Here is a 72,089-nt window from a genome sequence, read left to right as displayed (position 1 = left end):
CTAACAAATGGGCTCAACTTTTTTTTTTAATTTTTATTTATTTATTTATTTGAGAGAGACAGATAGAGGGAGAGAGAGAGAATGGGTGCGCCAGGGCTTCCAGCCTCTGCAAACGAACTCCAGACCCGTGCGCCCCCTTGTGCATCTGGCTAACGTGGGACCTGGGGAACCGAGCCTCGAACCGGGGTCCTTAGGCTTCACAGTCAAGTGCTTAACCGCTAAGCCATCTCTCCAGCCCTGGGCTCAACTTTTAATAACTCAGGGACTCAGAAATTATTTTGTATAATTCTTGGTTTATGTATTCATTCATGCTTTATTTCCTTAACTTTCTGATTACAGTACAGATTGTGCCCAGGGCCTCATGCATACAAGGTAAGAACTCCTTATTGAACTATACCTAGGCTTCCAATTTTCTCTTGAGACAGGACCTTGCTAAGGTACCCAGGCTGGCCTCAAACTTATAATCCTTCTGTCTCACCTTCCTGAGTAGCTAGCAGTACTGTGGGTCACCCTATCTAGTTTATATTTTATTTTATACTATAAAAAGTAAGGTAAGAAGGGTCAGATGTGGTGGTACACACCTTTAATCTCATTACTTGGGAGGCTAAGGTAGGAGGATCACTGTGAGTTCGAGGCCTGCCTGAAACTACATAGTGAATTTCAGGTCAGCCTGGCTAGAGTAAAACCCTACCTCATAAAAATTTTAAAAATAAGGTAAGAAGAAACTATACTTTATTTGGACATATGCAAGCTTATTCTAATAAATGAAATGTATAGCTAGATAAATGTTCTGTCAACTTGCAAAAGTAAAATATTAAAAGTATGGTTCTAGCACTTGGGAGGCAGAGGTTGGAGGATCATCATGAGTTCGAGGCCACCCTGAAATTATATAGTGAATCCCAGGTTAGCCTGGGCCAAAGTGAGACCCTGCCTAGAACAACAACAACAACAACAAAAAAGTATGGTTAATAGTGTCCAATGTCTTATGTGCCTTTAGAGAATTAGTACTGGGAATTAATTTTAGGATGTGGTTTATAGTTTTAGCTGGCATCCATGGAATCTCAGCAAAGATCATTCTATATATAGCATATTTCCATAGGGCTCCTTGCCATTGTGATCAAATCTGAATACTCCAAATGGTTGACTGAGACCACATGATCAACATTGATTGGAAAATACTCAGAAGTTACCTGACCACAAAGGCTGAGAAAAGGTAATGTCCACATCTAGTGCCAGGGTGAAGGACTGTAGATGAGAAATATTCCTTAATAGACCAGATCACATCACTAGAAATTCCCCAGAGGAGTAAAAGGATGCCGACTATTTAGGTGTGTCCCAGGGTGCCTGGAGTTGTTTGGTTCATTATGGTGATGTTTCTACAGCTGTCTGCTTGTAGAAAGAGCTGCAGGAAATCTGTCATCCTTCTTCAAAACAAGCAAGGGTCACTAAAGCCCCATTATTGGCCCAACACAGGAAATACAACAAAGTCCAACATAATACCATTCTATGAGAGGAACCCAACTTAGGAAAGAGTTGATGAGGCTGTCTTAGCATTGCTAGTCTAAACTGTTCCCAGGCCAGTCAGGATGGAAAGACATGCTTATTTAACGATGCCCAGCTTATGACGGATTGTGGTAGCTATCAATAGGAGTAGGAAGCCTGTGCACAGAGATGTAATCCTTTCCTGATATGCCAGGAAATATTAAGCACTGATGACAGAGCAAAATAAAACAAAGGTGACTGTTGACATGCCATCTGCAGATACATGCCAGGGCTGTCACTGTCCGTGGGAGATGGAAGGCCAGGCAGAGCCACCCAGGGTTAAGTCCTATCAATTCTACTGCTGACTACTCCAGCAAGCCACCCCTGTGATCTGAGGTATAGCATTAAACTGCAAGAGAGCTTTCTTTTTTCCTGGGGAAAAAAAAAAACATTCTAATCATTTCCTACGGCATCCTATGGCATTCATTAATAGTGTCACTAGTGAAAATAGTAAGTCACTTTCAAAAGAAGCCAAGTCATAAAAATTCTAGGAGGTGTAATGTTTCCCAAATCATGATGGTTTTTAAAGGAATTATGCAAATAGTCTGTGAAGCAGAAAATATTAGTAAATAATAGCTGGTCATGTGCCATGAAGTATCAGCTTTTATCTAAAAATAGAGGACCAGAGTTATCCAGTGGTTTTCTTTACAGAGGTTAAAAATGATTTACTTATCAGCTCCCCCTTCTACTCGAATAGATACTGTAAAATTACTCATTGTCATGTGGCTCTCAGCGCAGTGTGCTCCAGACCAGCCAAATCAAAGTATCAACATCCTTGCCTGACCAAGCTTGCACGCAGAGCCTTGAGCCTCTCACAACCAGGCATCGTCACATACCCTGAGACTCTTCCTCACTGGAAAGTGAGGAATGACGATTGAGTGCTGTTCTAACCCTTGAGCTAGGATGACAGAGGCTACTGGCCCACTAAGCATTGAGCAGCAGCCTCAAATCCCTCAAGCACTTTTTTTCTCCACTGTGTCTGTCCATTTTGCCAGCCTGGTCTCTTTCTAGCCCTTCTCTTCATCCAGGCATCTACAGCCTTCCTTCCCGGATCCCTCCCTCCCTCCCTCTTTTCCTTCCTTCCTTACCTTCTTTCCTTCCACTCCCTTTCACTCCCATCCCACACCTCTGTTACTTTCCTCTGCCCTTCCTCTTCTTCCTCCTCTCTTTTTGTCTTATAACAACTAGATCAAAGTTGGTCTAATAGCTGAGGAAGTTATCATTCTCACTTCATCCCTTTGTTAATCTTAGAAGATTTCTTGCTGCCTAATTAGAATGAAGTTCTTCTGGCTGATGTAGGCTAGGCTGAGACTCACTGGGGGATTAGAATACTGCGGTTCTATAAGGCTTTCAACAATAAATCTTAAAATCATGTAGCTCTAAGTCTCTGGTATGCCTTACTTTAAGACCCTCAAGAGTCCCATACCTACCAAATCCAGGAAATAAATTGCTGCCAGCTCTCAAACAGTATCATAGGAAAAAAAATTTACTCCTAGACTGATGGTTAAGCTCTGTTGTCAACTTGATCTGATTAGGAGTCAAATAAGAGACAGACCTCTTGAATGGGTTTGTTGAGGGTATTTTGAGGAAGGATTAACTGAGGGAGGAAGTTCTTCCTGTGGAGCAAGCAGCTTTTGGTTGGTGGATGATGTATATATATATTTTCCAAGAGGAAATGGAGCCTTTTACCTGATGGATCTTGCCTCTTGCTGATGTGGTGTGTGCATCCACCTGTCCTATTGCTGCTGGCCTCAGACATTAGAACCCAGTTTTATTGGCCTTCCAATGTGGACTGAAGGCCAGTGACCCTCTAGAAAGCCTCCAGGCCTTCAGCACCACATGGGGACTGCTGAAACGCCTAGACTGAGCCGTTCATAGATTCTCTGATTTCCTACTCATCTCCAGCCTTGTGGTCGGAGAAAACACCAGGTTCTCTGACTCTCCAGCCTGAAGACAGCTATTGTTGGCCTGCCCAGCCCATGCCCTAATAAATCCCCTGTATAACACATCCGCTTGGCCCTGTACCTCTAGAGAACCCTAATGCATACACCTAGGATTCCAAGCTCTGTATTACCCAGCAGGCCCTTGTCTTTCCAAAATGCAAAAAGCACTGGGTGGAAAATATTCACCTTAACTGCTCTATGGGACTTATAGCTTTGTCATGTCAAGTAATCATATGTAAATGCATTGTTATAAAAATATGACTATTAGATTATGGGATATTTCTAAAGTCCCTATCAGGGATTGTATGTCATATATGGTTAAAAAGAAAAGCATAAGTAACACTGAATAAAAAGTATGGATAGCCACAAAGGTTTTAGAGAACAAATCCTATTGTATGGCCAAAGGGCACAACAAACCTGACTGGCTTTGGAGATAGAGATCATCTTCAGCCTCATCCAACATCTGGTTCAGTCTGCCAGAATTTTGAAGAACCCAACGTCAATTAGAAGAAATTGCCTAGTGAAGACTAATTTGAGCATAAATATATTTATCAACTATTGGGAAGAAATCTTTTTTTGTACTTTCCCCCCCCCCTTTCTTTCCAAATAGCACTTAGGTCAATGTTGGTGCCTTGCCAATTTGACATATCTATGAGATTGTAGCCTCAGTTTCCAGCAACACTCACCTGTTGTGCTTTCCCACCCTGTGGCACTCAAACAGCTCCCAAGTGCTGAAGGAAGAGCTGGCCATGGGGGATATAGAAGCTTTAGGCTTCTGTGTGGAACGTCTGCTAACATCTCATTGACCAAAGCAAACAGGAGGTCAAGGCCAAGTGAGAGTGCAAGAGCAGTCAAGGTCTGTGGCTACTGCGAGGAAAAATACATGCTATGTTCTTCTGTGTAACCTGTCCTAAATTTTCTCCACACAGAAGGAGGCATTAGGAGGTTGGGAGGAAGTGTTCGTTGGTAGCCGTTGCCACACATCTCGAAAGGGGTGAGGACAGGATGTAGTCGGATTCTAGAACCTTCTCTCAACCTCTGTGTGAGCCTTGTTGGTGTCCTCTTGCACTCTGACTGACTCTCACTTCCTTCCCAGGAGAAATGGAGTCTGCTTGACAAGATAGAATCATGTAGTGAGCTACATCGGCCTAAGAGCAATGGGAGGCTGGCACGTGGCTGCTCCACCTCCGGGCGCACGCCAGAGCTCCTGGACTAGCAGCTGCAGAGTGCTAGGGCAGTTCCAAAACGGGCACTTGTCTGAACGGACATCGTCTCTCTTCATCTTCCACCGTCTGTTGTTAGATGAGATGCTACAGAGGGGTAAGTCTCGGGCGTGAGACAAAAGGATGGAGGTCTAAGGAGTCAAAAGTTCTGGCCTAGGCATTTTGTGTCCTCAGCACGCTGTCCCAAAGAAATCCAATTTATTTGCTTTATTCAGATTTATTATGACTTAAGTCTATATTAATAAAAATAAAACTAGTGAAATACAGCAAGTCTTTTACTTTCAAAGAAAAGAAAATCCTTTATGTTTCTTTCTATTTCTTCTCTACTGACTCTTGCAAAACTAAAGTGTAAAATGACCATTGATATACAGTTCCTTCAGAGGCATCAACATTCCTCTTAAAGGTTTTCTTTGGATACCAAAAGTCAGTTATAAAGTGATTCCATACTTGTTAGTTCTTCACCGATTTCACACTCTTCAAACTCTAAATAGGGAAGTTGAAAATAAGGATACCTAGAACTTTGTAGACATTTGAGCAGTGAGGGAGAACAGCTTTATGGGAGAGGGGAAGGAGACGACGGTGATATTTTCTGTGAGCTATATTTGTTCATGTGTGAGCTCACATCATAGGTCAAAGGATGAACTTGTATGGCAGCTCATTTAGACATGCCCTAATTCTATTGCAAAATGTCTAGATTTCAAGGAGACGAAGATGAATGCACAACAGACTCTGCAGAAAACTGCAGATGCCCTGAGAAGGAGGAATATTGGTGACAGATGTTCTTGGCATATTGGAGGTTCCTCAGTCCAGACAACATCTTTATCATCTCTCCCACAAAACTTCTTTCTCCAAGTGATTGACAGATAGCATAATGGCTTTCACAAGTGTACTGGGCAGAGCAAGGCTGTGAAGGCTCAGCCTCCCTGTCACTTAGTACCTTTGCAGCGACCTCGTAAATAGCATTCCTTACTCCAGCCCCCCAGCAGGACATAACTCTACTGAGCGAGAAATCCTAGACCAAAGCAAAGGTTTCCAAAAAATTTTTTAAAAAATTCCTGAGAAGGCTGGACTTTAATCCCACTGTGGCTGGGTCTGCTTACTTTTTAATGCTTTAGCCAACTCTGCCAGTTGGTCACCTCCTCACAATAGTGAGAGCATAATACTTTCATATGCATATAACCCTTTAAGTATCATGACTGCATTTAATTTGTTGAATTAATGAATTGTAAATAGCAAAAACAGTGCCTGAGTCCATTGGCAATTGGGTTGTTCTAAAGAGAACTTTTTCCAGCTCAAATGGGCAAGATTGACATTACATAGTTTCTGTGACAAGCCAGAGGATGACATGGGCAAAACAGACTGTGGTGCTGGAAGAATAAGAGAAGGAAATACAAGTCATATGTTTAGAGCATGTTCAACAAATCTCCATGTCATAGATAATATGTCATTGATAACAATGATCAAATGGCTACTTGAATTCATTTTGCAGTAGATTTCTTCTTCTGACCAAGAAAATAATGGTTATATTTGTACTTTTATTTTATTCAACCCAAATGCATACATATGCACATACATACACACATATATACATGGCATGATAGTAGAGTAAATCATTGCTTGCATTAGATTACATTAGATTTCCAAGGCTCATTAAACACTTGCAAGATGTAACAAAAGGGCTAGAGAGATGGCTTAGTGCTTAAACGTGCTTACCTGTGAAACATAAGGAACCAAGTTTGACTCCTCAGAACCCACATAAGCCAGATGTACATGGTGGCACATATGTCTGGAGTTGATTTGCAGCAGCTAGAGGCCTTCATGTGCCAATTCTCTCTCTCTCTCTTCCCCTCAAATAAATAAATTAAAAACTGAAAATTTTTTAATAATTTTTGTTCATTTTTATTTATTTATTTAAGAGTGACAGAGAGAGAGAGAGAGAGAGAGAGAGAGAGAGAGAGAGAGAATGGGCACGCCAGGGCTTCCAGCCACTACAAATGAACTCCAGATGCATGCGTCCCCTTGTGCATCTGGCTAACGTGGGTCCTGGGGAATAGAGCCTCGAACCGGGGTCTTTGGGCTTCATAGGCAAGGGCTTAACCACTAAGCCATCTCTCCAGTCCCAAAACTGAAATACTTTTAAAAGATTTAACAGAAGAACAAAATAATAAGATTTTCAGAACTTAAAACATACACTACCTAAGATTAAATAAATCATACTGTCAGGAATTAACAAATAGAAGAAAGAACTGGACTGATAAATCCTGCTGGAGCTGAGCTGAAAACATCCTCCATGTAGACCAGCTGACATAAAGCTGGAAAAGGTCACACTGCATGCAGTTCAATGGGAGAGAGAGAAATCACCAGTGAAGAAACCCAACAGTGGACACTGCAAGCCTTATATTTGCCAACAGGTGCTATAGTGGCATGTCTGTTATGGGGGAAACCACTGCCCTCTAATTGGATTGGAGGTCCTCTCCATGGGAGGGAATACATCCCTGATACTGAAAACCTACAACAGGGGTAGTCATGAGCCCTAGGGGGTGTAACGTCTGCTCCTGTCTGGCTAAATGTATACACTATGCTCATCAAACTTCCCAGCAAGCACTTCTCTCAATGTTCATACCCATATATTAATGCTACTCTCACTTTTGGTAGAGAACCTTCTCTTTTCAGATGGCAGTGACCTTGGGATGACTCAGAAGGCATCATGGTGCTGGGAAGAAGTGACAGAGGAATGCTCAGCACTGAAATATCTCTATCACACTTTTCATGGCTCAGGGTCTAATGTTGAAGAGTTGACAGAAAGAATGTAAGACCCCAAGGAAGGGTAGGACTCCTTACAATGAGCTCCCCCCAGACAAAAAAATGGCCTGGATATCCATGACCTCATAGTGCCTGATACTACCTACACAAGGCCATCATAACAGGAGGAAAAGATCATGACATCAAATAAAAAAGAGAGACTGATTGAGAGGGGACAGGGATATCATGGAAAGTGGAATTTCACAGGAGAAAGTGTGGGGAAGGAAAAAATTACTATGGGATACTGTTTACGATCATGGAAGTTATCAACAAAAAGTTAATTATTGAGTTTTTAAAAAGAACTGGTAAATCTGAAAATCTAATAATAGAAATTTGACAAAGTGAATCAGGAATATAAACATATTTTTTAAATGAAAAATGACCAAAGAGCTTCAATTAGACTAATGCATGGAGACCCACCTTGGAAGGGAGAAGAGAAAGAGAAAAGGTAGAAAAATACTTAAATAGCTGACTGAAAATTTCCCAGGCCTAAGTAGAAATGCATAATACCCTGCAATCCAAGGAATTTAATGAATCCTAGAAGAGATATGTAGAAAACTATGCTAAGGTACATCAATCAAGCATAATGATAATGAACTCATTAAGTGATACAATATTCCAGAAGTCTCCAGGGGGAAAAAAGACATACCAAACAGAGAGCAACAAAGTTAAAAAATGCTATCAGAAGGCAAGGCATGGTAGTGCACACCTTTCATCCCACCACTTGGGAGGCAGAGGTAGAAGGATCGCCAGGAGTTCAAGGCCATCCTAAGACTACATAGTGAAAATTCCAGATCAGTCTGAGATGGAGGAAGACCCTACCTCAAAAAATAAAGAGAAAAAGGTATCAGAAACAATGTAAGCAATAAAAAGGTTTAAAATTTTGGTGAAAAAACTGCTTCTCAAACTTGAATTCTATACTCAGGAAAAATAACATTTAGCACACAAAGCCAAGGGAAGATGTTTTCCAGAATATTAAAGCTAAAGGAGTCATCATCAACAGAATGCAAGGGTGAGAAATTTTAGAGTATCTTTTAAACAAAAGAAACTTTATTCCATGTAGGACTGTGTCTGAACACAGCAGGAGAAAGAATACTGGAAAACAATAAGATATAACTGCAGAAATTTGATCATTTATTTTTTTAATTTTATTTATTTATTTTTATTTTGAGAGAGTGAGAGAGAAAGAAGGAGACAGAGAGAGCAATAGAAAGAGAGAGAGAAAATGGGCACGCCAGGGCCTCTGGCCACTGCAAACAAATGTCAGATGTATGTGTCACCTTGTGTATCTGGCATATGTGAGTCTTGGGAAATCAAACGGAGGTCCTTTGGCTTTGTAGGCAAGCACCTTGACCAGTAAGCCATCTCTCCAGCCCATTTTTGTTTTGTTGAGGTAGGGTCTCTCTCTAGCCCAGGCTGACCTGGGATTCACTATGTGGTTTCAGGCTGGCCTCAAACTCATTGTTATCCTCCCACCTCTGCCTCCAAAGTGCTGGGATTAAAAGTGTATACCTCCATGCCCAGGTAAAATTGATAATTTAATGAAAGTTACCTAATTGTGTCATATGCCAATGAAATAGGATTTAACAATGTGGTCAGAATTTAATGCTTTTATTAGAAAAGAAGTGTCTCACACCAATGAAATTGTTTTCTATCTTAAAATAAAGTAGAGCAAATTAAACTTGAGGGCAACAGAAGAAAGGAAATAAAAAAGATTCAAGCAGAGATCAAAGAAATACACTTTGCATGTCTCTCACAATCAAAGGTCAAGATCAGGCTGGTGCTGGAGAATCTCTGTTAGAATCTCTTCCATGGCTAAGCTGATACTTACTGTCATTTTAAGGGCAAATGAAAAATGGAAATATAGACCCTTGTCTGAGGAGGAGCAAATACAATGGGGAAGATAGGAAGACAAAGACTCTTGTTGACTTTCTGCCATAATAAAGGCATCATGGTTCTTACTTGATGGGTGGTGGTTGAGGGAAGACTCAGCTTAGAAACAGAATGTAGCCTCACAGCTGGTCTGTTGAGTGTCAGCACTGACGTAACCCAACAGTAAAAATTCCTTCCTGGTCTCTTACTTCCTTGGCCCCAAAGTGAGCCTAAGATGAGGACCATGGGCACAGTGAGTCCTTTCAATAATCCTTTATGACTTCACTAGTTCAGGAAAGAACTGTGAGACTTGAAAGTTGGGACTGTATAAAATTAAAACCAACAACTAACCATGTGAAGGGGTGGCTTACAACATAGGAGGAAGCCTTTGTTAGTTAAACACTTGAGAGATGATTTTTTTTCACTTTTTTATTTATGATTTCCATAATTGTAAACCATAACCCATGGTAATTCCCTCCCTCCTCCCACTTTCTCCTTTGAAACTCCATCATATCCCCTCCCCCCTCTCAATCAGTCTCTTTTATTTTGACATTATGATCTTTTCTTCCTATTATGATGGTCTTGTGTAGGTAGTGTCAGGCACTATGAGGTCATGTATATCCAGGCCATTTTGTGTGTCTGGAGAAGCACATTGTAAGGAGTCCTACTCTTCCTTAGACTCTTACATTCTTTCCACCACCTCTTCCGCAATGGACTTTGAGCCATGGAAGGTGTGATAGAGATATTTCAGTGCTGAGCACTCCTCTGTCACTTCTTCTCAGCATCATTGTGCCTTCTGAGTCATCCCAAGGTCACTGCCATAGGAAAAGAGAAGGTTCTCTAACCAAAAGTGAGAGTATCATTAATATATGGGTATGTACATTAAGAGAAGTGCTTATTGGGCATTTTGGTGAGCATAATATGTACTTTTAGACAGATAGCAGCAGATGTTACACCCTAGAGTTCATGACTACCCCTGTTGTAGGTTTTCAGTATCAGGGATGTATTCCCTCCCATGGAGCAGGCCTCCAGTCAAAGTAGAGGATGGTTGGTTTCTCCCATAACAGACGTGCCACTATTGCACCTCATTGGCTCATTTGGCCTGGCTGGCCAAATACAAGGTTTGTAATGTCCACTGTTGGGTATCTTGACTGTTGATTTCTTCCTCTCCCATTGAACTGCATGCAGAAAGGCCTAAGTGAGGTCGGGGAAAGAGAATGAACAAAGGAAAGGTGGAGGGAAGGCTAATAATAATCTAAGAGGATATAAATAAGTCATATGGAAACCTACTTTTTTGGATAATTGAACTCACAGGAGCCATAGATTGTTACTAGAAAAATTTTTTTTCAGCCGGGATTGGGATACCTTCCAGTGAGTTATTGGCCAGGGAGGTCCCTGATGCCCCCAAAACATTATAAGCCATTCCATTGTCAAGACTCTTGGTTTCCCACCAGGAATAGATGGTAAGACCATATTGCTAAAGACTCCATATTCTTGGGCTGCAAGGTCACTGAGAAAACTGCTGAAAACCTCCACCATGTAGACCATCTGACATAAAGCTGGAAAAAGCCATAATTTTTATTTTTATTTATTTATTTTTCTGGAAGCTTCCTTTTCTTTTTTTGTAGTGTTTTTAAGTATATGTATATATAATTATTGATAACTTCTATATTCTGAGAGATGTTTTCATCTTTAATATATAAAGAACTCAAAAAAACCCTAAATACCAAAATAAAATAAATACTTTGATCAATAAATGGGAAAATGAGGAGGTGATTCTAAGTGGCCATCATTAAGAAAATTAAGTAATCACAAGTTCTAGTAAGGATGAGAAGAAAAGGGAATAGTTATCCACTACTGGTAGGAATCAAAATTAGATACTATGGAGATCATTGTGAAGGTTCATAAAAAGACCTAGAGTTAGAATTATTATATAATCCAGCTATGCCAGTCAGAAGAATATACTCACTATATGGCCTTTCCCTACAGTGAAAGCCACCCTTCCCTATGCCGCCTAGAACTCTAAGCAGACATCTGCACATGCATGATTTTTGCAGCATGACCCCAACAGCTGTTACAGAATCATCCTAGGTGTCCGTCAATACATGACTAGATGGGGAATATATATATATATATAATATAGTTCTGTTCATCATAAAAAGAATGAAATTTTGTCCATTTGCCAGAAAATGAGTGCAACTAGAGATCACCATATTAAGTGAAATCAGTCATGCAGAAAGACAAAGGTCCTGTGTATGCCAGGCTTGGGCCCTATTTTGTGGGCCTTGGAATTCTTTGTAGGTACATGGGACCATTTGTGAGATGAAAGTAAAAGAGAAGCTAGAGGAAGGGAGGAGAGTGGTCAGATGGGGCTAAGGATGATAAGTCATATAAGAAGAAGGAACAGGAAGGTGATGTGATCAAGCACACACTATACCGAAGGAATTATGTGAACATTAACACTGCATATAACAAATTTGAAAAACATTTTTTATATTCTTAAAAAGGATAAAACTGGGGCAATGAAGGAAGTCCTAGAAAGAAATCTTTGTGACTCTTTTTTTTGAGAAGAGGGCATACTAAGAGCCCAAATATCACCTATCACCGAGAGGACAAAGAAAAGAACATCCATTTGCAGAGGGATTTAGTTGTCTACCCCGAAGGAAGAAGCAGCCAAGTATTTACTTCCAGCGTGTGGATCAAAGACTCAGACGTCACTGGGGGGTGACAGCTCCGGGCTCCCCATGCTCAGGTATCAGGGTAGCGCCACCAGCTGCCTAGGGCAACTGGACAAGAGCCCACTGCTGGAGCTCAGTCTCTGTGTCCGCTGGCTTTCTTGGTTCTCTTCCGTGAGGCCCTCTTCAGCTGGCCTGTGCTTCTTCACAGTGTGGTGGTCTCCAGGCAGCTTGGTGTTTGTGTATGGCAGCTGGCTTTCTGGGAGACAGAGTGGAAGTTGTCAGCTCTCTGCAGGCTGTTGGAATCCTGAGAACGTCACTTATGCTTCATAAATTACAAAGGGAGAGTGACTAGAATCCACCTTGTGAAGAACGAGGACTTTCTGCCTAGGGAGTGACATGAAGCCAGTGATGTCAGACACATTGGACTACAAAGGAAGAATGTCCTGAAGAAGATCCAGGACGATGTCTTCCTCTTACTGGCATGCAACCTTCCAGACCCAACGGCTTAAGCGCTCCACTCTTTGGCGGCCATAGGACACATTTCACTCTCCCTTTCTGAGGGCTGAACTCCGAGGGCTGTCGCCTTTTTCTGGAACCTTGATGATAAATGTTATTTGGTGCAATGTGTCTGGTGTTCGGAACAGCAGACATTCCACATTAGGTACTAAAAATTCTGAGGTGGGTATTTATTTTCTTTTTGGTCATTCTTTCTATTTCCTTCCTTATGGTGGGCAGAACTGAGCTCTTTTTTTGTTTTGTTTTGTTTTGTTTTTGTGTTTTCGAGGTAGGGTCTCACTCTGGCTCAGGCTGACCTGGAATTCACTATGTAGTCTCAGGGTGGCCTCGAACTCTCGGAGATCCTCCTACAAACTTTGCCTCCCAAGTGCTGGGATTAAAGGCGTGTGCCACCACGCCCGGCGTGAGCTCTTCATCATGGGAAACCTACACCAGGAGTGCTCATTTCTCTTTATAACCAAACCAGACCAAACACACACACACACACAAAAAAAAAAAAAAAAACTTGCTTTCCTTCCTCAGCTGCCACCAAGGTACTTCAGAGGAAGATAAGGCCACTCTGAGGTGAGGTCCTCACTTCACCCTGCAGCTAGCATGGGTCCAGCAGCTCACACCTTGGCCTCCACCTCTGAGCTTGCCTGCACTTACTCGCTCCTCATCCTGCACTACAATGAACTGACCATCACGAAGGATAAGATCAATGCCCTCATTAAAGCCGCCAGGGTGAAGTGTTGAACCTTTCTTTGGCCTGCCTTGTTTATACAGGCCCTGGCCAATGTCAACATCAGGAGCCTCATCTGCAATGCAGGGGCTGGTGGGCTGCTCCTGGCCTATTGGTCGGCCTGTAGGAGGCCCTGCCCCTGCTGGGGAGAAGAAAGTGGAAGCTAAGGAAGAAGAGCCTGGGGAGTCCGAAGGTGACATGGGCTTCGGTCTTGTTCACTAAACACATTGTTACATAATCAACAAAAAGAAATCTGGCCCTGGTCTTAAAAACAAAATAAAAAAGACCTTAGTTGTTTCTATAGGTCTTGATGGCTGAGGGACGGGGGATAAGGGATGGAGTGGGTATGGTGAGCTGTGTCCCCCTGGTGTGCTGTGTTTTATTTCTTGTTTTGTTTTTTTCTTCAACACAAGACTTGCTTTTGTAGTCCCAGGTGGCCTCAAGTTCACTATGTAGCCCAGGCTGCTCTTGAACTGACAATCTTCCTGCCTCAGCCTTCCCAGTACTGGGGGTCACAGAAATGCACCGCCATGCCCAGTCCTACTATACTTTATTTGACAGAACAAAGGAGTAGTCCAGCTGACTGGTGGCCAGGACCCTCGCAGACTCCGTCCTCTCTCTCTATTATGTGATTCTGAGAAAGGAAGCTCCAGCAAGATCAATACATCCTCTGGGCAGACGTCAGATGCCTTGTGACGTTGGTTCTTGAGGGCTGTTTTTAGTGAGGATATTCCAGTCTTATGAATTTGACATGAATTTGGCTTGGTGCCTCGACAGATTGCAATGTAGGCATAATTTGATCTTCCTGTAATTGTCTATTTAACTTGGCAATCCAGACTAATTTTTTCCTGTGAAGTGAGCCCAGAACGTCACTAGGACAGTGGTTGGGTTAATTAATGAGGCATAATAATGTGCATAATAAAAGCGTGCGATCTGGATTTCTCTTTGCCTCATTGCCTCTCTCCAACCCGAAGAGAACGGCAGTCCTCACCGGAATCTGTGAGTCACATTTTGTCAAAGGAGTCTTTTGTAAACAACAGCAAGGGAAAAATAATAACTTGAGAGCCATCTGTTTCGTTGAATCCTTGAGTTTTTTTTTTCTATTTCCCCCTATTGCATGTTAAAGGAAGTAAATAGGAAAAAACTTCTAATTATATTACTGTTTACTGATTACTGGATAATTTTTTATTGTTTTTATTTTAAGTACCATTCTGACCTACACCCAACGCCTTAGTCCTCTTTCATCTCACTGTTCCTTCCAACTCTCTCTTCTTTTTCTTTCTGTTTGTATGTGTCTAATTACATCTAGGGTCATTGCAAACTTGTCCGAATCCATGTATTCCACTGTCACCACTGATAGCTCTGGGAGTGGAGGCTTAAGTTGGCACCTGCAGTTAATTCATGGAAGTGATTTTACAGGTGTCCCAGAAAAGGCCAGTGGGCACAGGGAATAGGATATGGTTCTTGGTCCCATCCCAGCAGTTCCTACCAGTACAGCTGAGTTTGGGGAGCTCATTACAAATTCCTTCCTCTGGAAAATGTGCATGCAACAACTTTAATTCTATTAATAGTCATCAGGTACAAGCTTTGCGTTGAGCCCTGAGTAAACCTGGACTTGGTGACAAGGCCACCACCTCTGTCCTCCCGACGGACAGTCTGTGAGGATGAAGAGTGAGGGCCTGTGTGGCAGTGATCTGTGGGTGATAAAGCTGAGCCCAAAGCTGGTATGTTCCCAGCATTGCTGTCTGCATAAGGAACCTGGGAGTTGACTGTGTTGTTCATGACATCAGAGCCAGTGGTTATCTTACCTTAGGATGAGGCTTGGGAAATGAAATAATAGTGCAGTCAAGGCTTAGCTTTCACCATTTCTGTGCCTTTGGAATCCTTTGAAAAATGAGAGAGAGAGAAAGGGGCAAACATTGTCTCTATATTAGTATCCCCAATGGATGCCATTTTGCCAAGCAGCTGTCACTCAGCCCATGATTTATTTCAGTTGAAAATTCCCCAATTGGATTACTCTAAATTTTTAACACAAATCAGTGCTATTTTTTGATCAAAGTCAAAATTTGCCTAAAACAGCTTTTCTTAAAAAGAGAACAGACGTAATGTAGCGCCTGGCACACAAAGCTACAGGCTTGCCTTTAGCTCTCGTCACTGCCAAGTACTTGGAAGTCAACAAGCTACAAGGACAAAGAGATTGGATGGAAAGGTGCATTCCACGTGAGTCAGAGCTGACGCAGTCAATGTACGGCTGTGGTCAACCTGAGCAGCTTCATGAGCATGAGGCATGTCAGGAGGCAACAGCATTCCCCCAAGGAAAATGGCACTCATCCTGCTCCTGGGGATAATATGTAGCGCAGCAATCCTCCTGCCTTTGCTTCCCCAGTGTTGGCATAGCAGGCATACACCACACCCAGCTAATTCTTTGTGATGATTAGTTATGGAGCTATGATTACCAGGGAAGAAAAAGTATTCATACTTCAAAACATCACCAGAATATTGCAAAATTAGGGCTTGCTGTCACTGTTATGAGAAGCAAATGCAATGTCTAACTGCCAGGACTTCACAATTTTAGGTTTTAGGGGATGGCAGTCAATGTAAACATATGAAGGACTTCAAAATCAAGGTAAACATGGCTTTAAAATTCAAGGCAAACACAGTAATGCAGTGTGACTAAAAGAAAACAAGAAGGTAGGATGTGAGCTATTTAAAGCACAGCTTTGCATCCATGACTCAAGCTTGCTCAGATCATGTTCCAATTGATCCATAGATGTTACAAGAAGCACTGAGGCTTGGCACCCTATGTCTCCCATTTGTTTCATGGGTTGGTCTCAAAACATTGGGCAAAACCATCCTTTTAGTGGAAAGTTTAATATATAATGTAGTAGCCTAGATAAGTACTGAACACAAATTGCTAAAAAGAAATACAAGGTTGTTCCAGATGAATAGCACATAAGTGGTCAAGGAAAGCTTTGAGCAGAAGTAGAATTTGGAGGGGCTCTTCTCTTCCTCTGGTCTTTCAAAGTTGTTCTTCCTTAATGAAATCTTATAATCAAGATCTTAGCCATCTTCTTGGCAAGACCTCAGTGTTTGAAATAGGGCTGTTCCATTGGATAGTGTCCTTGCTGGGGTTCTTTACAGCCTGCTCCTTGTGCATATAGCCTGTTCCCCCAACATGTCAGTATACATGCCATCTTCTGTGGTGAAGGCACATTCCCTTCTGCTGTTTCTTTGGCCTTTCACTCTCCTGGCTTCTCATGTATGTGCTGCTTCAGCTATAAGCCCACTACTTTGGTGATCTTTAGCTGTTCCTTCCATCAACTCACATGGCATCTTTCTGGTGGATCCCTATCAGATGGGGCTGCTTCAGGTAAACCCTCACAGCAAGAGTGCTGATGGTAGCTCATGCAATAGCTCCATCATCAAATAAGCATTTTTGAGCATTCACTATGTACAAGGTTGTTACTGGGAAAATGTACCAGGCCCCTTCCTTTGTTTTTCTATTTTTTTTGGTACATTATATGTATATATACATTATATACATAATCATGACTATTGACTGATATCTGCCATTAAAATGCTTTCCAGGAAGATTAGACAAATCCCACCTGATTATCCAACATCTGCAGCAGGACTATGTCATTACCAGCATCGAGGAAAGGAATGCAAAACTGTGAAGGAACTTTCCCTGAGTTTTCACCTCTCTAGGCACAATGTTAAGTAGCTCTCACAGGCACTTCCACAGTTTCCGTGCAGCTTGAACTGTGGGTCACAGCCCCCATACAGAGTTGATTAGTTGAAAGTGGGGGGTCATGACAATTTTGGCAACTGTAAAAGGTTTCTGGACAATGACTAAGATTTAATTCAAGATGAAATGTATAATGAATCCAAAGTGTTTCTGGAAGCACTCACCTGTGCTGTATCACATGACTCCACGGCAGCCTTGATCCACACAACACGCACACTGTGCACCACATATCCCATCATGCAAGCAAAATCACTCGTCTCTACATGAAGCACTTTGTCTCTGATTCAAGACTGATTGATGGTATGATGTTGTGTCACTGCTGTGCTTTATGTACAAATGTGCTCTATGTACAAATCTTTCTGCTCTTAGAAAAGCATAATGGTTTTGAGAGGGAGTCAGGTAGCATTTTTAGGCAGTTATGGTGGCTCCTGAAAGTTAAAAAGGCAGGAAGGTCTGCCCTCGAGATTTTCACTTGCTAGACATGAAAGTATGGTCTGACTTCTCTCTTGCCTAGCTCCATAGACATGTTTGTCCATGACTCAGCTCCTCCCTGGGAGGAATGACTCTGTCTAGAATTCAAAGCTAATCCTGAAATTGTGGTTGGTCAAGCTTCAACTCCAGAACTCGGTGTCATGGCTACCCTCTTTAGGAGCCAGTCTATAGCCTAGATCAATAGCTGTCTCTCTGCCTACCTGAGTCAGAAGGCGAGCCCCACCACAGTAAGATTATAAATAGGGGGGTCTGTTTTGTGCAACAGACATAGCCAGCCACATCCAGCTCAACAACGGTGCTCAAATGACCATCCTGGGCTTGGGCACCTGGAAGTCTTCTTGCCAGGTGACTGAGGTGGTGAAAGTTGCAATTGACATTGGGTACCTCCACATCGACTGTGCCCAAGTGTACCAGAATGAGAAGGAGGTAGGGGTGGCCTTCCAGGAGAAGCCCAAGGAAGAGGAAGTGAAGCACCAAGACCTGTTCATCGTCAGCAAGCTGAGGTGCACGTTCCATGACAAGAGCATGGTGAAAGGAGCCTGCCAAAAGACGCTCAGTGACCTGAAGCTGGACTACCTGGACCTCTACCTGATTCACTGGCCGATGGGCTTCAATCCTGGGCCTGACCACTTCCCACTGGATGGCATTGAATCCCATGACACTGTGATTCCCAGTGACACTGATTTTGTGGATACCTGGACGGTCATGGGAGAGCAGGTAGATGAAGGTCTAGTGAAAACAATTGGTGTTCCAAGTTTCAACCATATTCAGATTGAGAGGATCTTAAACAAACCCAGCTTAAAATACAAGCCATCGATTAAGCAGAACGAGTGCCACCTGTACTTGACAGGGGAAAAGTTGATCTAGTCATTGCCATTCCAAGGGCATCGTGGTGACTGCCTACAGTTCCCTCAGCTCTCCCAACAAGCCCTGGGCCAAGCCTGGGGATCCATCTATCCTGGAGGATCCCAGAATCAACATGATTTCAGATAAGCACAATAAAACTCTAGCTTGGGTGCTGATCCATTTCCCCATATGAAGAATGCTGGTGATGATCCCCAAGTCTATGACAGCAGCATGCACAACTGAGAACTTTAATGTCTTTGGCTTTGAGCTGAGCAACAAGGCATGACCACCTTATGCAGCTACAACGGGAGCTGGAGAGTCTGTGCCTTGGTGAGCTATGCCAACCACAAGGATTACCCCTTCCACGCAGGGTTCTGAAGCTGTGGATCATCATTCTTCCCAAGGGACTTGGACCTGTTCCTCCTGACTCAGTTGTCCTTGCAAGTGCCCTCAGCAGGAGGCAGCAGCTTGCAGACCAGACTCTGAGGGCATGTCAGCTTGATGTTGGCTCTGAGGAACAGTGTCTGCAGAACTAGGTTTCTCTTCCAGGCCTTTCTTTGTCTTTCTTCTTGCCTACCTAGGGAACGTTCAAACTGACTACCCTTTTCTGACCCAAGAGAAGCAAGACCTATGGTCAAAATAGTACCACTGACAGTAAGTTTTGACTGCTTGGAGCTGTGACCCTTTCAACCAGACTTTGTCTCTAATGAAAAGCACTTTTGTGACCTTGAGAAAGAAAAACAAACAAGATTATAAGCAGGTGCATGGGAGGAGACAGGTCTCTCTCTGAGCTGCCTGACCACTCGTGAACCTCTAAGTTCTGGTGATATTCCCCTGTACCCCTACTTCCTACATGGGCTGTCTATACATGGCAGGAGCTCTTTTTATTGCAGGGGAGCTGTTGAGGTAGGGTTTCACTCTAGCCCAGGCTGACCAGTACTTCACTATGTAGTCCCAGTGTGGCCTCAAACTCACAGCAATCCTAGTACCTCTGCCTCCCAAATGCTGGGATTAAAGGCATGCACCACCACACCCAACTAGGAGCTCTTTTTACTTTCTTTGCTTTCCTCTCTAAGTTTCTTTTTATGGTTTTTCTGGGCCCACCACGTGGGCTTTCAGTCCACCTGGGTATATCCATTTTCCTTCCCTTGGTTCTGTACTCCCCTCAATAAACATAACAAGTTAATAAGTATCCTTCTCAGGGCTGGAGAGATGGCTTAGCGGTTAAGCGCTTGCCTGTGAAGCCTAAGGACCCCGGTTTGAGGCTCACTTCCCCAGGTCCCACGTTAGCCAGATGCACAAGGGGGCGCACGCGTCTGGAGTTCGTTTGCAGAGGCTGGAGGCCCTGGCGCGCCCATTCTCTCTCTCCCCCTCTATCTGTCTTTCTCTCTGTGTCTGTCGCTCTCAAATAATAAATAAATAACTTAAAAATAAATAAATAAATAAGTATCCTTCTCAGTCTTGTTTTTTCAATTGTTTGGTTAAAAGCAGAAATGAGTCTATGGTTTGGGGTTCAAGGACTTTCTTGAACCTCTAACCACCCTGTTGCAGTTTAATTACAAAAACCATAGACTTTCAATGGTTTCCTATCATAATTTCTCAGCATGTACAAATTTAGTGCATCTTTGTATTGTACCACATTAGACTGTTCAATTTTAAACATTGCTGTTTGAGTTGCTTACTTGAATTTCATTAAAAAATCATTCAGCGAATTTTGGCTTAGAATTCGAACAGAATTTCCAGTATTTTATAAAATTGTCTTAAACATACTTCTGCTATTTTTTTAAACATGTGAATGAAGCACCATTCCTAGTATTGACAATAAAATCAAAATATCAGTCAACTCTGAAAAATGTTGAAGATGCTCTCCATCCTGAAGTGCGAAATATTGGACCAAGACCCAATCCTTTATATAAAAATAAGCTCATTCATTTCATTAGCATGCAAATTTTTCTTCCGTCTTTAATAAATTGTAAGTCTATGTATACAAAAGGATTGTTTTAAAATAAATTTCTTTATAATTATCAGTAAATGCCCTGATATGTATACCTATTGTTTATACATGGCCACATAAAAAAATTCCCAAGTGTAAGTAGATTGCAAATGTAAAAATTGTAAGAAGTTCATATGTAGAGGGAGGTATTGATTGGTGTGAGGTATAAGCAGGAGAAGAAGGTTAGCTGAATCAGCAAGAAGATGAGTGGGAGTGAGTGGAACAAGTCTTCATACATGGACTCCCAGGAAGAAAGACATGAACCCCTGGAGCTTGGAGAGATAGTTATACCCTAAAAGAAGCCAGGTGGAAAGCAAAACAATATGTAGCCAATAGCCAATATCAATAGAATTAATGTTAGTCCCCGGCTCTTTTTCCCCAAAATAGTTTGTTGCTTTTCCTCAGAATGGTTTGACTTCATCCACCAAGTTGTCTTCAGTTGCTTTGCATCCATAAATGCTTCCCTAAATTTACTTCTCTCAACCAGCCCTAAGGAGCAGTTATTAGTAAGAGGCTGGGAATGGTCTCAGGAATGGAGGCCTTTAGTCACTGCCTAAGATTTTCTTTAATGTGCTAATGCCCCATGGATCAGACAAGATTTAGAAAAGACTAGAGAGACAGAAATATCTTCAGCAAAGCAAACATCTTTATTTATTTTTCCCTTGGCAGCAAGACAACTTTATTTAATAACCACATAATTTATTATCAACTTTGAGATTAAGGGAACCTAAAAACATGCCTTTTGCTTGTTCTTTGAATTAGCCAAAAGCAAATTAGGGATTTTGCCAAACAAGGCAGTGGGAAAAAAAAAAAAAATCATCAACTGGGAAATAATAAGATTTGGTTGAGTCAAATTGAAACCATGCACTGTCCTCATAAATAGTTTAGAAAAATGAAATAAAATAGTTACCACTGCTTTGAGCTGTGACAAGCTCTCAGAAAATTCAGGTGGCAAAATGCCAGAACCCCAATCAGTCACTAGGGAGGCATGGAGTGCTGGAGCAAAAGCAAGAGGCAGCCAACCTTGAAAAGAATGATGTACCAGGAAGAGGGGAAGAATCCAAGGTTTTCCAAACCAGAAGTAAACAAATTCACAAATGAAGTTTCCAAGTATACATACAGTGCCTCACCAGCCTGACGCTGGTCCATCTGTCCTAATAGAACTGTTTCCTCAGATTAGGGCCAGCAAAGTAGACTTCCTTGATTTGAAACTGCCTGCTGTCACCAGGATGGCCACATGCCTTGTGTTGAACTGGACAGACTAATATGTTAATTTTCAACCTAATAAAAAGAGGTCATATAAGTTAAAAAAAATTAGCCGGGCGTGGTGGCACACGCCTTTAATCCCAGCACTTGGAAGGCAGAGGTAGGAGGATCACCGTGAGTTCGAGGTCACCCTGAGACTACACAGTGAATTCCAGGTCAGTGAGACCCTACCTTGAAAAGAAAAATATTTATATATTAAGTGTCCCTATTCCACAGAGAAACACTATTAGTTTAAACCTCAATATTTCCAAAACCGTGATGAGTGGAGGTTAGAACAAACCACATATTCAAAACTATCAGAGAAGAAATGCCAACCCCATTCTGGCCCCACAACTGAAGGTAGGAGCAGGCAAGCCAGCCCTGTGTGGAGCCTCTGTACTTGCTTCTAAGCCTTCTTGGTCAATTGAGTTCTCAGTATCCTTGGTAATGCCACTGAGAGTCAATAAAGCATTCCAGATGCAAATACTTCCCATGATGATGTTGTGTTTTACTTAATAACGTGCCACTAAAAGGGGAGGGGACCTTTAGAAAGCTCACTCCACAGTGCTGGCTGGAGGACTGGTGTTTTGGCAGATCAGGTCTGGGAGGGAAGCCTACAACCCACATGGTATTAAGCAGAGTGGAGGATGAAACTGAACTAAAAGTCTGCGTTGAGAGAGTAATGGAAAGAACACAGAGATTTGAACAAGCCCAGAGCTAAGTGGGATAAGGATCAAACAAAAGACGTCAAAGCAAATCGAAGCAATCCCTGAAAACATGGGCTATTTGACATCCTGCTTTCTCTGGATTTTATCCTATTTAACTGCATTAGATTTCCATCTAAGGCTAGCTATGGAGATAATACCTCCCCAATGCAGACACCATTGACTCACAGCATGATAACTCAAGGCCAATATCCTGTAGCATTTGGCCAAGAGCTCCCTTCTATTTGATTGGAACACCACAGAAAATCATGTGTGTTTTTAAATAGGTTACTGAAGAACCAGGAATTAATTCATGGCTAAGAATGTGGCTCAGTGGTAGTCTACTTGTCTAGCATGTGCAAGCCTTGAGTCTGATACCTAGCACTGGAAAAAAATGGAAGGAAATAAAAGGAAAGAAGGGGAAAGAAGGGAGGAACAGAGAGTAAAGAAAGAGTGAAAGGAAGCGAGGAAAAAAGAAAGAGAGGGGGAGGAAATGAAGGAAGAAAAGGAAGAAGGGAAGGAGGGAGAGGAAATAAAAAGAAAGGAAGGAAAGCAGTAAGGGAGAGAAAGGGAGAGAAGGAGAAAAGAGTAAAACAGGCTAGGGATGCATCTTAGTTGCAAAGTCCTTGCTTAATATCCACGAGGCCCTGGATTTAGTCTTCATCTTTTGCATCTGGCTTTATGTGGATACTGGAGAATTGAACCCCGGATTGCAGGCTTTGCAAGCAAGTACCTTTAACCACTGAGCAATCTCCAACCACCCCCAATCTCTAATATTGTTAAAGAAAGAATTCTTTTCATGAGGCTTCCATGGGATTTATGTGACATGTTTCTTGTGAATAATAATTTTATTGTTTCACTTTACTAGTTGGTGCCTACACTAATATCTACAGTTCACCTATTGGGTACTGATCACTAATCCACAATTTATTTCAGGAATCAGGTAACACATTCCCCACTAAATCATTCATTCCCATTTCAGGACTCAGGGTGACACACATTCCCCACTAAATCATTCATTTATTCCCTTAGCCTCTGTGACAACCATAGTCACAATTTCAGAACACACTGAATGTTCTTTCGGCTGTAGAAGGCTGTAACCTTCTTTCATGTATAATTGTACACTTCATGTAAACTACTATTATCTTATAAAACTGGGGCCTGAGTATTGGCTTCATTCACAAAGAAGGTTTTAGGGGTGGGGAAGAGGAGACATAAGAGTACAACCCAATAAAAACATGACTAATTTGTGATGTTTTCATATATCAAAGTTCTCAACAAAATTATTTTTTACATTTCCTTAGATACTTCTTCCAATTTGGAATTTCCTAAGTAACAAAAATCAGAACAGAGTGGGACCTACTGGAGGACTGAAAACAAGACAGATGTGGTCTCCAGTCTCACCTTAACCTTAAGCACCGGGGACTCAATGAACATCTCTGTACCCCAGTTTCTACATCCAAAAGCTGAAGATAAAGCTATTTACCACACTCATAGGCTTGCAAACACCAGATGCTTAAGCCAATGCAGCATTGCCTGAGCAGCCAGTGCCTCACACACCATTCCTCCCCCCACCCAGGAGTTGTTCCTGCTTCCTCGCCTCTCGCTTCCCATCCAAGGAGTCCCCGGTATTGTCCGAGTCTCCGCCACAGTGATACCAGGGTATTCTGCCGCTTAGCAGTCTCTAATGGCCATAAAGGTAGATCTTTTAGACTTCACTGTGAGCCCTGTTTTCTTTTGTTTGATCCACAGGGTAGATCTTGCCTGGCCTCTGGTTCCACCCAGAGTTCTTCCTGGCATCTGACCAGGGCAGTAAAAAAAATATATATATATATATGTGTGTGTGTGTGTGTGTGTGTGTGTGTGTGTGTGTGTGTGTGTGTATGTGTGTGTGTATATATGTATATATATGTATATATATGTATATATATGTATATATATGTATATATATGTATATATATGTATATATATACTGATATATATATATATACATATATATATATATATATATATATATATATATATATATACACACACACACACACAATATACACACACATATATATGGACTGGGCAGTGGCATAGGAGTTCCTGCTGTCATCTGATGGCAACCAGAGAAGCCGTGCTAAGTGCTGGCCCTGCTGTCCTAAGTCCCTCAAATTCGGATCAGAATCAATAGTACATCCATCCAGGCTTATTACAGAGAAAATTCACATCAAGTACAGAATGCCACAGAGATGTTGGTGTCCATTATTACCTACACACAATCCCCTACTTGTGAGCCATGGCAGAATTTTTCTGGCCTGGTTGTATAATAAAAATGTAATTATGTGCTCCATATTTAGCTTATTATATGTCAGATTCCGAGATCTGTTTGTCATATGTGCCCGCAGTCAGTGACTCCAAACGCAAATGCAAAAAGAAGTCCCCCGACTCTCTTCCCGCTCACCACATGTGGACAAATTGCTCTCAGGATTATAGTGGACAATTATCTCTCCTCAAACTCCCTCGACAAGGCACAGTGCTGCTCTTGGGACTCGGCAGCTCCCAGCTCATTTTATCTCTTTTTTTTCCCCCTGGGTCACACTTTCTCTTTCCTGTTTAGCACACCCATGCCATACTACAACCATGTTTAAAGCACGGCTTCTCATTTCTTCAAGTTACTTGTTTATTCCATGCAAAAATGGCTTCTCATGGTTGGCTTGGCAATGTACAACCCTACTTCCTTGAAGTGTATCTAGTGTGCTCTACCTCACACTTGCTTGTGTACATTAATTCATGAACGTAACTATCCTTTGCTTTGCTCAAGAGCAAGGCTGATATTCCTCCCTAAATTGTCCATGGGTCACCCAACACAGAAATGGATCAGTCTGCAAATGTGATGAATCTTCAAGCTATTCTCTTTTCAGAGAAGAAAGGAAGACAATGCTAGGAAAAATTATGAATGACTTCTAAAAACACCAAAAATAGTTCTCAGTACTTTCCCAGCAGAATCTTTTGCATCTTCTGGAGACTTTCAGGTAATTTGTCTTCATATTTAGTTGTCTTGGAGCTCATTTTCAATTTTGTAAATTTTAGAAAACTTATATTAATGCAAATAATTCTTGCTTGTAGAAATTCAGGTGAATTTTCACCTGAGCAGATGCAAGCACTATAACTTTGTGTCTGTTAAATCAGTCAATTCTGATTATCCTGGGATTCTCCTTTGAACAAATTTTAACACTTGTTGAATAATTACTAAATATAGTCTCTGTCATATGTTCATATGAAAGCCAGGATTTTTTTTTTAATTTTTAATTTATTTATTTGAGAGCGACAGATACAGAGAGAAAGACAGATAGAGGGAGAGAGAAAGAGAGTGGGCATGCCAGGGCTTCCAGCCTCTGCAAACGAACTCCAGATGTGTGCGCCCCCTTGTGCATCTGGCTAACGTGGGACCTGGGGAACTGAGCCTCAAACCAAGATCCTTAGGCTTCACAGGCAAGCGCTTAACCGCTAAGCCATCTCTCCAGCCCAAAAGCCAGGATTTTTTTTAAAAAAATAAATCATTATTTAGCCTTTTCTTCCCCTAAGGATCACTATTGGTCAGAGGACACACTGAGTATAGCAAAGTCACTTTATGTCGCCCCAAGTTTTAGATTCAGCCGTCTTATTAAATCAGTCAGATGTGCCAAAGGCGAAACCTTTTTTTTTGCCTTCCTGATGTTATTTGTACATAGCCAAATCCTGAAATTATCTGTGAATTTCTTTGTCTGCCTGAAATATCCGTATAGGCATACTTCTTCCCTCACCCACTCTCTTATTGTAAACATGTTCATTTCATTTGAGTTGATTATGACATCAAGAAAGGTGTATGTCATTCAGTTCTATGGTAAGAAATTGGAAATGAGATTCATTTCAGTGATGGAGTTTAAGCAAAGGTAACTAGAAAAGGACAGAAGGAGCAGAGAGCTGGCCCAGGTTGATTGAACTTTAGTGTGACTAGACATCTGGCAAGTGAGAATAAAAGAGAAGATTCTGGGCTGGAGAGATGTCTGAGTGGTTAAGGCGCTTGCCTGCAAAGCCAAAGGGCACACATTTGATCAATTCCCTAGGACCCATATAAGCCCAATGCACAAGGTGGCACATGCATATGGAGTTCATTTCCAGTGGCTAGAGGCCCTAGCTCACCCATTTTCTCTCTCTTTGTCTCTCTCTCTCTCTCCTTTCCTTTCTATCTCCTGCAAATAAAAAATTCTTAAAAAGTGAGGATTCTTTTGCTCATATGATGATTTTCTTCTCTGTCTTTCCAAGTGGACTATAACATCCATGGGTGTAGAAACTAAGTGTACTTACTTTCTCAGCATTTCATGCTGGTATATATTAAGTGCTCAGTAACTATTTATTAAATTAATAAAAGAGCAAAAAATGACACAATAAATCAGAAAATATAGATTGTGAGACTTCTGGGAATATTCATTCCCTATGTAACCCAAGGGTTCACCATAAATTTGTAATCTAAGAGACTCTTGGTGGTGGCATCTGCTAGCTTTGTAAGTTTGAGCACATCCTCCGTATGTGCACCCTTGGCTTGGTCTGGAGATTGGGGTACTGGACAAGCAGGGTCATTAGGAAGCACATGATAATAATGTCATGAGTTGTGATGGTCAGTAAGGAGGCATGAACAGATGAGGTGGAAGGGAAGAGGGACACAGATGCCTTCACAGGGAGAGTAGACCTCATTTTGCATGAAAGCTCTACCGAAGGGTGGCCCTGTTGGGCAGAGTAGTTGAGCCAACAGAATGATTCATATCCACAAAGTAATAGGTGGTAGTCGTTCCTGGAATAAGAAGTTCTTTTAGAAAATACATATACATAGAACTTGTTTATTTGTAGGCAGAGAGAGAGAGATAATAGGCATGGCAGCGTGTCTAGCCACTGGAAATGACCTCCACATATGCCACCTTGTGCATCCAGCTTTATGAGGATACTGGGGAAATGAACCTGGGTTGTTAGGCTTTACAGGCAAGTGCTTTAACCATTGAGCAATCTCCCCCAGGCCAAGAAGTTCTTTCTGATGCAGGAGGTCACCACCTTCCACTAGTTCTGGACATTTTTCTGTCCAGCATTTGGCTGAGAAATTAAACTAGGTTGGTGTCCAATAGCTTTTATAATATGAAGTCTATACTACCCATATAGGTACCTCAGTTCCACTAGACCTGCGCATTATATGTCAGTAGATCAAATAGAATTTCTCATGGTCCTCACACTTACCTTGTATTTAGCACTGCCACCCTTTCATTTGAGATATGCCTTATCTTCCTACTGCTCTTGCCCTACTTTGCTATAGTATCTCAAACATTCTACTACAGCTGCAATGCAAACGCCTTTTTGAATCTTTCATAAACAATATGTCATCCTCCATATCCTCCATCTTTTATGCCTCTGAATGTCATGCCAGTCATGGGTGGTATATGCATGAACATCATGTAATTATATGTTCTCTCCCCTCAAAAGAAGACTAAACTTTCTATGAGGACTATCTTACTCATATCTCTATTCTTTGAAGTGTTTGTTGAAACCATTTTCATGTGTGTAGGAGGCTTTCATTAGAACTATCATGAATTAATGAATGAAGAAATGCACCAATGGACAGAACCATGCCTGTTGTAATTATCTCCACCAGATGTGGAGGAGCAAATTTAGACCGTTACTAGAATTTCACAGATTGAAACAAACTTCAAAGTCCTTTTCTGAGGAAATTTATGCTCGGGATCCAGACTTGTTCCTGGGAGTTCAGCCATAGAGAGCTTCTTTCACATTCTCACTTTTTGGTTTGACTGCTGCTGGAAAACATGCAATCTTCAAAGAGCCTGCATAGGGTCTCCAAAAGATGTGCTGTTGAAAGGCGTGTGCTCCCCTCACTGACCTTCCTAGACAGGCTGCTGTACAGGGAAGGTTCCAGATGCATGCCACACTTGGACAGCACAGCCCCACATGTTCCACATGGCTGGATGGTGGTGTATAAAGTGCTGCAAAGAGTTTAAGAGGATAATATTAGAACATTAAGCATGGGTTTTGCTTGTCAGGCCACATGATGAATAAATGGGATTATTTTTCAGAGAGGTTTTTTTTTTTGCCCAATAAGGTTATTTTAGAGGATTAAAATATTTGACATAAAGGAGACAAACTATTTACTTCTCCTCCTCCAAATAAAATGTTTTCAATTGCTTGTTATGTTTCTTTTAATCATAGTTGTGATTAAAATACAAAGAAGGAAAGTGCTTACATACTGGGAGGCCCCAGAACTAGTGAGGTGCTCATTTCCTAACAATCAAGAGTTCCTCCTTGTGGAAAACACCTTTGAATTCATTATCATACCTTCCCTCATCTACACACAAACTGTCAGCACCACATTTTATTATATTTTTATTGATGTACTTTTAATTATGTACAGATCCATATTACTCCGTCAGATCTTATACTTTCAGACCTGCTACCTTGGAAAGGTTGTAAGGAATAAAGAGGTTTCAAAATGCAGTTGACCCCAGTGGCTGTCAACCCCGCTTGGAAAAGCCATTTGTCCCTTCCTTTGCAGGAGTTTGCCCTCCAGGGCAGCTCTCTCAGTAACCATCTCCCTCCTCATTTCAACCTAACTGGGCAAATGTGCCAGCCGCTGGATTTTTAGGGAGCTAGGCAATGCAAGATGTACCAGTGAGTGGGCCTCTGCAAGCTGTCTTCCTGATTTAGAAGACTCAAGGGGGAAACAAAAACCATCTATAAAGGCCTTCTAATTTTTAACATAAGTTTCAGCTTGAGTCGTAAAGTGTATCTCGTTGGTCATCTTGGATCTGAAGTCCATTCCCTAAATTCATCAGTGTGTAGCTGCTGCAGCTGTGAGCCTTGGGCACCTGCAGAGTACCCCAGAGAGAGTTTCTGCAAACAGACCGCTTTACAGGCAGTGAGCCTAATGACCAAATCTCAAGATTTGTTTTTCAAATAAGTGCATGTTAAGTGAAAAAAAAAAAAAAAGTTTACCATGTCAATGAGCCAGAGAATGTTCCGTTGGTTAAGAGGAGCCTTATGAGAAATCTATCTCACAGTCTCTGATTTAGCAGTGTAAAGCAAAACAGATTGTCCTAGATTTAAATAAAGGGAAGAAAGACAAAAATCTTTAATGAGTGTCATACCAGTGTTCAAATCAAGAGCTCCCTCCAGCTGTAATGCTCAGTTCTAATGAAGGAACATTTCTTAATTTAGAGGCTAATCCTCAGAAATTGCTGTGGAGGCCAGAACATTTCTTGGGTTTAGGTGGTGTGTCTGTTCTCTTTGCTCTAAATCCCTGAGGGCCATAAAAATCAGCGAAGCAGGACTGGATTAGAAATCAGCGGAGCTGAGCTCTGACCCACCTTCTAGAGATTCTTTGCTTCCTTTGGGGTCTCCAGTTACATCTGTCACATGGGCAGGTGGTAAGTTGGCACCTAGCAGGCCACTGATGGAGACCGGGATATGGGTTCTGTCGAGGAAGATGAGCCGTCCAACCTCAGCTGCGGCTGTGAGTGCAGGGGAGGAAGGGAGGAGGGCCACGACCCTGGGGCCTGAGCGTGTAGATGCCACAGGAGGCCTAGGGGCCTTTCCAGGGGTGAGGTAGTGTCCTCTTCCCCTTTGCTTGTCCCCAGTGTGAACATCCACTTATTTCACATGTAAATTTCTCCATGGACAAGAAATTTTTTTCAGGAAACATGATATAACACTGAAATCATTTTTTTTCTCATTGTGATATATGACATATTATATGACATATTATATTATATATCATATAAATTTTAAATTTTGAAACATCAGAATCCATTATGGGGTCAAGTGTAAAACTTGGATGATTTCCTGTGACAACACAGAAGACTTCGAATACATCTAGGTTGTACTTAGACCTTAGATGTAGATGCAGATCTAGGTTTCAAAGGTGGTTACGTTCTAAGTGTCAAATGCAAGATGCCAAGCAAGTAGATACGAGCATCCCTACACTCTCCACAGGCTCATACCACAAATTCATATTTGCATCCTTAATCCATTAAAGAGGTACTAACCCACAGAGCACGTAAGCATGGCACTCTGCTCAGGTTTTCTTTGGTGGGCACAGGGAATCGAGAACATAGGCAGAGTAGGGCATACAAGAAGCTGAGATGCTCTGCCACCCCCATCAGCTGGGTTATCTTGGGCAATGATATTTAGCCCTTTAAAGCACAGCATGCATCTGATTTGGAATTGTACGGCGTGCATATGCAGCCTTCATACCCACAACCCTTTTCTCAGGGAAGGTTAGGGTTAAGAATGGTTCCCTGACTGAGTCCTGATGATGTCTGTGATGGAAGGACAGACACTCCTTGGGAAACTCCCATACTAGCTTTCTAGACACTCCCTTCATACATAGGTGGTCAGCTCTTATTCATGGCTCACTTGCATCCTCTCCTCGGTGAGGGACTGTTTCCTAGCTCTAGCCCCCTCCCTCCCACAGAGGACCCTGTCTCAGAGCTGACACAAGCACGGTGATTCCTCCACGATCCCCTTATAAATCAGGTGTGAGAATTGGTCTGCTACTGGACATAGACAAAATGGCATAAAGTCAAGACTAAGAGTCTTAGTCTTTAAAGATAAAATTTTCTCATTTTATCTTTAAAGTGCAGGCATTTCATCCATTTAAATACACAATATATCCTGTTTCTTTAAACAAAAACTTCAAAATGGCAAAAAAAAAATCCTTGAGAATAGTAAATTTTCCCCAGCAAAATAAAGCATATTTATGGTATAGCCACTTGACACCCAGCCCCATACACTTCATCATGACTTACTTTTGAGTGTGAGTGTGTGTGTGTGTTCTGTGTGGTATAGTGTATGCATGTATGCTACATAAACATATTTGGGCAGATATACATGTGCATACCTGGAGGCCAGAGGAGAATAACAGATGTCTGACTCCATCGCTCACCAGTGTATTTCCTTGAGATGGAATCTCCCTCTGAACCTAAAGCTAAAGTTTTGGGAGTCTTCATGATTCTCTGGTCTCTACTTCACACAGGATTGGAGTACAGATATCTGTGGCCATGTCCAGCTAGCTATTCATGTGGTTTCTGGGGAAATAAACTCACATGATCTGAGGCCAGCTCGGGCCCCCTCAGACTCTCATAGCTGTGCAACAAAAGTTCATTACCTCTGACCCACCTCTCTAATCCAAGAATCTTTCTAAAGAATTCATTCCCCAGAAGGCATCTCTCTTTTGGGATGCCACAACTCAAGAATGACTTATAAACTACCTGCCACCCTCAGTAGCGGTGCAGTTAGGAAGGAACGACCAGGTGGGCAAAGCTGCTTCACGCATTGTAAGCTCCTTGTGACACTCTAAGCTAAATTCCTGGCCCAGCCACAGCCTCAGCACAGCCACCTTCTAGAGGGAGAGCTGCAGCCAATTGCCATTTCTCCTGATTGTACATAGGTACTTAGCCCAGAGTGTTCATGCTATCTTTCTAACAACAGGCATGTTTTCTGATTGGTCCTTGTCACAGGTGAGGCTCCTGCAAGAAAGCCCAGCTATGCACAAGGAATTCCTCTATTCCCCATGTAGAGGTGGCAGACAAGGCACACCGTCTCTTGGTTGAAAGGAGATAAAGATGAACAGTGAGTGCTAAGGGCTCAGCTTGAGGTCCAGCCTCTGAGAGGTATCTGGAGATCTCCTCACATCCCAAGCAGGCCACATGCACCATGTGAAGTCAGGCCTCTGTCTCCCACTGAGGTACTGCAGACGGCGTCTGCCTGCACAATCCATCCAGGGCATGTGCAAGGGAGGCAGGGCAGAAGGCATAATGTGAAACATAAAAAGTGCAGCTGACACAAAGAGTTGCAATTGCAAATGGCCCTTAACCAGCACCAGGCCTCATCTGCTTGGTGGTGTTTGAAGTCTGCAGACAGAGGCCTGTGCCTGTCCCCTCAAATTCCTCTCTCACTGGAGCTCATCAGTAGTGGAATGCACAGAGACCGAGCTTCCAGGGGGAGGGCACTGCCATGAATCAAAACCAAGGCCCATGTCCGTGAGATGGGCACTGGGAGCCTTGAGGGACACAGCTGTCTCGAGGAGCAGAGAGTCACAGGGTGACCAGCATGGTGCCCACTCGGCAGAGGTGGGGCCGCGTCTCCTTGTCTCATTGGCAACCTCACAGAAGGGCACTGAGGGAGGAAAGCCGGGGCAAAGCGGCGGGTACAGGGCTGCCCTCGGAGCTGCAGACGTCACTTACTTAGGTTCCCAGAAGGGAGCGAGGATGCCTGAGCTGAGATGGTCTGTTTTCATCTTCCTCCTAAAGGTGCCTTGGTTTTAGCAAATGGAAAGCCCTTTCTTGAAAAACAATTGGTCTAGACGCTGTCCTCTGCTGGTCAGATAAAGCTATGGCATTTTCCACTTTGCATGAAAGTATAGGTAATTAACATTACTGATGGGCACACTCTCCCACGGGATCAACCCGCCCAAGCCACAGGTGCTGCTAGATCTCTGGGGCCTCATGGCTGGGTGTCTCTGGAACCTTCCTTTTACCATTCATTCATCAAGAACTTTTTTTTCAATATTTTATTATTTATTTGACAGAGAAAGAGGAAGAGAGAGAGAGAGAGAGAGAATGAGCACGCCAGAGCCTCCAGCCACTGCAAACAAACTCCAGATGCATACACCCCCTTGTGCATCTGGCTAACATGGGTCCTGGGGAATCGAACCTGAGTCCTTTGGCTTTGCAGGCAAATGCCTTAACCACTAAGCCATCCCTTCAGCCCTCATCAAGAACTTTTAATGCAGTGACATGACATGTTCAATCCAGGAAAATAACGTGGTGTGAAAGTGAGGGTTCTAGAAGATCCACAGGCTGTACACATGATATAAATTGGCTTGCACAACAAGATACAAGGTAGTCTAACAGGGGCTGGGTAGGCCAAGGGCCTCGAAGCTGTTTAGTTCAAGAAGATGGGTGGCTCAATGAGGTTAATCCATAGCTGAGGGCCCAGCCGGGAGGTTCTTGGAGAGGCTTCAGGGTTGGGTCCCTGTTGACAGGCTGAAGACTCTGGAGTCTGACATCTGCAATGGACACTCTTGCTTGGGATGGAAAGGAGCACACATATGCACACACAAACACACACACACACACGAACTTCTTCTCTTTCAATTTCTTTCCACCTTTGACCACATCCTACTGGATGCTGCTTACCACATGCGAGATAGATCTTTCCTTCTCTGTCAGTCTCCCATGTCTGTTCTCTGTGGGAAAGCCAAATCCCTCAATCCACTCTTAAAGTCAAGACCAGCCATTTTTAAAGAGCAAAATGGGGTCTCACTCGCCGCCGCTGGCCAGCACTCTGTGTCTTCTTGTCTCTGTCGCCCCCATTTTCCGCTGATCGCCATGGAAGAAGAAATGGCCACGCTCGTTATCAACCATGGCTCCGGCATGTGCAAAGCTGGCTTTGCAGGTGACCACACACCCAGGGCTGTGTTCCCCTCCATCGTTGGGTGCCTCCAACACCAGAGTGTCATGGTGGGCATGGGTCAGAAGGATTCCTATGTGGGTGACGAGGCCCAGAGCAAAAGAGGCATTCTGACCCTGAAGTACCCCATCGAGCACGGCATCGTCACCAACTGGGATGACATGGAGAAGATCTGGCACCAACCTTCTACAATGAGCTGTCCCCAAGGAGCACCCGGTGCTCCGAGGCCCCTCTAAATCTCAAGGCCAACAGGGAGAAGATGACTCAGATCACGTTTGAGACTTTCAACACCCCTGCCATGTACGTGGCCATTCAAGTCGTGCTGTTCCTGTACGCCTCTGGGCGCACCACTGGGCATTGTCATGGACTCTGGTGATGGGGTCACACATACGGTGCCCATCTTTGAGGGCTACGCCCTTCCTCACGCCATCTTGAGTCTGGATCTGGCTGGCCGGGACCTGGCAGACTACGTCATGAAGATCCTGACCAAGAGAGGCTACAGCTTCACCACTACAGCTGAGCGGGAGATTGTGTGCGACATCAAGAAGAAGCTGTACTATGCGGCCCTAGACTTTGAGCAAGAAGTGGCCACCACTGCATCCTCCTCCTCCTTGGAAAAGAGCTACAAGCTGCTTGATGGGCAGGTGATCACCATTGGCAACAAGCGGTTCCGGTGTCCAGAGGCACTTTTTCAGCCTTCTTTCCTGGGTATGGAGTCCTGTGGTATCCATGAGACTAGCTTCAACTCCATCATGAAGTGTGACGTGGACATCCTCAAGGATCTGAATGTCAACACATTGCTATCTGGTGGTAACACCATGTACCCAGGCATTGCTGACAGGATGCAGAAGGAGATCACAGCCCTGGTGCCCAGCACAATGAAGATCAAGATCATTGCTCCCCTTGAGAGCAAGTACTCCATGTGAATTGGGGGCTCTATCCTAGCTTTGCTCTCCACTTTCCAGCAGATGTGGATCAGCAAGCAGGAGTATGACGAGTCAGGGCCCTCCATTGTCCACCGCAAATGCTTCTAGATGGACTGAGCAGGTGCCAGGTATCTGCTGCATGAGCTGATTCCAAAGTACTGATTTGCCCTGGCAAATGTACAAACCTCATGCTAGCCTCATGAAACTGAAATAAGCCTTTGAAAAGAAATTTGTCCTTGAAGCTTGTATCTGATATCAGCACTGGATCATAGAACTTGTTGCTGATTTTTGGCCTTGTATTCAAGTTAACTGTTCCCTTGGTCTATGTTTAATACCCTGTGCATACCTTTATTTTTTTTTTGTTTATTATTTTTATTTATTTATTTGAGAGTGACAGACAGAGAGAGAAAGAGGCAGATAGAGAGAGAGAGAGAATGGGCCCACCAGGGCCTCCAGCCACTGCAGATGAACTCCAGATGCATGCACCCCCTTGTGCTTCTGGCTAACGTGGGTCCTGGGGAATTGAACCTTGAACTGGGGTCCTTAGGCTTCACAGGCAAGCACTTAACCACTAAGCCATCTCTCCAGTCCCCCCGTGCATATCTTGATTTAAGCCCTTGGTCCGTGTGGCTCAGTCACTTGGTGGCTGAGGAAGAGGGATCCCCACCGGTGGGTCTGAGCACAGCGCCGTGATCTGACGGTGCAGGGTGTCGACTTCCACTCTGACTGTTCCAGGATTTCTAGAGACTGGCAAGGGTTCCTGAACCAGTTGCCACGTCCATGTTGCCCGTCTAAAGGTGGGAAGGTCCGAGCCTTAGGACCCAGTTTCCGTTCTGGTGTTTTCCCTCCTGACCACCGTGGGTTGCTCCTTACCTTGAGTTGGGAATGTTTGCATTTACACCTGTAAATTTATTCATCCTTTTAGTTTATGTAAGGTTTTTTTGTACTCAATTCTTTAAGAAACGACAACAAATTTTGGTTTTCTACTGTTAAGGGAGAACATTAGGCCCCAGCAACACGTCATTGTGTAAAGAAAAATAAAGTGCTGCAGTACAAAAAAAATAGAATAAAATAAAAATTAAAGAGCAGAATGGTTTGTGATGGTCTTTCCAAACTCCAGAACCTCTACTTAAAGCATTTAAATCACCAGAAGAAGTTATGGGAGAGATTCTTAATTTTCTTTCATTTTTTTCATTTATCCAACTCATATTGAACAAGTATCATTCATGTTCTAGTTGCAGCTCAGTACCTTGCTGTGCATAGATTCGTGAGCAGTGGCTTGCTTGTCAACAGCCAGAACCTTGGCTCCTGTATGATGAGAAGTTCCTAGCAAGAAGTTAGTGGATTTGTGCTCTGGCCAACTTATCTCCTGAGGAAAAACTTAAATATAATCCATTTACTTTGAAGCCTTCAGTCTGCGGCATTTTTCAGGGATGTCTCATCTCAATCAGCGCATAGTCTTATTCCTCTCTGTTCCTCTCCAGTAAGCACAATTATAAACCTTTGGAATATTCAAGGAGCAATCCAATGAGAAGCCTAGGGAGTGAAATGAGGCTGGCAAACTGCTGAGTGACCCTTGCATTGGACAAGCAGCACTGTCTGTGCATCTTACAAACCGTCCTCTCCCTGCAGAAGAACATGACAGACCTCGTTTTGATGAGACCCAACATAGCAAAGCAGGGCAGCCCAGGAGGCTCTAATCCTCTATCATGTAGATGGAGGGTTGTGCGCACATCGCTGGAGAAGGAGGGCAGTTCTGGCGAAGGAGTGGATCAGGAGCCGTATAGACAACACATGGCAGGAGACGTATGTCTCTTCCCTCCAGGACCCAAATTCTTCTCTTCACCCAGAGATGCCAGTCAATAAGCAGTGACACAAAAGGAGAAACAGCATCACAATGGCAGCTTCTTGGTCCATGACGGAGTGAGAGAAGTCCCCTCCTCCACCTGGGGGCAGTAGGCAGGAAGGTATCCAGCATGATATAGACATTGCCAACACATTGGCTGAATGCTGTTCGGGCTCCCTGCTAGGAGTACCCGCAAGGAGACACCAGCTACAAGTGGATGACCCCAGAAGGCCTTCTGTCTCCATGTGAGTCTCAACATAAAAAGCGGCTTTATAGGAAGTCGATTCCTCCATACAAGTGCACACCCTGAGGAACTAAGAAAATGCTTCACATTTTATGAGCAGAAACCAGTGGGAGCCTCATCAACTTAAACACACTGAGCAGAAAAAAACGTGGCAAGGTGAAGGTTCCGAACATGAATTTGCCATTGGAGTCACAATTTACTTTTATATGCCAGTATCTGCTGAACTTGAACAAGGCAGCTGCCTGATAAATGTGAAAGGTTTCAGTTGAACCTAGATCAGCCAAAAATGACAGCCAGCATGCCCAGAATGCAACTGAAAGTCTCTTTTATAACAAGAACCATAAAAATCATGACTTGAACAGCAAAGTACAATCAAATGATGCCAAAATAGCCATGATGGAATTGTTAGAGTTTTAAAAGAGAAATCATAACAATGCTTCAATTAGTCATGACAAATTCTCTTGAAACAAATAAAAGTCAGAAGATGTCATGAAAGAAATAAAATTTATCAAAACAGAACCAGGGCTGGAGAGATAGCACAGTTGGCAAAGTGATTGCTTTTCAAGGATTAAGACCTAAGTTTGATTCCCAGGACCCATGGGAAAAAATAAAAAAAAAAAAAGATCCAGGTGTGGTAGCATGTGACTGTGAACCCAGAACTGTGGAAAAGAAGACAGGCCAATCCCTGGTGCTTGCTGGCCAGCTAGTCAAGCTTACGTGACAATCTCTAGACCAACGGGAGACCCTTTCTTTAAAAAAAAAAATTGAACAGCTCCTGAAAAACAGCACTTAAGGTTGTCCTGTGGCCTACAGAGGCATGTACACATGTATGTGTTCCCATATGCATGTGCACACATACATGTATAAAATGGGACTAAGTGGATATTATAGACTAAAAGCCCATAGTGAGGCAAGAAATGATACAAAGATGGGCAAAAAGAAAAGAAACCCTCCAGGAAAAATATCAAAAACTAAGTCATAAAACATGAGAATAAGTTATCCTATATGAATAAGTGGCTGTTGTGAGATAAAGAGTGGAGACGGATCGAATGGACACAGAAACCACTGTCCAAACTATATGTTATTTACAAGAAACTGATTATAAATTGGACCATAGAGACTGGCTCAAATACCAACATGGATTATGCATGATCCTGATTTGAGTGAAACCAGTGAGGTGTGAGAGGCTTCTTAAGATAATAGACTGTGGCACTGGCCAAGGGAGCGGATCATGGCCCATGAACCTCTGAGCGCACTGCCCAGAGATGAGTGAGAAGCAGAGACGCCCGCCAACTGCCGCAGCTGATTAGCCCCAGGTCCTCCCACATCTATGGAGAAAATGTGCCTGCAGCAGCCAGGAGTAGAAACTTATCCTTCCTGGACCCCATATAGCACAGAAAGTTTAGCCTTTGCTTTCTTTTGTGCTCAGCACCCATTTAAATACAGGTATCTTCGCCAGTGCACAGCCATGTCCACAGGGCCTCTGTTACACTTGCAGACCAGCGAGAAGGTAAAGGGGAAGGCACCATGCAAAGATGTCCCTGGGCGGCCTCAGCATTGTCACATCCTGTGCATCACAGAGTAGCGCTGGGCACTTGGAGTAACTTGGGCTGAGGTGAAGGTCCCCAGGCCTTATAAGCACCCAAATTTTATCTGCCAATATGTCATCAAGGTCAGAGCTAAGAAAGGTCATGTGATCAAGTGCCACAGACTCCTGAACAAGTATTCCTGCCTTACTTTATTATTATTTTTTCAAGGTCGGGTCTCACTCTGGTCTAGGCTGACCTGGAATTAACTATTTAGTCTCAGGGTGGCCTTGAACTCACCATGATCCTCCTACCTCTGCCTCCTGAGTGCTGGGATTAATGGCATGTGCCACCATGTCCGGCTCTGTCTTACCTTTTTTAAAACTATTTTATTTATTTATTTGCAATATTTATTTGCAAGGAGAAAGAGAGGAGAGAGAGACAGAGGCAGAGAGAGAGAAAACAGAGACAGAGAAAGGGGGGAGACTGAGGGAACAGATGCACTAGTGCCCTGGCCTCCACAAATGAACTCCAGATTCATGTACTGCTTCATGTATCTGGCTTTTTGTGGGTACTGGGGAATTAAACCCAGGTTGTTGGTCATTGCAGATGAGCACCTTGGCCCCTGCACTATCTCTCCAGCCCCTTGCCTCACTTCTTCAATCAGTCATGTCTCTTTATACATCTCTGACTGCCACTCTCACTCAACATTTAGACTCACCAGAGAAGGAACTGGCAGGGGTTCATGAAGGCAAAGTTAAGGACACTGGTGCTAAAATGTTTGGTTTTCATATCTCCAAAAGAACGTCGTAAATGTATAATATTGTAAAACCCCTTCAGGAGTCTAGAGTTGATATCCATGATTTCAATTATGAGTTGAAATATCTAAAAGGAATATAATTTATGGTTTATTATATTGATACTTTAATCAATATGACAATTTGGTCCTGTAAATGTCATAACGTATTTTAGGTCATGTGAAGTACTGTAAGTACTGATGTTAGTTGTGGTAGTTTGAATGAGGTGTCCTCCATAAACTCACATGTTTTCATATGCTTGGTCCCCAGCTGGTGGCAGTTTGGGAGATGGGCTCTTGCTGGAGGAGGTGTGTTGCGAGAGGCATACTCTGGAGTGTTATAGGCAGCTCCCTTTGCCAGCCCTCAGCCTATTCTCTTGCTGCTTTCTGCCAGTTGTTGTAGCAGGAAGTGATGCCTGGCCTCTGTTCCACCATGCTTTTGTGCTGCAGTGGAACTTCCCCTCTAGACTGTGATCCAAAATGAACCCTTTCCTCCCATCAGCTGTTGTTGGTCAGGCATTTTGTCCTAGCAATGCTAAGGCAACTGCAACAGTAGCTAACTGTCAACATTGCAAACATTTAGACCGTTAAATAAAATTATTGCAACAGCCTTGTAATTATAATCAATAAAATGTATATAACTTCAGTGATCTCAGAGTTGTATCCTAAAAGATAGATGAATTCATCCCTCTTCATCAAGAGGAAGTCTCATATTGTTCCCTTTCCTACTTAAACTAACATTTCCTTTCCACTAAGAATTTGACCTAAAAAGTTTATGGTTAAAATGCTTTTGTTAATCAACTTGGCATATCAGCACATTAACTCTAAGTGCTAAAAGTTTCTTCAGAATTGAATTAACATTACAATTATAAAGAAAAACAGACCCAGGAAACATAAATAAATGAAAACCTTTATAAATGTGCCAAAAAGAAAAATTTGTAAACTTGATTTCATATATGTGTGTGTTCTCTAAATAAAAGTTAGCTGATGTGTCCATGGAAGAATGTCACAGTGGTAGGGTGAGAAGGGGTTTAGTAACAGCTCCATTTCTCTGCTGATAAATCTCATTCACCTTAAGTAAGTAGATGAAATGGAAACTACCTAGGCATCATTGCAACTTTTATGCCAAAAAAATCTCCAAAATCATACTTTTCAAAGCTTTCCTTCAATTTTCTTGTGTGAAAAGACTTAGAAATCACCTGACTTGTGAACAATTTCTCAGGCTATTATTACTACTTTCTCATGTTCCAAAATGTTTGTTTAGAGGTATCTTATTTAATAAACATATAATTAAGTGTAACTAAAAGATATAAAAATATAAACCTATACTTGGTGTTTATGGCACATGTAATGTTGGGACTTACTATTTGCAGATAACTGCAAAGGAACAGAGGGGAAGATATCTGAGATGCCGTACAAAGATCAATTGATGATCTCTTGCTCTAAAACAATTGAATTTAGGCATATGCATTTGACATGATAAGATTGGAATGTCAGCCTCTGAAAGAGAGGATTTATCCTTAATAAAATGTAGCTATGTACAGGGCTTCTTGCATGTTGCTTTCAGAATACTCCAAAATCAAGAGAAGTAGTTTTAAGGAGTGCAGTTTAATTTACTTCATAGAACTAAGAGCCAAAATCAAAGAAGATATTGAGACAGTGAAAGTAAGTCATGAAATTATTACTGTAACAAAGTATATTATTTGAAGTATAATTTTTCCTATAGTTATTATAACTCTATAGTAGAGATCAATTAATAAACTCAGAAACAATTGAGGCAGGATAGAAAAATTCTACCCAGAAGACAATAGTGGCTATAAATTTACATTATCAAGGCATCTCTTCATTATTTAAGTAACTTTTTAGAATTACATTAAAAAGTCATGTAAGAGCTAATGAAAATATTTCTCCAATACAATTTAATAAATGTCTAAGAGGATATGCAACCCTATTTTACCTCAGTCTATGAAAACCTTACCTGAAACTGTGTTGATCCACGAAACATAATCCGGATGGCTTTTTAACTTTGTTAAAAATCATGTAGAACCTAGAGACAATTCACCAGCAGATTAGTAAGAGACCATATGAAATCAGATCAATAAGAGATTATATCAAACTAGACAATAAGAGTACTTATCAAATTCTTTCTTCTGTTAATAATAAAATAAACAAGCATGGGCTGGAGAGATGGCTCAGTGGTTAAAGTGCTTGCCTCCAAAGCCAAAGGACCCCAGTTCATTTCCCCAGGACCCACATAAGCCAGATGCTCAAGGTAGCACATGTGCCCAGAGTTCATTTGCAGTGGCTGAAAGCCCTGGCATGCCCATTCTTTATCTATCTGTCTATCTATCTATCATATATCTACCTATATGCCTCTCTCAAATAAATAAATGAAAATAAAAATATTTTAAAATAAAAAGCACTATTCTTTGTGTATTCATAGACAAGCAAGAAGAAAGAAGGAGAGGATGTATGGAAAGCAAGAGAGGAAAAGAGGAGAGGATGAGGAAGAAAGGGATTCTGGAAATGATTCAAGAAAGAGATGAAGCAATTATAACTGAATTCACAACTTTCTGCCATTTGTACCACCACTCTACCCCTCAACAGAAATACTTAGAGACAAAGATGAGATTCCGTCATGAGTTACACTTTCCTGACCAAACGTGTCCTTTATAAATGTTCCCAATAGACTTGTGTTTGAATACTTAATACCCACTTGGTGGAATTGTTTTGGAAGGTTGTAGAACCTATAGAAGGTGGGCCTATCTGGTGGAAACGTGTCACTGAGGGATGGGCCTTCAGGTCATGTAGTCCATTTTCATTTCCTGTTGACTCTTTCTACTTCCTTTTGGTTGATGTGATGATATGGCACAGGCTTCCTGCTCCATGCTTTCTCTTTCATGATAAACTTCCCCTTGAAACCATAAGACAAACAAACAAAAAAGCCTCTGGAGAGATGGCTCAGCAGTTAAGGTGCTTGCCTGCAAAGCCTAACAGCTCAGGTTCAGTTCCTTGGTACCCACCGCCATATGTGCAAAATGGCACATGTATCTGGAGTTTGTTTTCAGGGGCTGGAGGCCCTGGCATGCCCATTCTCTCCTTCTCTCTTCTCTGTATCTCACTCTTTCTCTTTGCTTGCAAATAAATAAATAAAATAAAAAAGCATTTTAACAAATAAACCTTATCCTTCCTTAAGCTGCTACTTGCCCAGTATTTTATCCTGGCACCTAAAAAGTAATGGAGACACTTAGCTACATTGTCTTGAATTGTTCTTTTGTTTAGTGTCCCATAGATGTAGGATAGGTAGTGTACCATTGGAAAAATGGAGGGAAAGATCATTTTATAGAGGAAGACAGGAAAGGAAAGCTCACCTAAGGCTCCGTCAACAGACATGATCTCAGGGATATGTTCAGGAAGTGTTCATGTGGAAGAGTGCCTCCACCCAGAAACTGTCTGTACTTGAGGTTAAAACTGGGGTGAGTGTTGAAAGAGGCAAAAAGGACCTGCCTGACTTGTAGCTCAGTTATTGTGGTAGCAGCTAACTGTGTAAAAGTATGGAAAATTTATTACACTGTAGACTTAGAAAACAAAATATATAAAGGAAAAAGAACAGTCATTCAGCTTTCTCTCATGTCACGTTCAGCACCCTGCACTTTAGTTCTCCGTGGCTGTCATTCCCACAGAACCTAGGCAAGGCAGAAATGGTGTCTGTGTTTGTACCCTAACCCTACTCAAACTTCCTAGTCTGTGTGGTCTACACTAATTGCTTATAGAAGTTCTCTTCAAAATTCATATGCTGAAACCTAATCCCAAATGTGATGGTGTGAGGAGGTGATGCCTTTGGGAAGTAATTAGCTCATGAAGGCTCTCTTGTGAACGGGATTAGTACTCTTTTAAAAGAGGCCCTGGAGAGCTACCTTGGCTCTTACACTGTGTGTGAACATGGCAAAAAGGTACCATCTATGAACTAGGAAATGAGAACTTACCAGACACTATGTTGGACTTCCCAACCCTGAGACCTGCAAGAAATGAATTTCTGGTTTACAAGCCACTTGATTGTGGCCACCCAGTTTTATAGTAACAGTTTGAAGGGGCTAAGCTAAGTCTTCACTTTCAACTGACATTTCTGTCCACATAGTTTTGGCCTTGACTTTTCCATCAGTTCACTCGGTCATCCCAAACTCCTTACAGCTTCTTTGACAGCCTTTAGAACAAGGAAACCACCTTGATCACAGCCCCCTGTGACCTACCTGCATGGCCATGATGTAATTTCTGTTGGCAAGCAGTGCTTTATCTAAGTTAAGCCACACTTAACAACAAATGTAAAATGGCTTTTAATTCCTTGGTTGCAAAGCTGTCTAGCAAAGTACAAGCTGGGGGGTGGGTGCAGAAAAAAATATAAATGTCATACAAATAAATAAAGGAAAGGCTATAATGCAAAAATATATGAAGCAATATATTATCCTGCTGCCACATGTGTCCTAATATTTCTTCAGAGGATAGCCCCGGTAAACAACACTACCCAAAGAGCTGCAACACCTGCTACTGATTTTTTTCTCTCCTCTCAGATTGGAAATCATGGGTGGAATTCTACAAACAGAGGAACACTCTGGCTGCTGCTTGCACACAGATGGGAAATGTGCTTGCAAGATGTCCCCAGCACCCAGATGGCAGCCTCAGCCTGAGACGGATGGAGAAAGAAAACAGGCGAGACAGACAGACAGGCAGGCATAGAGAAGGATGGAGACAGAAAGATGGAGGGAGAGAGAGTAGAAAATACAGATTCCATTTTCCATGGCTACCTGGGCCAGTTCCTTAACTTTGTGATGCTCTAACCATGGTTTCCACACTTTGGGTTTAATAAAGACCGAGCAAGCCCATGGCCTCAAGCACCTTTTTGTGCTTAATTTTTAAACTCATATGCAATTGCCAGGAAATATAACCCATGTGTTTCTGTTCATTTACACTTAAATCATCCAAAGATGGTGTTTTAACCCCAATTTGTCATTCCCAGCAAATTTAGAGACTTCAATAAATCTCCAGAGGCCTGTCTCAATCCCTCCTCTTCTCCTTTTGGTCCTCAAGTAAAGACATAGATTTGGAATCAAGAGTTTGAGGGTCAGCACAGGAACTTACAGAAGTTCTTAAACAAAGATGTCTTCGCTGACCTGTCCCCTGTAAAGTCAGTAAGCAGTCATTCTCGGACCTCCTGATGGCTTCTCCTTGTCTCCTCCACTTTGAATGCTGGACTGCTCCAGAACGCAGTGATCGCTGCCTTCTTTCTTCTACATCTTCCCATCTACACCGGGGTCTTCTTTATTCTCACGGACCCCAGAGTAGCCCACACCCAAATCACATGGGTATCTTTCATCTAACTAAACCATCGTGCTGCCAACCAATGTCTTATGTACAAGAAAAATGAATGGTGAGTTTGGTCAAAGAATCTGTCCATGGTGGTGCACACTTTTCCTGGAGTCCCTGGGTGTTGCACAGGGGTGACTTCCTCCTAAAGGAACTGAGATATAGTTCCTATGGCCTACTTTGTTAACCTCCCATGTCCACTATGGCTGTCATGTATTTCCATGAGTGCAGACAATATGGGATTACAGGTGTGGGCTGTCATGTGTTTGCATGGGTGCAGACAATGTGGGATTACAGATGTGTGCTGTCATGTGTTTCCATAGGTGCAGACAATGTGGGATTACAGGTATGTGCTGTCATGTACTTGCATGGGTGTAGACTATATGGGATTAGAGGCCACCCAAACTCAGGCCATCACACTTTCATAGGAAGCACCTTACTCACTGAGCCATTGCCTTAAGCCTTCTGTAAGTGAATTCTTATACTAACTTTATCCATTCATTTTTTTTTCTATACAATTAGAAAGTCAAATACAATAAAGTTCATGAGAAACTGTTTTAGGGCATGAAATTTAACAACTCTTTGGCAAGCCTCTGACCTGACTATACTGGTTGTAGATATTTTTATTTTCAAAAAAAAAAAATCAGTTTGTTGAATTTTCTGAAAGGGAATTTTCTATGTATGATATATATGTGATCAATCATAACACTGTTAAGTGTTGGTTCTACTTATTAATTATTCTGGTTGATGCTGATTTTAAGTCCTTTGGGATTTCTGTTCGGTGGCCAGGTTACCATGTTCGCATCAGCTGCATTCAGAGTGCGCTCCTAAACCTAGTTCTGTGTGAATGCTGTTGCCTTTTTTAGTCGCCCTCCATCCAGTGAGCTCAGAGGCTCCCTCTCAGGGTCCAGTGCCACATTCTACTTTATCACCACACCAGATCACAGGAGCAAAAGGTCATTACTATCCATCCGTGTCGTCAGCTCTTTGCACAATCAGATGCAAGGAGTACATGGGTAACTCCATAATGCTCGTTCCTTGTTTGTTATCTTGCTGAGCAAGTAAGCTGGCAGGGCACTTTTTTTTGTAGTTGAAAAAGTGTTAGTTTTTATTATATCTGAAAGTCTTCTCTTTCTACGGACAGTGAAACCCTTGGTGATAGTATGTGGTGATAGCACTGTGCTTTTTCTAAATAATAAAACAGTAATAATACTCCTGTTATTTTCTTTCTCCCTCATTGTGAGTTCTTTTCTCTGAGATGTGATAAATATGAGGTAAAACTTCTCCAAAAAAGTTCTGTGGAGCTAGCTCTGGGAGGCCGCCTTCCTCTTTGGAAGAATGCCTTTATGCTACTATTGTGGCTGGGTGGAGACTGAGACATTTCTTGACCATCATGTGACAATCCCTTGCTGACTTTTGACTAATGCCCTGGAAGTTACCAAGATCCTTTTGAATCTCCAGAGCACACTTGTTCTTCTACATTGGAGCCTCTTCTGCCAGTAGTACTTACCACCATTTGTGTAGGTGTACGGTAAAATGGGGATGCATTTTGGGGTTTTTTTTTTTTTGGTTTTTTGGGTTTTTTTCTTTTTCAAGATTATCATTTTATTATTTTTTTGTAACCAGTATTTTTTAATATAATATAATTTAATTTTTTATTAGTTTCTATTCTGCAAGTACAGACAGTTTGATACCATTATTAGGCTCATCCATGACCTACCCCCTCCCCATTGGCCCCTCCTTGTTGAAGTATATGGGTCGTGCATTGTGGAGTTAGCCCACAGTTATTGGTACAATAAATGTCTCTGCATATCATGACGCAACATGTGGCTCTGACATTCTTTCCGCCCCCTCTTCCGCAAAATTTCCCTGAGCCATGTTGGGTCATTTTTGGTCTGCTTCAGTGATGAGGTGTTGGGGGCCTCTGGAGCTCTGGATCTCTGATTTGGTAGGCCTTGATTTTTTCTCTGTGTTGGTCTCCTTCCCCCTTGTGCTGGTATCCAATTCACAGGAAAATATCACCCTTGCTTGTTTCGCCAATTTTCCTTAGTTTCAGCCAGGGCCCTTTTGAGGTATGATGGGGTGGCTCTCTCCTTAGGATCTGCATCTATCTGAAAAAGAGAAGCAGATTCTCCAACGGAGAGTAAGTTAGCACCAGGACAAATGAGATAGCCCTACTTTTTTATAGAGAGTTTAATAGGTGTAGGCCCTCTTCTAGCTCATGATTGATGGTAGCTTGATATTGGAGAGTGGGCTTATGTTTGGATATGGTTCTGACTTGTTTGCCAGCTCCAGCTATGGCTCTCGTACCACTGAGGGGGACAGGGCACTATGAGTGTTAAATAATCCTCACTTGCTTCTCCTTTTCAGATGGGAACTGCACTTGAGGAGATCAATGACCCAGCGTACTCCACGCCGGCCCCTGCTGAAACCACAGAGGAATTGGGGAAATGAGCAAGATTACTGCACTCTCAAGTTGATATCAGCACAAAGGTGATGGAGAAAGATACTGAGGACACTCAACACCTACCAAACCAGAGATCCAGAGGCTCCTAAGAGCCCATCACTGAAGTAGACTTAAAATGCACCCAACATGGCTCAGGGAATCTTGTGTAAGATAGGGCAGAAAGATTGTTAGAACCACAAGTTGAGACATTTTGCAAAGAGACATTGCCTCTCCCCGTAACTGACTGCTGCCCCCATAATTCATGACCCACAATCCCCATGAGGTTGACCTGCATCCCCACAAGGAAGGTCTCTTCAGAAAAGAGGCAGGGAGAAGGGAAAGGATGGTACCAACAATGATGTTTAAATACTAAATATGTCCATGTCTAATAATAAAATATAAAATACATATTAAAAATATTCTCAGTGCTAAGTGTGCTTTTTAAAAAATATATATTTTATTTATTTATTTGAGAGAGAGAGAGGAAGAGGCAGAGAGAAAGACAGAATGGATGCACCAGGGACTCCAGCCACTGCAAACGAACTCCAGATGCATGTGCCCTCTTATGCATCTGGCTTATGTGGGTCCTGGGGAATTGAACTCACTCATGACCACTGACTGACCTTCCATTCTGCTCATGAATCCTTGTAGTCCCTGCACTGGGTCTCTGGGGTCCACCTGCTAATACGGGTCAGGAAAGCCATGATGGTGATTAGATTGAGTTGGTACAGACACCCCTACAAACATGCTCACTGGGCCTCCTAGCTCTATTGTAGAGGGCTAATCTATTGTTTCTATATGGATAGAATTCTAAATAGAGTCTTCCAAACTTCCACATTAAGTTATCCGAGGCTGGCTTATATCCTGACCAAGCCAACTGAACAAAGGAGTCAGAATGTTCATTCTGCTCTCCACTAAGCTGGGCTCTGCTTCCTTATTACACAAAGCATGTGTAGGTGGCTCAGAGTAAGGAAGGCACATCCTTGCATGAGTCTCTGGCCTCTCTGAGACCTCTGAGCAGGAAAGGGGACAGGGGAGGTTTCCAGACAACCATTTGCAATGGTTCAGTGAGTACTGTCTGCACCATTCAAGTGGTCCATACAAAGCCACTAACTATGATCAGTACACTGAGCAAGCAGAAATCTAAATCCACGTCAGCATCTTCAGCCTGCGTGAAGCCATGTTTACATCAGCTGATGCTCTTGCTGTGATGGTATTTGTTAGGTGAAACATTACCACAGCATCCTAACCTCAGTGAGACTCAAAAATACCTGTGCTGAACAGAAATTTTTATATATAGCATTATACCTATATGTTTTTAAAATTTGTTAGATGTTTCAATGGTGAATAATTAAATTCTGGACAATATACCTTTTCTTGATTAAAATGTTTGCGCTATCTTTTGTCAAGTTATGAAAGCATGATTTGGGGAAGGGTTAGTATTGGATAATAATTAACTTGACTAACTCCCTGAAACTCCAATAAATATGCATGTCTATCAATATTGAACTCCTGTTTTACTTTCCAGCTCAGTCATTTTATTCTCTGTCCCACTGTGCTTGCTACTTAACACTGGTTAAAAAAAAAAAAAAAGTAACATTACCTTATGGAGTTGTAATTTTTATAAATATTTTATTTTCATGTCTGCCTACATGCAGCATACTTCCAATTCCTTGAGAACAGACATAATATATACTATTTGCCCACTTAGCCTCAGCATCTAGCAAAGTTCCTGGCCAAAACTGACTTTTAGCTCAAATGCTTGTTAAATTTGTAAAGTCCTTTTATATACTTTATCATACTCCATGCCCATAGTAATCCTCTGAACCAGGTAGTGTTATCCCCATTGAGGACCTGAGGAAATTAAGGCTTAGGGAGATTAAGTGATTGGGACATGGGTGTGCAGCTAATAAATGCTATAAATTTAACTTCAGCCAATATCTTGCAGGTATCAAATCCCATATTACTTATATTATGCTGCAGTTGCCTTTGAGATGTCATTTGTCTCTGAACTAAGGAAATGACCATTATCACCATTTTCCATGTCAAGAGAAGCAGGCCCTAAAAGTCTGCCAGGTAATTCAGTTTTCATCTCTAGCAATGACAGGAACTGAGAATAGAAAACCAGCATTTATATCCCCATAGCTAATTCACGTGCATGCATGCATGCATGTAATGAACACCATGTGTTCCATGATCAAAGAAGCCTACCAGTGAAATGAATATTGACCATCATACCCATTGTGAACCTTCCTCACAGTTGGTAGTAACGGATGTTGGTAATACGCTGGATACAGAAGTATATCTCCTCCTACTCTTTATTCAACACACTTAGGAAAATACCAACCATGTGTTTATGATGATAATTTAATTCCATGATACACATACTATCTGATCCCCATCCTACTGATTCCATTATCATATTCACTGTATCTTTGTATGGGTTGGCAATAGGAGTCCCACCCTGCTTTTTCAAACTTCTGGAACTATCTTCTGGTTTAGAAAGGGAAATTGCAAGGCCATATCTATTTTATTCAATTAGTAGTTTGGGAGACTCTCAAGTAACTCTAGGATTCTAAAGTACTCAGGGTACCAAAAAAAAAAAAAAACATTGTTTTTTTCTCAACTACCTTTCAGAGTGAGTCCTAACTCTGTGGGGTCTGCCAGAGTCCAGCTAAGTCCCCTCTCATAAGAGGCTGTCATATCCGCCTCTTCAGCCACCCAGCAGAATCTAGCCCTGTCCTCTGAATCTGTCTTTAAGCTCAGTGGTCACAGTGTCTCACCTTGTGCTGACTTGGATAACAGCCCCAGGGACTCAGCCACAGTCACTTCCAGGATAGTCAGAAGGAAAAAAAGGACCTATTCAGTCTCACTAAGAATCCACTTAAAGTAAAAACAGTTACACTGTGGTGTCCTTGGCACCCACTTTGAAAACATTGTCTTACATCAGGTCTGAAGAATTAATTTAGCTTTGGAGTCAGAAAATCACCAGTGGAATTTGACATGAGGTTTTCAACCCATAGGAGTATTTTCCTATTATTTTTTTTCTTTTTTCTTTTGCAAGACTGTAATTAAAATTGCAATAGTTAGCTCAAATCTAAGATAAGAAAGTGCCAAGGAATCCTAAGTATCCACCCTTAAGAAAGAATATAAGGTCATTCTGACCATGATGTGATGGTTTACCAAAAACAACTAGAAAACAAGACTTTGAATGTGTCCTGAAATATACCACAAGTTTTTTTTTTTCTTTTTCTTTTTTTTTTGAGAATGACAGAGAGAGAGGGAGAGAAAGAACGGGTGCCCCAGGGCCTCCAGCCACTGCAAACGAACTCGAATTCCAGATGCATGTGTCACCTTGTGCATCTGGCTTATGTGGATTCTGGGAAATTGAGCCTCGAACCAGAGTCCTTAGGCTTCACAGGCAGGTGCCTAACCACTAAGCCTTCTCTCCAGCCCTTATACCACAAGGTTTACAACTTCAAAGAATTTGAAAGATTTGTAAAATTATCATAAATGCAAATGTGAAGCAAGGACAAGTGGAAGTCAAGGTGTGTTTGGAGATAATATTATTATGAATAAACCTATGATCCTCTAGAGTACCTTGGATGGGGTAGCTTACTGTGTGTGTTGTGCATGGGCCTCTTGCTTTGCTTCTTTAGCTGGTGTAGGTTTCCAACTATCCAGTGTTCTGCCACAATAAACATTTAAATTCCTTGCTGAGGTACTGATGATAAGTGATCCTAAACTCCCAGAAAAAGATGGGAATACTTTCCCAACAAGTAAATAATAAACATTGAATACTCTTTCAGAACCTTGTAAAAGTTCAATAAATGCTTGCTGAATGAGTGATTGAGTAAGTCTTAAGATAAGGGGTCCTGGTTCTGCTCCACTGGGGGAGGATAACTTCACCCAACTATTCCTTCAATACTGATATCACTGTGTTTAATCACTGATAGGGCTTGAGCATGGGTACTGCCCCTCAGAAGATCTTATGGCAAAGACTAGCCTGTAAGGGTCAGAAAATTGCTGAAGAAAGACCCCCAGACTCAAGTGGTATTTAAAAACAAAGAGCATTTATTCTGCAGAATCAGCCAGCATGCGGGGATCAACCATTCATACAGAATGGCGACCTGGAGAGGAGCATGCAGGCCCCTTTTAAGCACAGCCAGGGGAATTCCAGGTGGGGTTAGGTGATCTTCTAATGTGATTGGCTAGGAAAGCAGCAGTTACAGTTGTTCATCTCTGATTGGTTGGGGCAAAAGGGACAGATTTGGGCATGTCTAGACATGTCTCTAAGCACTGACTCATCCCCCAGAGCACAAAATGGTGGCTATCTCCCCAGGCCACATGTAAGGGTCACTGTTGATTAACAGCCTGCCCTTTGTTCATGGTTTTCCCCAGACGTCTTGCCTGCTTCTCTGGGAAACTGAAACTTAGGTCTAGCTGGAAACTGGAGCAAATCTGATCCTCTCATTGTGCCCCCCGCCCCCCTTGATTGTGCTTCTGTGGACCTTTAGAACTTGTGGGACCTTATAAAATAGTTTTAGGTCAAGAAGACCTAAAGAAAAGGAATTGTGGGACTCTGTCTATCCCCGCTTTGTTTCTTGGCTCAAGATTGCCCATTCTTCTTCTGTGTGAGAAGGAAAATACTTAGTAGCAGAGGCCAATAAGTTAAAAAGGAGATATAAAGGGAAGAAAAAGAAAGGGAGGAGGAAACTTAATAGGTTGGCATTGTATATATGTAAGTACAATGATTGAGATGGGGAGGTAATATGATGGAGAATGGAATGTCAAAGGGGAAAGTGTTGGGGGGGTAGGGAGGGTATTACCATGGGATTTTTTTTTTTTATAATCATGGAAAATGTCAATAAAAATCAAATTTAAAAAAAAGAAAAAAAAAGATTTCCCATTGTTTTTGGCACCCCCACTGCTGTCATCCATGTAGTCTTCAGAGTTCAAGCCAAGTGGCTTTCCCCGCAACCCCCCCGACCTTACACATGATTATCCAAAACTGTACCTAAATAAAGCTCTCTGAACTTCATTAGCATTCCAGCTTGAGAATTGCAATGCAATAATGCAAATCTGATTAACATGATAATTTTAGCACAAGTTATACTGTATCTCATGCAGATTTGTTTCACATGCTAGGTTTCAAAAAAAATGCCTCAGAGTAGGATCTGCTTCTACTTGGCATAGTAGTGTTTGCTGGGCACCTCCCACATGCCAGCCGCCATGCTAGTCACCAATGATCTAATGAGTAGTCAGAGAAACAGATTATCAGTAAGGAGCCCTGTGCAAAGCAAACCAAGAGAGAAATTCACTCATCCTCTCACTCAGTTTTGTTTTCTCCCATGCTCAGCACTGGATTTCTATAAATGTTTGATGTGTGAATTTATAAATAAATCCATGCTGAGTTTGAACAGCCAAGTATTTTTCCAAGGATGGACAGGTTGATCTTTCTTCAGGAATCCTGGGAACTTCTTTTGGAGAAAAAGTCAATCCAGAGGCCTAGAGTCCCAATCTGGTCCAAGAGAGGAGACATTATTCTCTCCTATAACCCTAAAGTGCCAAGGTCAGACTTCTTCTCAAGGGGAGCCTCTCACCTGCCCGGGTAGGAAAGCAGAGATGAATCTTTCCTGAATAACCATCTGACCTTTGGACCATGAATGGCAGGAGTGAGGTATTCTTTCTTAAGACACTTTCCCAGATGTGATGCTTGGCTTGTTCTCCAGGCCTGGGTGGAAGATGCACATTGGTAACCACTAGCAAATTGACATGATCCCACAGAAGTAAGTATGGAGCCTAGAGCTGACTTTGGTGAGTTCACTTTTGATTCAACGGGGGATGGTAGGCTTGTGAGGCTAGATCCATGACTCTTCTTGTTCAGACACATGTCCTAATGAACTTTGGAAAGCAAGCCAGGGCGCAGTTGATTTTGTTCCACCAAATCCATGTTCTAAAATCATAAAATCAGGGCACAGAAATCCCACAATACATGAACATAATTCCAGATAGTCACTGGCTATCTAATTCCTGCCAGAGACTATCATTATGACCCAGACAAGGAAGTTGGGTCTACGCATGTATTTTGACTTGGTCTCCTCACCGTCACTTGCTGCTTTGCTCTGTCAAGGGTCTCCTATCAGATGCTTCCACCCACTCTTTACCTTGGGTCCATTTTCTCACCCTGCTGGTTAAGAAAACTGTTACATCTCTCCTGGGGTCTGTCACCTTCTGCTTCCCCCACAGCTTTTGTCCCTGCTGGCTCCCACAGCTTTGGCTCCCTCCTCCTGCCAAGACTATACTATAGTCAAATACCTGGTAGGTAATTCTGGGACATGAGCAACCACATAAATGCTTCCCTGGTGGTCTATGGGTGGGATTGAAGACCCTACCTTCTCAGAATCCATCATAGTCCAAGAGAACCTATCTAGTTTCTAATGCAAAGGACTTGGGTTCAACTCCTAACTGAGTTAGCACCTGTATGGCCTTGGGCAAGTCAACTTTCTTTAGCTGCAGTGTCTGATGTGTAAGATAACAGTGATGTAATGGTAGTATTAGGTCTCAAGAGTCTCTGTGAGGCACATAAGGAGATGCATGTATATGCTTTGTAGAGACTACTCACTATTCTTTGGTCATTTGATCAGCTTCAAATGGAGTTTATGGAAACCAATATCTCCAAGTCTGATCTGGGTATGGAAGGGTGGGTAGTGGAATGATTCTCATCTCAAGCTGCTTTATGAAAGTGAGAATTTAATGGATAAGCTGGGCAGAACAACACCCTCACTGAAGTATTAAAAGGCCCAAGAATTCAGAAGCCCAGAAATACTACCACACTCCAAAGGGAGCTTAAGCGAGCCCCTGCATACCTCAAACTCCAGGCTTTACTCTCTGTTGAAAGCAAGAATCCCTCTTCTCATTATATCAGAGCCTGCTCCTAATATAAAACTAGGTAAAAAGGGCATGAAATAGCCCTCAAGGATGGGAAATGAATAATGAAGTGAACCACTTGTTTGGTTTCTGTAAATAGCCTGCACCATAAGCCTTAATAGCCCACACTGTAAGCCTTAGTAGCCCGCACCATAAGCCGTAACAGCTTGCCTCAGACCACCAAGGTCATAGGAGACTGATACCACACTCTGCTACCCCCACCCAAGGACCTGCACAAATGCTGACCACCAAGGTCATAGGAGACTGATACCACACTCTGCTACCCCCACCCAAGGACCTGCGCAAATGCTGACCACCAAGGTCATAGGAGACTGACACCACACTCTGCTACCCCCACCCAAGGACCTGCGCAAATACTGATCTCCAAGGTCATAGGAGACTGATTGGTCTAATGCACAGGTTTTGTTAGAAACCCTATAAAAACTGTCCCATTCCTGCATTCGGGGCTCTGCAGTCCTCTACCCCTGTGCGATGTACGACTGTGGGCCCCAGCGCACTTGGAATAAAATCCTCTTGCAGTTTGCATCAAGACCGCTTCTCGTGAGTGATTTGGGGTGTCGCCATATCCGGGCACAGCGTGGGGTTCTCGTTTTGGGGGTCTTACAGTATGTCTTCTGCAGGGCAGCCTACAGAGATTCTTGTTGGAAAGGCTAAGGAAAAAAAAAGGACTAATGGTGACTGTTATATTGGTGTCAGAAGCAAGGAGGAGAGAGCTCTGGTGACTGCAGTGTAACTGCAGACTGAAGGCAGGGATCACCTCACCATGAGCTCTCCAGGTCCATCCATTCATTTCTGGAGCATGCACTTGCCAAAAGGTCAGACTGTGTGGTGGTGAGAGTGTGTGTGATCTGAGGAGGAGCACATGCAGCCTGGGCTGGGTTTGTCATAGCCAGCTTCCAAGCCAGTACCTGCACCCATCAAGCCTTCCTGTGGCCAGCCCTATCCATCACCCCTCCTAGAGGCTGAGATGCACCACCAACTTGGAAACAGAATTAGCATGACAATGTTGCTGCTAATGAAAATACACTCACTGGCAGACTTGGCAGGTCTCATCTCAATTTGCCTCAATTCAGTTCACATGTGCAGCGAAGCAGTTGGCACCTCATATCAGTTACGGCATACAAGTTTTACAAAGTGAGAGCATGACCAGAAGAGAAGGAGGGATTATTGTAAATGTGCTTTTTAAGCTGTCCTAAATCAGCAAGGAGGCTTGCTTCTCCGTTGGGAATATGTTCATGCATGACACGCACACACTCTCACACACACATCTTAAAATACTCCACAATGCACGACCCATTTACATCAACAAGGAGGGTCCAATGGGAGGGGTAGATCATAGATGAGCCTAAGCAATGGTACCAAACTGCCTGTATTTGCTGAAAAGAAAACTAATAAATTAAATTAAAAAAAATACAATCTCTTTATTTACTTCCCCCATGCCACAAGAAATAAGAAAACAAAAATAATTTCATCTGTGACCTCTCCTTTCTTCTCATAAATAATGCATCAAAATATTATTCTTTTTTGTTATTGTGTACATGGTCCAAGTTCTGCTCTTGTAAGGAGAGGGTGGCTAGTCTAGGCACCAAATAATAGGTTCTATTTTTATAATGGATATACACTATCCTGAAAGTTTATATGCATACACAATCATCCATTGTTTCAGTTATGTCTTTTGCTAATTTTCCTCTAGTATTTTTCTACCATAAAACTGCTCTTGGTGACCAGTAATATTTTTTATTAAAGAGGAGACATCTATGTGCCCCACAGTAAAAGAGAGGGCTTAATCTGATATTTGACAGTATATTTGTATTCAAAGACAAAATGGTTTCCATATAATCAGGTCTCCAAGAAAGGATGCCCAAATATAAATATGTGTAAAAAAAATTCTCAAGATTTGGGCAGAATCATAGCCACATAGCTGAAAAGGAGACAAAAATGGCTCTGCATTTGGTTAATGCTGTCATATTTTTTTTCAGACCTAACAAATAAAGAAAATACATTATCATATGGGCTAGAACAATCCATTCCTATGTGTTATCCTTCAAATCTAATACTTCTATATGAGTATAAAATATCAATATTATTAATGATAAATGTGAAATGCTCTGAATGTGTAATACATGCCAGACATCATGCTTTCATTTTATACACATCATCTCTTTGAGTCTTCACATAACCTCTATGGAGTAGATATAATGATTTAGTACCTTACAAATGGAAGAAATAAGGCTCATTGAAGGCTGGCAGCAGACAGATAAAATTGGAATGCAAAAAAGTTTCATCTTCAAGTCCATGGTTCAAGTACTAGATTATTTCACCTATAGATATCTTTACTAATCATCTCAGTTCAACCATAAACAACTTGTAACGAATAGTCAGTAATGCATAAAGCCAGGTTATTTGGCAACATGATTCCACATAAAACCCGGTTAAGGACATGGGCCAGAGAAGAAAAAACAATGACTTCAATAGGTAGGCACAGTTTGAACCATGCTTCTAGACTGATGTCTTCTGTACTGAGTCCTCATGATAAACTCAAACTGTGACGCAGTTTGTCTCAGGGGTTGACCTAGCAGGATTGTTGCCCAATGAATAAGTGTTTTGAGGAGGCTGAAGAAATGGTCAGTGGTTAAAGGGCTTGGGAAATAAGCCTGAGTTTGGATACCCAGCATGCACGTAAAATGTAAGGCATGGAAGCACATGCCTGTGCATCCCAGCATTGGGCAGGCAATGATAGAGAGTTCCTGCTGCTCACTGGCTACCTAACTTAGCTGAGTCTGTAACATGTTCAGCAAGAAACCCCAACTCACAGAAATGCACAGAGAGTGATTGATTGAGGAAGACTACAACATCGACCTCTGGCCTACACACACATACACATACGCATATATACCCATGCATACCACACACACACACATGCTCATGCAAATATAAAATAAATTAAAGCTTTGACCTCTAAGCTAATATTCCTGCTATGAGGCTGGACGAGCACTTAAATAATGCCTGGAGCTGGAGCTGTATACATGTCATAGCTAGGGAAAGGCAGGAGAGTGATTCATGGGGATGGAAGCCAAGCACAAATATTTAGCTCTGCTAAGCCTTTCTACAGCAAAGATGCTATCAGCTGTGGTCTGTGTGTTTATGTTTGAGGTGGGGGGAGGGCAGGGGAGTGGTGCATTTCCTTAGCAGGGCAGGACTTCAATGGTTCTATCATTATATTGCTACCAGCAGTGTCTAGTATTCATTAGAGAAATAAAAGGTCCAGATACAAAGGCCAAAGGATGAAATGGATAGAAACAGTTTGTGCTAACCCCCAGCTCCTTGGCTTGTTGATGGAAAAATCAGCCAAATGACTGTCTGTTGACCGAGTATCTGAGAGGGAGGTATTAGGTGGCCGCTATTCCTAAAATAAAGGTCAGCAGTAAAGGGGACACTAGGCAGCTGGTGGAATCATTAGCCACTGTGGTTTCAAAGCCTCGGTATTCGCATAAAGCCTGTTGCTTGTTTGAAATGTAATCCAGAGTTGGGAAAAGACTAAACAGTCTCTAGATGAAGGAAGGTTTGTTTGAGGAGATACAGAGTCACAAACTGGAGGGAGCATTTCTACCTTTCGCATCTGTCCATCAAGATGCTCACAAGAAGCTGTTCACAGAGGGCAGGTCAAGTGTCTGGTCATCACTGTAGAACACAGAGAGAAGCTGAAGCTCTGAGCTCTGGAAAAGCTGCCCACAAGCCTCTTGGTAGCCACGGGTGCTTCTGCAAGTGGATTCTGTGGGACACACAGGCCCTAGGGCACAGGATGAGAAATAGTCTTGATTTTGGAAATGAAGAGTACTTAAAAAGGTGTTTGTTTATAGGATATGAAAGAAAAAAAAAACTTTTAAACTCATTTGATGTTAGCAAGCTGGAGTTAAGGGCATTCAGGATGGCATCACCCTGTCATTCTGTCATGAGGCAACACTGGCCACATAGGTTATCAGATCTTAGCTTTGCTACTGCATCCTGACATCATAGGAAAGACAGAAAGAGAGAGAAAGAAGGACAAGGAAGACAGAATAAAAGTCATGAAAGTAATAAGAAATAAAATAACTGGGACAGTCTGAACTCTCATTCACAAATCCCATCCAGTCACCATTTCTCCTTTAGGCCAGTGGTGATTTGGGTAAGAATGTGTCCACACTCACATCAGACACTCCTTGGTCACTGATCAAGTGGCTGGAACAATTTGTACAGGTGGTTAATTAGTGGCAGGGACAGAGCGTGACTTGCTGAACTCCCAGACCTACCAGGCCCCAGCTCCAAACAGCCCCCCATTTCCCTCCACCAGCCACTTGGGAGACTGTGGTGGAGAAGACAGCACAGACAATGACACAGATGCATCGTCCATGAACACAGGCCAACGACTCCTTCCCCGTCACCTGCGAATCAGCCTGCAGGCCACTTTCTAAAACCACCTCTCTGCCTGACCTGTCCTCGAAACCCACTTGGATTCGCCCAATATGGGGAGCTGTTTCCTGAGTTGGAGCCTCGCCCTGAGTGCTGCTGACTCCCAGTGATCCCACTAGGCCTAGGCAGACAGAGGAAAAGCAGAAGGAAACTCCCCTGGGGCACTTGTGGACTCAGGGTTTACAGCTGGTTGGTTTTTTTTGTTGTTGTTTTTCAAAGTCCTAACCCTTAGGCCACTAGCTGATTTATCTCCCCCAGGCAGTGCTTGCTAAGGAACTATATGACTGGCCAGAATGGGGAGAGGCTGTGTCTGAAATTAGAATGTTGGCAGTTTCTAACAGTTTAATTCTGCCACTGTCACCTTCATTAGCCATTAAAATATGGCAGCCTTGATCCTGCCGTGTGAACTTTCTCCTCTTTCTCCTCCATCTCTACACGCCGCGGGGAAGGAAACCTCTACTGTGGTACAGACTCACTCACGTCACAGTCTGAGCTCTCCTTCATGACTCCATCCAGTCACCATTGCTCATCAGGCCAATGGTGGTTTAGGTAAACACACACACACACACACACACACACACACACACACACACACACACGAGAGCAAATTTTATTTTTGAAAAATTGCCCCTAGCAGTTACTCCCCAGTCACTCAGCTTAGCTTAGCTTACTTCCTGAGTTCCAGGCCAGTGAGAGACACTGTCTCAAGAAAAGATGAATGGCAAGGCTGAGGAGATGGCTCCATAGTTAAAGTCATTTGCTTACAAAGCCAGTCATCCTCGAGGTATTCAATTACCCAGCCACCCACATAAAGCCTGACACACAAAAGTGTTGCTAGCACCTGGTGTTCATTTGCCGTGACAAGAGATCCTGGCAAGCCTGTTAATTTAAATACACAAAAGACAAGATTTAAAGAAAAGGTAAACGTAATACCCATGGAACGATGCCCGAGGGTACCCTCTGGCCTCTTCATGCACGCACACGCACGCTCCTACACACGCATCAGCAAACTTACCTTGCCCATAAGATGAGGATCCACAATGAGGCGAGGATGACTGCTCACAAAGCTCCCTGGGGAGCACCTGAAGGATGGAGGGACACTAAGGAAGGTGCAGTTTCTAAGGCCAGCCTGATAGCCGAATTCTGAGCCCCTGTCTACCCTCTTCAGTCCATCAAAGAGGTCTTCTTGATAATGATATGAAAATGCCTCTTTACTTAAAAAAATTATAATAATTGCTACAAGTCTGTAGTTCACTAGCCTGGTAAAGTACTAGTGAAAACCTCCCCCATCTCTGGAGGGCTGTCCCTCAAATCTTAGCTGTGTGTCCAAATACTTAACATTGCCTTCCTCTTGGAATACACTCTATCTCAGAGAAGGAAAAAATAAACCAGAGTTTGTTGCTTGTAAGTGGGTAGGAAAAGGCTTTCACAAGATAAGCCAAGAGTTCTATTTTAAGCTTTTATTTTTCCAAATAAATCCATATAAACAAGGGTTTTGGAACCTAAATAATCATTGAGAAGCTACTCTTCATTTCTGCTTTGGAGGAAGCCAAGGCCGGAGTCCCCTGGGTTGGATTCTGGGTGAAAATAAAATAAATAAATAAATAAAACAAGCAGAACAGAACTGTCCATGTATCCAGAGTTTCCCTCTGACACTGGCAAAGGAGAACACGCAGGCCAGGCCAGAGGGCAGCAGGGTCTTCTTTGCTTTGTGGATCTGCATGAACAGTGCATCTGTGTGGTACGATCTGTTACAAGAAGTAAAAGGGTGATGGGAAGGGTCATAATGTGGAAAAAAGTCATCCATTGGAAAATCTCTAAAAATATTATTCAGGGCTTGGGGATTTTAGTCACTAAGGTGCTTGCCTTGAAAGCATGAGGCCCTGAGTTCGATTCCCAGTACCCAAGTAAAATGCTAGATGTGGTGGCATGTATTTGTCATCCCAGTATTGGGGAGACTGAGACAGAATTCCCAGGGCTCTCTGGTCAGCCAGTCTAGCCTAACCAGCGAGTTCCAAAATAGTAAGAATCTTTTCCTCTAAAAGGACAGATAGCGTTCCTGAGGAACAACGCCAGTGCTTGTCCTCCGGCCTCCACACACACACACACACACACACAGATGCACAAACACCTGTGCACCCACATGCACCTGCACACACAGAAACACCTGTGTACACACATGCATTTGCATATACATAAACACACAGACATAAAACTTGTTTATAGAAGGGGAAAATATCTGCAGTCATACGGGCCTTTCAGTTCTTCCTTCTTCTCTCCAACATTCACCTCTAAAATTTTAGAAACTAAGTTTGAGGAACTTGCTTTTGTTGTGTTTTAAAATGCATGAATTTTTTTAAATTTTTTTTGGTTTTTCAAGGTAGGGTCTCCCTCTAGCCAGGCTGACCTGTAATTCACTATGTAGTCTCAGGGTGGCCTCAAACTCATGGTGATCCTCCTACCTCTGCCTCCCAAGTGCTGGCATTAAAGGCGTGCGCCACCACGTCCAGCTTGCATGAGTGTTTTAAAAGAAATTAAGAAAGCAGGGCTGGAGAGATGGCTTAGTGGTTAAGGTGCTTGCCTGCAAAGCCAAAGGACCCTGGTTGGACTCTCCAGGACCCATGTAAGCCAGATGCACAAAGTGGCACATGTGTCTGGAGTTCATTTGCAGTGGCTGGAAGCCCTGGTGCGCCCATTCTCTCTCTCTCTCTCTCTTTCCCTCTCTCCCTCAGGAGTGGCTTTCATGCAGCTAGTTTTTATTTCCAAATTTTTGTTTGCAGGAAGGTTTCCAAGCATAGACTCTTCAGATAAATGACATCAGCTGTGCTCTTTGGGGGACAGTAAACTAGAGGCCTGTAGGCAAGGAGTCTGTCACTTAGAATGCCTCCTCTCCTTGCCATGTCCCAGTAACTCCTGCGCACTGGTATCAGCTCATCTCACCTTCTCCACAGCCTACAGTACTTTGCTTCCATTGAATCCCAGAGAAAACTGAGGCTCAGAGGGAAGAGCTATCTCCCTAAGACTACTCTGTAATAACACATGAAGCTTGAAGTTCAAAATCATGGTTGTCTATTTCCAAAGGATAAATATATGCTTATATATTCAAACATCTTAACCATTCTAAGTGTACTTTTCAGGAATGCTCTATACATTTGCATGGCTGTGCAGCCAATCTCCAGAACTATTTTAACTTCCCAAATGGAAATTCTGTGCTCATTAAGAATAAATCCCAGCTGGGTGTGGTGGCACATGCCTTTAATCCCAGCACTCAGGAGGCAGAGGTAGGAGGATCGCCATGAGTTCAAGACCACCCTGATACTACAGAGTGAATATCAGGGCAGCCTGGGCTAGAGTGAAACCTTACGTCAAAAAAAAAAAAAAAGAATCAAAGAATAAATCCCAACCCTAGTTTTGACAACTACCATCCTACTTTGTATATATTTCACTGTTCCATGCACCTCTTATACGTGGAAGCACACTAATATTTGTTTTTTGGGGGGAAACTAGTTTCACTCAGTACAATGTGGTCAAGATTCATTCAGGTTGTTACATGTGTCATAAATTACATTTGAAACGTCACAGATGACATCTTTACATACTGTGTATTAACAAGCCTAGATGAATAATTTATGCTTTTGTTTTCTAAATCCAATAAAAGAACAAAAACTTGAATTACAAGACAAAATTAGGATGATTCACTGTATATTTACCTTTTCCAGAAAATTTTGTAGTTTTAAGTTACTTTGAATTGCTTCATTTCAACTTGAAGCACTGCCTTTAAACATTTTTTTTTTAATAGGGTTGGCATCATGGTAATGAACTCCTTGGGTTTTTAAAAAAATCTAAGTATTCTGTATTTTCTCCTTTTCTTAGAGGAACTGTTTACTAGCTATAGAATGTTCAGTAACAACTTTTTTATTTTAACTCCATAAATATCCCATTTCTTGGCTGTCGGCAAGGTTTCTGCTGAGAAATCCGATCGTACTGTTACTTGAAGACCCTTTCTTGTTTTATTTCTGATTTTTTGTTTGCTTGCTGGCTTTGGGCTTTTGAGGCAGTCTCCCTCTAGCCCACCCTGCTCTGCAACTCACTTGGTAGCCCCAGCATAGCCTGGAACTCACAGTGATCCTCCTGCCTCAGCCTCCTGAGCGCTGTGATGAGGCACGCGCCTCCAGACCTACCCAGGAGATCCCTGTTTTTAACAAGCTGTTTTTCTCTTACTGCTTTAAGCTTTTCATTGACTTTCTGTACTTTGATTATGTTCCAGTGTTTCTTGGGATTGATTCAACTTGGAGTTGGTTGTACTTCTTATATTTGTAGATTTGTGTCTGTCTCCAAGCTTGGGAACTTTTAGGCCATTATTTTCCTCAAGTAAGTTCTGTCTCTCTCTCTCTTTTTTTTTTTCTTTCCTGGTAGTTCCTAATGGATACAGCAGGCAGTTTAATGATATCCCACAGTTTTCTTGGTCTCTTCTCACTTTTCCTCAGTTTTCTTTTTGCAGCTCAGATTTGATAATTCCCAGTGATTTGTTTTCAAGTACAGGGTTTCTTTCTTTCTCCTTTCAAGACTGCGATTGAGCCACTTCTGTGAGTTTTTCAATTTGGTTATTGTATTTTTCAGCTCCATAATTCTGTATGATCCTTCTTAACAAGTCCTGTGCATTCATATCCTGTTTGTTTTGTGATTTCATTTGTCTGGGTTCTCCTGCATCTCACTGAGCAGATCTTAGGCAGCTATTTTAATGTCCTTGTCAAGAGAGCCCAGGGGCTGGGTTTGCTTGAGGTTTACTTTTTGTATCAAATAAGCCAAAAGTTCCGCTTTCTTGTCATGCCTAGTTTGTGTTAGAATTTGAGCATTGGAGGGCTGAGGAGAGGGCTCAGCAGATTAGAGCACTTGCTGCACAAACATGAGGAACTTAGTTCAATTCCAGCACCGTGTAAAACCAGAGCACACCTGTCTCTCCAGAGAGAGAGAGAGAGAGAGAGAGAGAGAGAGAGAGGACCACTGGGGTGCCCTGGCCCATCAGCATAACTAAAATAGTGAGCTCCCAGCTCAACGTGAGACTCTGTCTCAAAAATAATGTGGCAGAAGCGCACTATAGGAGGGGCCCAGCCTAGTTTTCTGGCATGTGCGAGCATGCACACAGGGTGTGTGAATCCGTGCACACATAGGTACACCACACATGCACACATGCATCTCACACACTGAACACACAAAATGCTTAAAAAAAGAATTTGAGGGGAAAAGTATTCACATTTCTGAGCCTTTGTGAACCCACTCTGCCCAAGGCCTGGGCAAGGTAGTCACTATCTTGCCAGGCATGAAGGTATATTGACTTCTCGGGCCTTTCCTGGAGAAGTGTCTTCCCTGGGCCTGGGCTTATGCCCCTCTCTCCATTTCTCTCTATAGTTAGCTCCTTACAAAGCTTAACTTTCCAGTGACTTCCAGGGCCTTAGCAACATATGACGTTTCTCTGCCCATATTCTCCTCCCTCAGGTATGCATGAGGCTCAGTGCAATGAGCTTTCCGCACTCACCAAAGCTTTGAACAACAGTGCCACCATTCTCTTCAGAACTCCCGGTCAGGTGGGCAGAAACCAGCTCTCAAATGAGCCAGAGCATTGCTTGCATGGCTTACTGGTTACCTTCTGTTCAGACAGTGGCACCAGAAGTTGGGAAACATTTTCTGTAGTACACAGCACTGCAGCACATCAACAACAAAGCCTCCTGCCTCTTTGGATATGCCTCTTCCTTGACCAGCAGTCTGCTTGTTTGCTGCACATTCTTAATTGGTTTCTAGAAGTCTCATGAAGTTAACGGTGTCCATCTTTTGATGCTTATGCGGGTGTTTCTAAGGTGGATTGGACCTGGAGGTGTTCAGTCCACTATCTTAAGGCCATCTCCCTGCAGCTCATGGTTTTTACGTAAACATATCATCTCCTCTGACCTGAAGACAAGGCAGGTGCCCACAAACAGAAACCCAGTGTACCACTTGGTGGGAAACCACCAGGCAATGAAGTCTGAGGCTAGCGGAAAATTATTAACGTGTCATTAAGGGCAGAAATAAATCTTGAATATCTAGATCATTCTAAAGTCATTCTGAAATAATTTCATAAAATCCAAAGATGTGGGGGGAAAATAAAGAGTTCTTTTGTAGTACTGGTGATCCAGATGAGAGCCTTGTGCGTGTTGAGTTAGCACTGCAGGACACAGCCACATCTCCAGTCCAGACAGAGGAGACTGGGGGCCTCATGAGAATGGGTGGGAATAATTAAACTGATTGTTTCTTCTTCTTCTTCTTTTTATTTTTACCCTCCCCGTCCTTTTTCTTTGAGCTGACATCTGGAAGTAAGCTCTTATCTTCTGTACCTACAGAGGACATAAACGTGACAACTCCCACCTCTCACCAGGCAAAAGCGCTGGCATCCAAGATCCATGAGCGGCTGGGACACTTCTGGACCGGGTTGAATCCTCCAGCATGAAACAAGCTGATTAGATTAGGGTCAGGCTGACATTTGGAGTCTGTGACAGGGCTGTGGCTGGGGTTTAATAGCTACTTTGAAGGGCTTGTGTTTTATTTCATATTGCTTTTAATTGTTCCATTTTCCAGATGTTTATTCCTAGAACATTTCCCACCAAAGTGGACAAACTTTTTTTGAAAATTAGGATGACTCAGACCCCTTTGGGCCAGAGGTTTTAGACTAAACTAAATAAACTGGGATGAAAAAGGTGCTTGTAATGTGTTTGAAGATTCTGAAGAAATCCTCTCTACAGAAACAACAAAGGCGGGACCAGGAAACAAAGTATTAATTTCATGTTCCCCCATTAGCTTTCCACCTGTTCTGTCTGATCCTTGCTCAGCAAGGAGAGGGGAAAAGGCTAATCTGTAGCACATTTATATCAACAAACCTGCACAAAACCCTGCCTAATTATCCCATTGAACCTGTGTCCTCCCTGTGGAAGGCAGTTTCCCACCCTGGCTGAGAGCCAACTGTATCAAGCTGGTGTCCATAAGCTGGGCTAATGACAGCCCACTTTCACTCCAGGAGTGCTATAATTGCCCAGTGCAGTTTACAGATCCATTATTTTATGGCCATATTTTAGAAGGAGGGGTCAGAGGTTGGCAGAGAAGGATTCCTGGTAGAGCAGTGTACAAACCAACTTCCTTTTGGATCCCAGGTCCCTCCCTAGTATAAACTCCAATGGACTTCTTCCCTTAAAATAGCTGCTCTTCTGAAAAGAATCAGTCCAGGAGCCATGGTACTGGAAGGGCAATGTTGGAGGACAGACCGGGCACTGGGCAGTGGGCCACAGGTCCTGGTTCAACCCCTCAGCCAGCCCCACAATTGCCTAGAAAGCTACAAAATCACAGAGCCCAGAAATTCCTCTCCTTCGGAACCTGCAGCTCCGTAGAACATTGTTCTTCTGGGCTGGGACTTGCAGTGATACCTCAGAGTGTACTTCCTTAAACCTAACAGGATAATCTAGCATATTGCACAGTTTAACCAATTGATCTTTGACCACGGATCTATAGAAGATTACTATACTGAATATTGTAAGCAATTATAACCCAGTGGCAAGAACTTATTGACCTAAACATATCTAGCCACAAAATGGAAATGTAAAAACGTGGCATTGAAGATTATACAGGGCAGTGACTTTTCTTTAAAAAAAAAATATTAGTTATGTACACAGTGTGTATACAGCCATGTTGGTGCCATCATTAGCCTCCTCCCCGCCCTCCCCCCTCCAAAGGGACCCTCCTCATTGGGGATTGTGGGTCCAGGGCACTGACTTCTAACAGAATTTGCAGGAGCAGATGTTGCTCTTTCCAAACTGAAGCCTGGAACATTACTATACACGATGTTAAACTTACTACGCTTTGCACACTCAAGCTACAGTACATTTGGAAGCACTTCTTCATTTAATACTAAGTTACTTTACTGTAACTTCTTAACTGACAGCCAAGTTATTGCCAACATCACTATAAGCAAGTGACAAAGTGTTATGCTAGTATGCTACGACAAGCGTGACATTACTACGTGAAAGGAATTTCTCACTGGTTTTAATGTCACAGGACAATTGTCATATATGTGGACCATGGAACAATCATTCAAGGGGGTTGGTGAGATGGAGGCAGGTAACAGCGCTTGCTGTGCAAGCATGAGGGCCCAAAATAGTTTGATAAAGCCTGAATTTGATCACTCAGAACCCATTTTTTAAAAATAACTGGGTGTAGAAACACACTTCTATAACCACAGTCAATGATTTTTATTAATTTTTTGTTTATTTTTATTTATTTGTTTGAGAGCGACAGACAGAAAGAGAAAGGCAGAGAGAGAGAGAGAAAGGGAGAGAATGGGCACGCCAGGACCTCCAGCTGCCTCAAACAAACTCCAGATGTGTGCGCCCCCTTGTGCATCTGGCTAAAGTGGGTCCTGGGGAATCGATCCTCGAACCCAGGACTTAGGCTTCACAGTCAAGCTCTTAACTGCTAAACCATCCCTCTAGCTGCCCTCCTGGTGTTTTTAGAAACACCACCATGTTAATTATTCTAATTCTGTGGCCCCAGTTGCCTCTGCCAAATGGTTCCAGTTTGGTTCCCCCTTTTGCTTCTATCATACTTAGAGAAGGACAACGCTTACCATGATGTGGAGTCCATCTGGCCATGCTCTGGATCACTTTGAACAATTTACCTAGCCTCTGTGGTTCAACTTTCTTGTCTGTGAAATGGAAATTATAATACTACCTACCTCCTCAGATTTTATGGTGAGAATTACTTCAAATACTGCATGTAAAAGCCTAAAACTACATCTAGAACACAGTAGATACTAAACAAATGATTGTTGTACTCACAGAATAAATTCTTCCCCTCAGATTATAGAACAACCAATCTTAGCACGTGCATTTGTGCACATGTGCACACACACACACACACACACACACACACACAGACTTCTAAATATGACTAGAAAGTTTAGGGAATATAACAATACAAATGTTGGTTTCCTCTAGTTCACATTAGCAATTCAGCCTTCAATACTAAACATAGATTAAAGTATCTCAAGGTAGGCTGAACATTCATAGTATCTTAGATTGGCACAGTATTCTTTGATAAAATAAATGTAGAAAGTTCAAAGTTAAGCAAATTTAAACAGGCTTCTTTTCTCAAAGATTTCTCGGTCCTTAATATGTTAATATTATCAGTATCAAGGAAACAAATGTTTAACATTTGTAAGACCATAGACATGTGTAATGGTATATGCCTGTAATTCCAGCCCTCAGGAGTCTGAGGCAGGAGGATCAATAGTTAAAGCTAGCCTGGGCTACATAGCTAGAAACTGTTTTGAAAATCAAAACAAAACAATTATAAGTCTATAGCTAACTTTAGTTGCTTGTGTGTTAATAGCAAATTAATACTTTTGGAGTATTCTTAATAAAATGGAAATATCAATGAAATCAAAGTTAACCTGTGCCACTATGTTCTATAATTAATTTTTAAAGTTAACAGTGCTTGCTTTGCAAACCAAATCAAAACATGGAGATATGGGCTGGAGAGATATCTTAGCAGTTAAGGCACTTGCCTCCAAAGCCTATAGACCCAGGTTTGATTTGTCAGGTCCCATGTAAGCCAGATATGCAAGGTGGTGCATGTGTCTGGAGTTTGTTTGCAGTGGCTAGAGGCCCTGGAACACTCATTCTCTCTCTCTTTCTGCCTCTTACCCTCTCTCTCTCTCATAGATAGATAAATAGGTAGGTAGGTAGGTAGGTAGGTAGATAGATAGATAGATAGATAGATAGATAGATAGATCTATATACATCTATATAAATATATATATAATATATCCTTCTTTTAAAAAACTTGGAGATATGATACTATACAAAGACATTTAATAACTTGAAGTTGTACTTACTCCTATTAGCTACCTCAGGGTTTAATGGGTGCCTCTTAACTCTATTCCTTTACAAACAACCTGGGCAGTCTTCTTTCCTAGGATTTAATCTTGGCATTATGGTTGGTCAAGTTCAGCCCCAAGAACTTGGTGTCATGGCTAGCTTCTTCCTGAAACAGCCTTTACCCCAGACCGATCAGCTAGCTCTCTGACTTACCTGAGCCAGAAGGTAGGAGCCAGCACCTTAAGGTTATAAATGCATTTTCAAGGGGAGGGCAAGGTCTCTGGGCAGCCTGTTCATCAGTCATGAGTTCTGGTGAGTTTCCTCTCATCTCGGTCCGGCTGGGCTGAGATGAGGGAGGGGAGAACCCCAGAACCCTTACTTTCTACAAGCCCATATGTGCTCTTGATCCCCTCTCATGTTCCACTTGGCAGGAGCGCTTTGTCCTTTCTTTCTCGTCCTCTAACTCTCTTTCTACATTTTTTTCCAGGGCCATCATGTGAACTCTCAGGCCACATGCATGTATTTAGTTTCCTTCCCTTGGTTCTGTACTTCCCTTAATAAATATAAGAATTTAATACTCATCCTTCTCACTCTGGTTTGGCCAATTCTTTGGTTAAATGCAAACACAATCCCAGGGTTTGGGGTTCAAGGACTTTCTTGAACACCTGTCACTCCATTTCATAGGAGCTACTCATGTTCACTTAACTCTTGTCACATTGTGTCTTCCCCAGCAGATATATGCAGCCTTTTTATTTTGCTTCTGGAGACAGGACTGGAAAGAATGAGGCAGGAAGGAAAAAGGGAAGGAAGCAGAGGAGGGGAAGAATCGAAGGAGATCCTCCTTCCCTGTGCAGTGACAGTCGTCCTGGGTCTTAGAGCAGACTATCTCTGCCTCTTCCCTAGTGGGATGACAACCCGTTCCCTGAAGCACTTGTGACAGCCGTGAGTGACATCAGCTCACTACAGCACGCTGTACCTTTCTCCAGGAGAAGCTCTGTGGGCATTTGACAGAAGCCCCATCTCAAGCTGATCTCCTTCACAATGGTCTTAAGACAATGTCCATTCCACTGTCTCCTCAGCTGCACCTGAGATGCCAGAGTTGATGGTGTGTAAGTTTCCCCAGATGCACGTGAGCAGGTTACCATGTTCTTGCTCACACATGTGGTTGAATGTAGCTCATCACATCACAAGAACATACAAGTGTATGACCCCCTGACCTTGACCTCAGCAGAATCACTACTTGGCATTAGTCAAGAAGACAATAAGAATAGGTTACAATATGTGCAAACTGCCCTTTGCTGCTGACAGAGAAGCAAAATAAAGAATGTGTCCGACTAAAAACGGGGTCACAACTTCTCACAAACAGAGTTTTGGTTTTCAGGCTTTCATTTTTCTATATCAGAATATATCCATGTTCTCTCAATGTTACAGTATTTATTCACAAATGCCTGTGTGTGTCTACTGAGTATGATGCTGGGCACATAGAAGGCATGTTGCCACACAGGATCTATCATGTCACAACAGCAAACTGATTATTCATCTGAATGCTTCACCCCAACCCCCTTTCCAAATGCGCACTCCATCCATTGGTTATGGGCCTTCAAATGCCAAGAAAAGGAATTCAAGTAGCAGAGGAGAGGGAAGTCATTCACTCTTCTGGTGTCTGCTATAAACAAACTCGACCTCTACGCCCCTCCCCCACCTACTTCAGACAACAGATCATCTAGAAAGACAATCTATAGAAATGAACAAGAAAAACAATAACCTTTTCCAAGGTGGCAAATGGACGCATGCAAACAGCGTAGCAAGGAAACACACATCTATAACCCCAACCCTATGGGGAGCAGAAGCTGAAGAATGGCTGGGGCGGGTGCAAACTATTTCTTTGGGCTTGAAGAGAGACTCCACCCCAAGGAAACACACTGACAAGGGTACAGAAAGGTCCCCCGGGCATTCTCCTCTGGTCTCCACATGCCTGAGAGTATATCGGCACATATACACATGCATATACCACACACGCCACCAAAACCACACATACTACACTTGCAAAAGTGTATAAACAGAGAACAAGAGTGGATGTGATAATGATTTTCATTGAAAGCTTCTTCCTGGAGTTAACGCAGACAGTGTTAATGTCAGGAAAAGGACTCCATGGCAAGTATGTCACAACCCCCCTGGCAAGCTCAAAGCTAGAATTAACCTAAAAGCAAATCCCTCCTAGAAGTAAACTCGTGATAAGTTGATAATTTCTCTGGCTATTGTCTAGGCAAGTTAGATTTCAAGTCATGCTAACCCAGTATTAACAGAGCATTCCCAAGAGTCGCACGGAGCAAAGTGACAGCCTTCCTCGAAACTGCTTCAGACACTTAAACACCAAAATCACAAGCTGAAATGGACCCTTGAGTACAGGAAAGTCTGCAGAATACATTAAGACCCCAGAGGTATTTTCTCTCCTCCCTAATATTTTTAGCCAGTGTTTCTACAAGGAGTTTGGGGTAGTGCAGAGGGAATCAGGTTTCCTTACAACCTATCATTTTCTTTTGGTTTCATTCCACACAGATTTTGTTGAAATCATAATTTTACTAGTGAACTATTTAGATGTTTCCAGAATCTTTTCAAATTTATAACATAGGAAACACCAGCATAAGGAATTTGGAAGTAAAATGCTATTCAATGACAATGTCTCCAACATTCAGATTGCTTGGTAAAAATAAATATTTTCAAGAAACATGTCTTTAATTCTCTCCATTTCTAAATATCCACAAAATGTTTAGTCTCACCTATGCTGGGATTATAGATACTGTGATAAAACTCCAGGAGTTATGTACTGTACATAATAAAAGTGATAGTTTATTAAGTTCAATAATAAAGCTACAGACAAAACAAAGGCTAACATATTAGGGAGGTGAGCTAGCCTGACCTTGGCTATAGCTTTATAGATTTTCAGCATCTGTAGGTAGTTATATAGGATTTTACTATCTCCAGTTCAATATAGTCTTCTGATTAAAAACCTACTTACTACTTATCTGGCTATTCTTTTATGAGCTTGCAGCCAGCATGTGTCTCAGAATGCAATTTTGTCAGATACGTTGTCTAGAAGCAGATGGGAGGAATGCTTTGAAAAGATGAACAGTCGTTCATTAAAAAAGTATAAAGAAGAAAGCTGAGAAGCCAAGGGGAGCTATGGTCCTCTGAGACCTCGAGCTGTGGGAGAAATCTGTCCCTGGAGTGGGGATCTGTCCTCTGTAGCATGAACAAGCCATTCGGCCGTGCCCTGTTGTTCTGTTGGGACATGGCTGCTGCAAAGCACGGCCCGGCCTGAGGTGGCCCGAGGACACATCTGGCTTTCTCTCAGCTCACTGCAGTGCCTCTGCACTGTCCTCCCGGGCAGGGTTCCCTGATGCAGGCTGAGGGTGGAAAAGGCGACACTGAGGTGTGATGGGACAGGCCACATGAGAGTGAGAAGAGCAGTCCGTTAAGGGAGGACAAGGGCAGAGGGCCCTTTATCACCCTGCATCCACGATCAGGAAGAGAAGGGAGAAAACAGGAGGAGAGGCCGGGTTATCAACCCTCCAGGCCACCCTCAGTGACCCTCTTCCTCTAGAGATGCCTCACCTACTAAAGACTCCATTACTGGAATTGGAGAGATGGCTCAATGATTAAAGCTGCTTGTTTGAAAAGCCTGGCAGCCTGGGGTTCAATTCCCCAGTACCCACGTAAAGCCAGAAACACAGAATGGCACATGTGCAGCAGCAGAAACTTCTTCCGTCCTCCCTCCCTCCCTCCCTCCTTTCTTTTCTTTCTTTCTTTCTTTCTTTCTTTCTTTCTTT

At 42.6% G+C, this 72,089-nt stretch overlaps 3 pseudogenes; all 3 read left to right on the top strand.

Annotated features, from left to right (window-relative positions):
* Positions 1-13,170: 13,170 nt before the first annotated feature.
* LOC101613301 lies at positions 13,171-16,974 on the top strand (annotated as a pseudogene).
* A 334-nt stretch (positions 16,975-17,308) lies between these two features.
* Positions 17,309-18,761, top strand: LOC101613581 (annotated as a pseudogene).
* Positions 18,762-33,736: 14,975 nt separating this feature from the next.
* LOC101613865 lies at positions 33,737-34,884 on the top strand (annotated as a pseudogene).
* Positions 34,885-72,089: the final 37,205 nt, after the last annotated feature.

The sequence above is a fragment of the Jaculus jaculus genome, chromosome 1 (assembly GCF_020740685.1).
Source record: "Jaculus jaculus isolate mJacJac1 chromosome 1, mJacJac1.mat.Y.cur, whole genome shotgun sequence".
NCBI lineage: Eukaryota > Metazoa > Chordata > Mammalia > Rodentia > Dipodidae > Jaculus > Jaculus jaculus.
Note: the sequence above shows the minus strand (reverse complement) of the source record. Positions and strands in the feature narration are given on the sequence as shown.